Consider the following 72,089-nt stretch of genomic DNA (forward strand, 5'->3'; position numbering starts at 1 on the left):
AAAAATTATAAGAACAAGGTAGGGTGGTACATATCTGTGATTCCAGTACTCTAGAGACTGAGGCAGGAGGATTGTGAGTCTGGATTGTGCAGCCAAGGCTACACAGAGAGACCCTGTCTCAAAAAATTTTAAAAGTATAAGTAAAAACAAAGAAACATTATAGGCAATGCTGAAGACACAATGATGTTAGGTATGACTATGAAATTTTTCTCTAACAGCCATCTGTTGAAAGTGCATAAAAGAAATAGTGTAGAAGGGGAGCCCTTTCCAAGATTTACGAAAGTCTAAAAAGTCCAAACAAATTGTGAGTTATCTATCAATACATTTTTGCGTACTTTCTCATTTTTTGTAGGTTTTAAGATAAAGCATTTTAGATTAGTATTAAATATGATTACTCAGAAAAATGAATTTTTCACATGGACTATTTAGATTTTTTTCTGTTCTTATCACTAACCTATATTAAGAGCACAACAAGGTTTCATTGTGATAATTGCATAGATGCATATGGGGTACTTTGAACAATTTCACCCTTCCGTTACATTCCGTTAACCTACTTTCCTCCTCCTTATTTTTTAAACAGTGTTTGTCAGGTTTCATTGCACATTTACATGTTTATATATATGAAAGAATAAATTTATATATATGTGTATACATATGTGTATGTATAATATAATTCAATCCAAACAGCCTCCAGTACCATCTCCTTTCCCCCACCTGACCATTTAATTTCTGTTACTATTCCACTGGAAAAAACATATAATAAAAGTAACTCATTAAAATAAAATCTAACAAGCATAATACCATGTGTTTGTCAGTCACCAGCATTGCTCTTTCGTAGATAATAAAATATTATTTGTGTTCTGTAACTAAGAGTAAAACCTGAATGTGAGTGACTGTGGCATAAAGCATAAAATTAGTTTGAAATAACTTTTATGTAGTAAACATTGAAAATATTTCTATTGATCAAAATCAGGAGAAATTTGTTTGACATAATAATGGATTCAAAATAGAGCCATTCAGTTGGTAATATTTTTCTTTATATCAAAAAGTTAATAACATTGAATGATGGCTAGGTATAGGACTAGGACTTTTGTGTAACAGGTTTCTTTTTAAAAATTGGAAAAACTAACTACAAGTAAGCTGTGGGGCAGACAGATCATCAAGAGAGGTGATTTTATTATAAATATAATTTAATTATAAATTTTTTAAAAACTTTGTGGTTATCAGCAAACAGTTCTTATAGTTTAGCAAAATGAATACAGACATTCTGGTTGTAGGACACACACAACTCTCTTTGGAATCCTTCCCATGCCTTATTTTAACTATAAAATAACCAGGTACAAGATTCCCAATTTGCCATTTTTACTTAATTTGAATGGCAAAAATGTGTATCAAGTGTGAAAGAGAACTATCATGTAGGTTTCCATCCCTTTATTTTTTTAGCACCTTTTATATGCTGACCATTATAATGCTGGTTTCCAGGGTATGCAAGGATATAAGTGCCTAATCCCTGTTCTCAAGGTATCCATAATTAGGTAGGGCATATTTTGGTTATGAAATATAAAAAGAAAAATGTGAATTATCTTTTTAATGTAACCTCTGACAACTACTCAGGCCATATGGTCACCTTTGATAAATTAAGACCTCTTAGGGCCTCCTCATTTCTACTGAATATGAGTAATACTTTAGCTGCTGCTTCTGCTGCTGGAAACCCATCAAGTGGGAAATATTGCAGAGGAGTAAAAATAATGTATTACCTTTCTATTCAAAATGAGGAGATCAAGACTAGGGCAAAATGTGCCACAGAAGGAAAAATGCATGCTGTTAGGTTATATCAAAGGCTGATGCAAAATGTCCACTGCAAAGGACATTTTGGAAAGCAGAGATCAGAGTAGGGACTAGACAATTAAGTTTCTATGAACGTCTTGGAAAATCACTACCAACAATGCAAGCAGTGATGATGCTTGGGAGAACAAACAGGAAAATCCTATTTATTTCCTCTGGCATCACAAAATTGAGAGAATTCTATTGAAGTCACATTTCAATTGAATTCAGTGTCCAGTATCTAGCTGACATTTTCTGACCTATAGTAAGCTTTTGCCCAATATTTGCTGCAGAGTTATGTGTCTTAATCAGCTCGGTACCAGTGCCTGGTGTATGCTAGCATTATTCATAATACTAAACATAAAATATCAATAAAATAAAATTTACTTTGACAAGTACACAATTGCCTAAACCTCAAAAATGACATACAGTTTCACAGATTCATAGATGATATGGAGTTCTTATAATCATGGAACTATTAGACCATATTGTTGGCAATAATGGCGCCGATAGGTTTCAGTTCTTACTGCACCCTTAAGCTTCTGTCTCCCAGGGTCACAGTCCAGACTCAAGTCTAGCTTGAATCCTCCCTCTGCCCCAACCTCCAATCAGCATGAACCATAAGATCCTAACCAATCAGATTGGTTAGGATCTGAGGGGTATTTAAGCCCCTGCCCCTCTCTCCCTCTCTCTCGGCTCTCTCTGCTCTCTCCCTCTCCCACCCAGCAATAAAGAATCTCTTGGCCAGATCACTCCTCTCCACATGGTCATTTTGGGGCCTATATTTCCTTACATTTGGTGCCATGACTTGGACGGGTTTCCCCACTAATCCTGGTGGGACCCCGATTCCAACTCACCCCACGACCACCCTGAGGATGTGACTGGCCAGGACTCATCCTCCTGATCGCCCTCGCTTGCATCCAACACCGACATTCTTTGGTGAGTCCACCTACCCTTCTTGGGCTCCCTTTACGGTCTCTCCCTTTGGTGTCTCTGAGTTTTAGAACACTTCCCATGCTTTGGGCTATTTCTGGGCGGCTCAGACGGTAGATGGATCCCCTTCTCCGCAGGGTTTGGATTTTACAGGGTCCAGGACCCTAAAAAACCTAGGCCTAGGTAATCCAAGCCGCCGGCCTCTGGCCTGCAAACAACCTGAAGCGATGGCTGAGTCACGTGCGCTTTGCGTTTTTTTTTTCGGATATTTGTGCTGTGCAAGGACGCTTCTCAGTACATAATATCCTCCTCTCCCATTCTGGGACTGGATCCCTCATAATGGGTGCCTCTATGTCTTCTCTGCCGTCTGACTCCCCATTGAGATGCCTCCTCAATAATTTGGACACCTTGGGTTTGACCCCAAACATAAAACCAAAAAACTTGATCCGCTTTTGCACCCAAATTTGATCCGCTTTTGCACCCAAATTTGGCCCACTTATCCTTTAGACAACCAAAGTCACTGGCCCCTTTTTGGGTCTTTAAATCCCAACCTTTTATGGGACATATAACTACTGTGAGCAATCGGGACGATGGGGAGAGATTTCATTATGTCCAAGCCTTTTCATACCTCTGTCTAAATCTGTCTCTCTGACTTCAAATCCTCCCTCTGTACTTTCTGTTCCCCTGCACAGATTCTATCAGCCTGTAAACCAGTTTCTAAATCAGCCAATTCCTCTCCAAACCTCCTCCTTCCCCATGTAAACAGACCATAGCTATCTCCTCCTATCTTCCTGAAAAACTTTCCCCATCATGGAGTTAAGCAAGCCACTCCTTGACAATTCTGACCTGAAGGCAGTTCCAGCTCTGAGAGAGCTCATGCTTTATTTGATGACCAGAGAATGGAGGTTTTGTTTCCTGAAAGCCTGCCAGTACCAATCAATGGGAAGCAACCTAGAGACACAGGTGATGGCTAATCCCTTAAGCGTGTATCATGCCTCCAGGCTCTGCCTTCCCCTCCCTTACCTAAGATGTCAGTGCACCTTTCTGCCTCCTCCATGGTCTCACCACGTGTCCTTTCTCTCTGTCTGCCTTCCCCTCCCTGGGCTTACTGGGACCCTGCCTCCCATGAAAAACCTGTAGCATGGAACCTTATGACTTAAGTTATTCCAACTAGTTCGCCAGGCCTCTCAGTCTAAAGTAACTTTAAATCAGCTGCTTTACAAAAGCACTTGCAAAAACCTGCAGCTGCCATGCTTACGCTCTAACTCCGCCCCCACAAGGGGAGGAGGGAAAGCAAACAGGCGCACCTGTGAACAGGACGCCGGCTCCTGGCCACAGCAAAAATGCCTGCCATAGCTAAGAAAATCCATAGAGAGGACCCAGCAAATCCTGGCCTCCAGCCTCACGTGGCGATGCCTGCAGCCCACCAGCACTTCCCCTAGAATAAACGCACACAGACTACACAGGAAGGGGGGAGGGGCGACAGGCCGCAGGATCAAGCCTAGGCAGTCAGGGTCATTTGTCCCAGGTGTGTGTGGAGGAGTGGTGCCTTACACAAGTCCTGCTCCTAGCCCCACCTCACACCTCAAGGCATCAGACCCAGCCCTTGTAAGCCAATTGTTAGCTCAAGGTTATAGTTCCAGAAATAACTAAATAGACATTACTGTGGTCTTTAAATTTCTCATTTAGAATCTTCTATACCTTTGGCCTCAGCATAAATTTTCCCCTCCAGATATTAACACTAGTTGTCCCGTATGGCACTGTTATTGGCCTAAAATGCCCTCTGAATGCCCTTCTCTAACTTTACAAATGATTTCTTTGTTAAAAAGGTAGCCTTTATTAAAGAGGTAGCCTGCTGTTAGCTAAAAGACAGGATCCTAACATTTTGTTCTTTCTAGATGGGACCTGCATCTTCCAGTCTTCTGGCTGGTAGATGTTGGAAGCTTTGTACTGAGGCCTGGCCTCAGTATGCCTTGGGTGACCAAGAGAAGTGGCCTTCACAGGGTTCCTTAAATTACAATACCACTCCAATTAGACCTTTTGTATAAAAGTAAAAAAGTAAACTGAGGTCCCCTATACAAATTTCTACCTTCTAAGCCACCCCAGTACTCAGAACCTCTTAATGAGTGCTTCCCTCTTCAACAGGCAATGGTAGGAAGAGGACAAATCATATGTCCCCTTCCAGTTATCAGATCTAAGGGAAATTTAAAAACATCTAAACAGCTGTACTGATGCCCAGACAAATACATTCAAGCCTTTATCTCTGTGATCCAAACCTTTCAACTGACATGAAAGGATATTTTGCTTCTACTAGACCAGACTCTTATCTCATTAGAAAAGCAACAGGTTCAGACCCAGGCCAGTAGGTTGGAAATGATTATGTGGCTCAAGCAGTAGAGTGCCGCTTTACAAGCAGAAAGTCTTGAGTTCAAGCCCAGTACAGCCAAAGTAAGAAATAATAATATTTGGGGCTATGGAAGTAGCTCAATGGGAGAATGTCTGCCCAGCATGTGCAAAGCCCTGGGTTCAATTCCCCAGCATTACTAAAAAAAAAAAAAAAAAAAAAAAGTAAAGAAGACAAGTGGCATTAATGTCACTTCAGCCATCTCATAGTGGAAAAACGTAGTTTAACTTAGACCAGATCCCTCATTCTTCAAGCAAGGAAACTGAGGCCCAGAACATTTCAGAGATTTCCTCTCCAGAGTGTCAGGTGTCAATGTAAAATAACAACTTTACTTTGCAGCAACACCCTATCAGAAAGCATACCACGGTGGACTCAGAGTCACAGGTGAGAGAGGTTCTCCTCAAAAATAAATTTCTAACAGTCAGTCCCAGATATTCGTAAAAAACTCAGACTGTGGCTGAAGGGAAAAGTCATTGAACCAAGTAATACAGCTAGCCATGTCTGTATTTATGGCTATGTCTGTATGTCTGGGACCTTACTAACAGGAGAGAAAAAGGTAAGAGACACCATGGCCTCATTGCTGCTCTCAGAGAGGGCCCCACCCGACTGGGGCCTGTATCCTGAACTTGATACCATGATGGACAGGAGGGGCACTTCTGCAGAGAATGCTTAAAGGGGGACAGCCCAGGAGACAGCCCTGACCCCAACCAGGATCCTGCCCTCTGTAAGGATAACCATTGGAGGTCTAAGTGCCCCCTCACCAGATGGAAGACGAGGTGCCACCTTCTATAGATTGATGGGTCCTAGCCCCCTGTCCACTTCTTGGCATCAGTGTTGAGGAGCCATAATGGCAGGAAAAAAAAGGCCATTTTCCTCCTAGACAGTGGAGCCTGTTTCTCTGTTTTACCTTTTTCTCCTGGTCCCCGGTCCAATGACAAAATTTATCATTCGTGGCAAATCTGGCCAGCCCCTAGAGCACTAGTTTACCTGGCCTCTGGCCACCTCTGTCACTCTTTCCCCATAGTACCTGAAACTCCAGTGTCCCTGTTGGGACTCTGTCACTCTTTCCCCATAGTACCTGAAACTCCCAACGTCCTGTTGGGACGGGATTTACCATCTCAATTAAAAGCTCAAATTCTCCTCCCCCCAGACAGCTATCTCTGCTGCCCCCTCCTTCAGGAACAAGAAGATTCCACAGTGTGGACTGATGAGATGAGTGTAGGGTGAGCCAGGATGGCCCTCCCTAGTCAAATAAAACTCAAAAATCCCTCACCGTTTCCACACCTAAAACAATATCCCCTCAAGCCTGAAGGACAATGAGGCCTTATGCCTATCATAAATTCCTTAAAACAACAAGGGCTACTAATGAGTTGTTCCAGCCCATATAATAAATTTAAAATTCTTATAAAAGTTAATTTTAAAATACAAGTTACAAAGTGAACAACTGGAAAGGATATAGGTAGGTAATAAATGTATTTTTTGAGAAGTTAAAGAAAAAGGAATGGTTTTTGGATGAGAAAGGATTTTGTAAAGAAGGGTTTGTCCTAAAGATTGTTTCAAATTGGAAAGATGAGAACAAGCCATCAAAGGGTTTAGTATGTTGTATGAAGGTCTGAGTAAGTTTAAAAGTGTATAATAAAAAACTTTGATGTGTGATAAAGTTAAAGTTAAATGTAATCTAAGAGTTGCCTAAAAGATTTTTAGGGTCATGTCAAACTAAATCAAATCCTCTGTCTATGAAATAACAAGGTTATCTTAATATTGTTCTGCTTTGAGTAACATCTACAAAAAACCATTACAGAGAAAGATGTTAATCAAAGAAATTATTTGTGTTTTCTGCTGATCTTGTCAAGCTTTAAGTACTACTAAATCAGAGTTCATTTACATATTTGCTTATGTGTCTTAAATGACCACCTTGTAACAGTGTTATGTTATACTTTATCTAAATATGCTATAAACATTTAAAGGGTTAAAAGTGTCAATTTATATAAAATAATGAGCTAAAGCTCTCTTTTATCCAAGAGTGTTACATTTAAATCCTGACAGTCCCTGCCTCCCACAGGTCATCTACCTAGGTGTGGCCTTAAAGGGACAGACTCACTCACTGAGTCATAAATGCATCAGCCTAATCTTCCATTTCCCAACCTCCATACCATAAGACAGCTTACAGTTTTCCTGGCAGTTATAGGATTTTGCAGAATTTAGATCCCTAGGTAGGTAGTCCCTGAACAGACACCTTTTTATGCTCCTCCTAATATTCCTATTTGGGTCTTAGATAATGTGTGGCCACCCCTTTCTCTTAGAAAAACTTGCCTCCAACAGACTCTGCTCCTCTGGCTGACTACCTGCCTTCTCAGTGAACTTCTCAGAGAGCATGCAGAACAGATCCTGCCCTATCCTATAACAATTTCTGTTAAACCAAGGCATCTTGTTCTTCAAAAGGATCTTCTACCCTCTCCATTGGGACTTCGATGGACCAGCTGTCATCTGGTCATTCTCATGACACCCACTTCTGTCAAGCTCAATTGGTTCCCCCAATGGCGGCACCTCTCAAGAAACAATTAGAAAATGGAGAATGGAGTTGGAGAACTCTTAAAATTGTCTAGGGAACAACATTTCACAGTGGTTCTCCTGGCCAATGCCCACCCTAATGCCTATGTTCTTGCTCTCCTATTCTTAAGCTTCCTCCCTTGTACCATACTACATGTCTGCTGTTGCTGATCAAAAATTTAACCAGTTGTACCTCCAGGGGATACCAACCTCTCCAAAACGCCTGGATAGTTGGCTGATACCCACCATGCAGAGGTCGGAGGATTGGCTTGAGACTCTTTATGACCTGTGGCTACAAGAGACCTTCATCAACTTCAGGGAAGAGGAAATCTTCATTTTTGGAGCCTGGGTGTACGCCATCATGAGGCTCAGCACCCCAACATTGTTTGCCAACTGACCCTCCCTTCCCCTATGCTGTCCCTTGCCAGCTCGAAGAAGCCAGAGTGAACACAGCGCCCCTCTTCCTTAACAAACAAAAAAGGGAGGAATGTTGGCAATAATGGCACCGATAGGTTTCAGTTCTTACTGCACCCTTAAGCTCCTGTCTCCCAGGGTCACAGTCCAGCCTCAAGTCTAGCTTGAATCCTCCCTCTGCCCCAACCTCCAATCAGCATGAACCATAAGATCCTAACCAACCAGATCATGCTGAGTCCCACTGAGGGGTATTTAAGCCCCTGCCCCTCTCTCCCTCTCTCTCTTGGCTTTCTCTGCTCTCTCCCTCTCCCACCCAGCAATAAAGAATCTCTTGGCCAGATCACTCCTCTCCACGTGGTCACTTTGGGGCCTATATTTCCTTACAATATGACCTATTTCTGTAATTAAAAATTCTAAGTAATTTCAGCTAAGAACATTTAATTACTCCCAGTAGTCTGTTCTAATTTTGACTCTAAAAATGGATTAGAACTCCCATGATCTACTCATCTCTGGAAGTACAAATATACCCAGAGCTGTGCTTTACTAATCTTCTAAGAGTTTCTCACTATAATGAAGTTGAAAATCAAGATTAACTATCATGATGGTGACTCCAAAATTCTATATCTTGTTCCTTCTTTTGACTGCCTTATGTAGAGATCCAACATCCAGAGGCCTCTCAGTTAGCATGGCAAAAACAGTTCCTGACTTGTTTCTCCACATATTCTTCTCTCTCCTTTACCTCATTTCCCTAAGGAGAAATTGACCTTTTTAGTTCCACAAGTCATAAGCCCTAAAATTACAATTGAATCTTTCTCTCTTTGAAACTTTTATCTAATTCTTTAGCAAATTTGTTATCTTTTCTTTCAAAATATATCCAAAATGAAACAATTCCTCTCCACAACTGCAGCATGTACCATGGTCCAAGGTTTTTCACTTCATGCCTAGTCATTATAATCACTCCGAAATTTTCTCATTGTCCATTCTTTTTTTACTTTTAGTCTGTTCTCAGAATACCAGCCATTTTGAAATGCAAGTTTGATCAGGTTATTCTTCATTCAAAATCCTCCAATAGCTCCCATCCACTCAGGTTAATTTCTGTTCTCTGCCTATCTTTATGACTTCTCACATCCCCTCACTCTCTGTTCACTACTTACAGTGACTTCCTGGTTCATCCTCAAAATTCTAATCACTTTTCCTTTAAAGGGATTTGCAACTGCTCTTCTCTCTACATTTAAAATTCTGACTGGCTTCATTTACATCTTGATCCAGTTGTCACCTCATTATAATGCCTTTCCTGATCACCTTACTTAAAATATCAGTACCTGTATTATTCTCACACTTCTTACTTGACTGAGATTTTCTCTGTATCCAGTATTGTCATTCAACCTATTATCAAAGCTTCTTTTCTATTGTCTTCCCAATAAAAATATAAGCTGTAAGCAAACAAGCGAATAAGCTTTGGTTTTAATTATCTATTATCAGCTAGCATAGACCTTATTATATTGCAGAAACTCAATGAATATTTGTTGACTGAATTCATCTTGAATAATTATTTTTTAAAAAATACATTTCCTGGACTGGAGGTATGGCTCAAGCAGTAGAGCTCCTGCTTTGCAAGTTTAAAGCCCTGAGTTCAAATCCAAGTAACAATAAAACAAAAAATTTCCTGCTCAGCCTGGTGGTGCACACCTATAATGCCAGCAGTTGGGACACAGAGGCAGGAATATAGAGAGTTCAAGGCCAACCTAGGCTATATAGTGAGACCCTGTTTTAGGAACAAAGAAAAACTCTAGAATTAGAAAGAAAAGTGGCTGTTGGTTTATTTTTTTATAAAATGCCTTAACTTACACTTCATATTCTACTTATTTTATAAAAATGTATTTTTTCTTCTAGTAGTCACTCTGTTGGTTTCAATGGAATTAATAATAAAACCATTGTCTTTGTTATACAAGTTAAATATATTTTAATTACTCTTGACCCAAAATTCTTGAATCAGTTGGGTTTTCAGTATTAAAATCTTGGCATATAATTACTTTGATTTAAACTGATATGTTAAGATACCATCACAACTTCAAGAATAATATGTTTGTTTATATACATTCTACCTCCTATAAAGTTGCAATGAATGATAATGGAGTTTTATTTAGCCATAAAGAAAGACAAAATTATGTTTTTCACATGTAAAGCGAAGTAAGTCAGGCTCAAAAAGTCATAGGTTTCATGTTTTCTCTCACATGTGGAAACTAAACACAGAAGTTAAGTGTATATGTCAATATATATATATGATCATATGTTTCCATCCATTTATATAATGTAAGAGAGAACAATATTGCATTAGAGGATCTGTCTGAGGGGACTACAGGTGGAGAGGGAAAGAAAAGTTTAGAAAATAGAAAAGATTGTAACAATCCATATGATAGTACATTACAGCATACTGTACCACAAGGTGTTGAGTATTAGAGAAGTATGGTAACAGAATGAGTGAGTAATGGAGGGGACTAATTTGATTGCATCAAGATATACAGGCCTGAAGTGCCAAGGTGAAACCCCCTTGAACTATCAACAAACTCTTTAAAAAAAAATGAATGGTAGGAGGGAAAAAAACATGTCTTTTCCAGTGACGAGTACCAGTGGAAAATGGTGGGCATAAGGAAAGTGTGACTATGATGGCTGTATTTTGTATTCCTATATAAATATAGAAGAACAAAGTCTATTAAAATTGTTCTAAGAAGGAGAAAGGAGGAAGGAGGAAAATGATTTTGGTGGTGAATTTAACTAAGATATACTGTAAACACATATATAAATATCACAATTTATCTCCTTGTATAACTATTATAGGTTAATAAAAAAAGTTTAAAAATGCTCTAAAACAAAAATTAACAATAAAAACAAAAAAATTACAGTGAATGAAGCATGAGTCTATACATCAATAATAATGAAGGTAAACATGAACTAAACTTTCTTAAACATAGTAGCTTTTCCATGGAAATGAAAGACTGCTTTATGCTCACAGAGCTGTATTAACATATTTCTGAGTGAACTCTTAAGAGTGAAAACATCAAAATATTGGTAGTTTTGTCCATTAATTACTTTATCAGTGAGCAACATGGAATCCACGAATGAACAATATGGTCGAGAGTAAAATCTTCTTCATTCCATTTAGAAAAGTATGCTGATTGTTATAATTACTTATATGTATGTATACCCAATTTATTTTAATTAAAATTTAATTTGGGAAGGTTCTGAGTAGTTGACATATTTTCTAAAACCCTTTAGTAGTTTTGAATGGAGGAGCAAAAATTATTTTGAGTTTGTCACCTTAAAAAAATAGATACACCAAGATAAAGTTTTAATTGAGAATACTGCATTGATTATTTTGTATGCATAGCTCATGGCATTTAAAAATTTTTTGAGTATGAATTGAATGGCTGTTTTCTATTTTTTTCCCTTCTTCCTCTTTCCCTTTTTCCCTTTCTTCCTTCTTTTCTCCTTTCCATCATTCTGATATATATTTTAATTTTTACTTAAACATTTGAAGAAAATATAATTTTTCATGTAAATTAAGTATTTGGGAGACTAAACTAAAACAACACCTTAGTAAATAATTATATTAAGAAATTATCTTTTTTGACAGTAACAGCACAGTTTCTATTAGAGAAGAAATTTATTAAATTTAAGATTTTATTTTTTCTATAAACTAAAAGATACAAGATTTTTTATTCCCTGTAGTGAACCACATAATAATGTGATGTGTAGCTATTACAGTAGGGAAGAAAAAAGAACAGTTGCTATTTGACCACTACGTGTAATAATACTGCCTCACAAGTTGTTTATATCCCCATAAGTCTTCTTTACAGTATTCAAACTATTAGCTGGCTTTACAATGCTGACTGTAACTTTCAAAAAATAATACAATATGTAAATAAAATAAACTTTTAGCAAATAAAAACAATAAATTTTTAGCAAATAAAAATTTAATAAATTTAGCAAATAAAAATATGGATGGAAAACTAAAATGCCTTGTAATGAATTAAAAATTACCACATAGCAATGACAATTTCAAGTACTCTGGGACACAAATTGATGAAAATCAAGTGCCAAGCTGAGTTGATATCAAAAGTTTCCCAAGGGAAATAATGACTTGAAACTTCACATCATCATGTTAGGAAACACAGAAATAGTTTATTTCTCCATTTAGAATTAAGAAGTAATGTGGGATCCAAGATGGCAATGGAGACAGAGCCGCAGACCTTGTGGGCTGACCCAGAGATCCTGCGGAGAAGCTGGAGACACGCCTGACGGAGGTAAAGCTCCAGGGACAGCCTAAAGCACTCTAAAGAACTAGATCATGGAAGGTTTCTCCACACCACGATCTAATAAAAGAACAGCCGGCCTGCTAAATCTCTGCCCCATAGGTCTGCAGAGCCACTGCTCAGTTCTGCCGGGCTCTCCATCCCTTGGGCTGTGCCAGGCCACAGCTCTGTTCCAGTCCCACACATGGCAGGATACCCATCCCTCAGCCATGCCGAACACACCACGCCAGAATATCCGCCCCTTGGCCATGCCGCTGGACCCACGACCACCAGGATCCCTGCAACCAGTCTGCGCCAGACCCCAGCCTGGAGTTGGTCCCACAGCTCGCCGGGATACCTGTCCCTCCCTCGGACCCCACTGCCCTTCAGGCCCTGCTGAGCCCCAGCCATGCATGGGATGACCAGAACCCACCCTGCCCATCAGGCCCTGCCTAGCTCCAGGTCCATATGAAACAGCTGGAGCCCCACCCTTCTGTGACAGGCACCATCCTGGTGTGAGACAACTGCAGCCACCAGCCTGCCGGGAACTCACTCCCTGTGTGGAGCCAGCCCCAGCTGGCTGTACAGGCTTCCCAGATATCTGCTCCACCAAGCTCCTGATCAGCTGCCACTAGAGGGCTCCAAGCGTGCCTAAGAGATACTCACAGACTGGACTGGACACTAAAGAACTAAAAACAACTAAGCCTGCAATCCTACTGTTCCAGAACAGGTAATTTTCTTTTTCTCGCTTCTTTAAGGGCTTGCCAGCCTGGTTTGCTGTTTGATCACTCATCATCTCCCCCATTTCTTTTTCCTTTATTTCTGTCCTTTTTTTCCTCTCTTCTCTCTTCCTTTTATCTTCCCTTCTCTTTCTCTTTTTTAACTTTCTCTAACCATTTTGTTATTATTAATATTATAACCCAGCTAATACCAAATTACACATAGTCCAGGGACAGAAATGGTACCTAGTGGAAATATGGGAAGAAGAAAAAGAGATGGAAACAATTCTTCCCCCAAAAATAAAGTAGTACAGGATTTATAGCAAAATGAAGAAAATGGATGCCCAGACCCAGACTCCAACAAAACAAAGATAAACTATATCAAGGAACCCAACGAAGAACACAAGACCATCCTGAAAGAAGAAAGTCTAAAAGTAATTAAGGAGAATTTCACAGAGATGCTACTACACATGGTCAACCAAAATGTACAGGAGGCACTCAAGAAATTCCAAGATGACTAAACTCAAGAATACCAGAAAACACAGAAACAAATAAATGAAATCATAGAAGCCCTAAACAAACACAAAACTGAAACAAAGATCACCATAAGCAGAGAGATAAATGAATTAAGGAGAAAAATTGACAATATTAAAGAAGTATCCCATGATATGGAAAACCTCAAAAAAAAGAATGAAACAGAAATACAAAGAAAATGGAATGCCCATTCCAGCAGAATAGAACAAACAGAAGACAGAATCTCAGAACTTGAAGATGAAATGGCAATTAAAGGAAAAACTAAAGAGCTATGCATTAAACAATTCAAGACCTGTGAAAATAAAATGCAAGAACTCAATGACTCCTTCAAAAGACCAAATCTGAGAATCATGGGCATTGAGGAAGGAGAAAAGGTGCAAGCAAAAGGAATGCATAATATATTCAACAAAATAATAACAGAAAATTTCCCAAATCTGGAAAAAACTATGCCCATTCAGGTACAAGGGGCCTCCAGAATACTGAACAGAACAGACCAAAATAGAACTACCACATGACATATCATCATTAAAACAACAAATACAGAGACTAGAGAAAGAATATTGAAGGTTGTAAGAGAGAAAAAACAAATAACATACAAAGGTAAACCCATCAAAATCACAGGAGACTTCTCAACAGAAACATTAAAAGCAAGAAGAGCATGGGGTGAGATCTTCCAAGTGCTAAATGAAAATAAGTTCAATCCTAGGCTACTTTGCCAAGCAAAACTATCATTCAAAATAGATGGAACAATAAAAGTCTTCCATGATAAGCAGAAATTAAAACAATATATGACCACCGAGCCACCATTACAAAAGATTCTCCAAGGAATTCTGCCCACAGGTAATGAAAGCAAATAAAACCATGAAAGTGCAGGCAATACCAAACCACAGGAGAAAAAAAGGCAAGAAAGTATAGAGTAACATTGTTTCAGCTGCACATAATCAAACTTTTAATCAACAAAGACAGCTACATGACAGGGATCACCACGTACTTATCAATAATAACACTGAATGCTAATGGACTAAATTCCCCCATTAAAAGACACCAATTGGCAAACTGGATTAAAAAGGCAGATCCAACAATCTGGTGCCCACAGGAGACCCACCTCATTGACAGAAATAACCAGTGACAGAGAGTGAAAGGCTAGAGGAAGATTTACCAAGACAATGGTCCCGGCAAACAGGCAGGAGTAGGCATACTTATCTCTGACAAAGTAGACTTCAAACCTACATTGATCAAATGAGATAAAGAAGGATACTCCATACTAATAAAAGGGGAAATACACCAAAAGGAAATAATAATTATCAACTTATATGCACCCAACGTCAATGCACCCAATTTCATCAAACATACTCTAAAGGACCTAAAAATATGTATGAACTCCAACACAGTGATAGTGGGAGACCTTAATATGCCCCTATTGCAAATAGATAGGTTATCCAAACAAAAAATCAATAAAGAAATTCTGGAACTAAACCACACCATGGATCAAATCAACCTAGCTGATGGCTACAGAATATTTCATCCAACTTCTCCACAATATGTATGCTTCTCAGCAGCCTATGCAACCTTCTCAAAAGTTGATCATATCTTAGGGCACAAAGCAAGCCTCAAAAACATAAGAAAATAGAAATAATTCCATGCATTCTATCTGACCACAACATATTAAAGCTAGAAATCAACAACAAAAATAGCAGTAAAAAACATGTAAAGAATTGGAAGCTGAACAACACATTGCTCAATGATGAATGGGTCATCAATGAAATAAAAGAGGAAATTAAAAGTTTCCTGGAAGTTAATGAAAATGAAAACACAACCTACTAGCACCTATGGGACATAGCAAAGGCATTCCTAAGAGGAAAGTTTATAGTCATGAGTGCATATATTAAAAGGACAGAAAGATCTCAAATTAATGAACTAATACTACAGCTCAAGCACCTAGAAAAACAAGAACAAGCAAATCCCAAAACAAGCAGAAGGAAAGAAATAATTAAAATAAAGGCTGTAATCAATGAAATAGAGACTAAAAATCCACACAAAGAAACAATGAAACAAAAAGCTGGTTATTTGAAAAAATCAATAAGATTGACAGACCCCTGGCAAAGAAAAAATGAGGAGAGAAAAAACACAAAATAGTAAAATCAGAAGCACAAGAGGGGAGATAACAACAAATACCATGGAAATCCAGGAAACCATCAGAGATTACTTTGAGAACCTATACTCTAATAAATTTGAAAATCTTGAAGAAATTCTAGATTGCTAGAAATTTACAACCACCCAAAAATGAACCAAAAAGATATTAATCACCTGAATAGATCTATAACACAAAAAGAAACAGTGAACAAGAGTGTCCCAAAAAAGAAAAGTCCAGGACCCAATGTATTCATTGCTGAATTCTATCAGATGTTTAAAGAAGAATTAATACCAACTCTCCTTAAACTGTTCCATGAAATAGAAAGGGAAGTAACACTGCCTAACTCATCCTATGAAGCCAATATTACTCTCATCCCAAAACCAGAAAAAGACACCTCCAAAAAGGAGAATTACAGGCCAATTTCCTTAATGCATATTGATGCAAAAATCCTTAATAAGATAATGGCAAACTGAATCCAACAACACATCAGAAAGATCATACACCATGACCAAGTCGGCTTCATCCCAGGGATGCAGGGATGCTTCAACACACACAAATCTATAAATGTAATACAGCACATCAATAGAAACAAAGACAAAAACCACTTGATCATCTCAATAGACTCAGAAAAAGCCTTTGACAAGATCCAACACAACTTCATGATAAAAGCTCTAAGACAACTAGGAATAGAAGGAATGTACCTCAACATTGTAATGGCCATATATGACAAACCTACAGCCAACACCATACTTAATGGTGAAAAACTGAAACCATTTCCCCTAAAATCAGGAATGAGTGAAGGGTGCCCACTCTCTCCACTCCTATTCAACACAGTACTGGAATTTCTAGCCAGAGTAATTAGGCAACAAGAAGAAATAAAAGGAATACAAATAGGTAAAGAAACTGTCTAAATATCCTTATTTGTAAATGATATGATCCTATACCTTAGAGACCCAAAAACCTCCACCCAAAACCTCTTAGACACCATAAACAGCTACAGTAAGGTGGCCTCTACAAAATCAACCTACAAAAATCATTAGCTTTTCTATACACCAACAACAAACAAATTGAGAAGGAATACATGGAAACAATTCCATTCACAATAGCCCCCCCCAAAAATCAACTACCTAGGAGTAAATTTAACAAAAGATGTGAATGAACACTGCAAGGAGAATTACAAACTCCTGAAGAGAGAGATCAAGAAAGATTACAGAAGATGGAAAGATCTCCCATGCTCATGGATTGGTAGAATCAACATAGTAAAAATGGCTATACTACCAAAAGCAATCTACATGTTTAATGCAATTCCCATCAAAATCCCAATGACATTCACCACAGAGATAGAAAAATCTACTCTAAAGTTCATCTAGAAACACAAGAGACAGCGAATAGCCAAGGCAATACTCAGCAAAATAAGCAATGCTGGAGGTATCACAATACCCGACTTCAAACTATATTACAAAGCAATAGCAATAAAAACAGCATGATACTGGCATAAAAACAGATATGAAGACCAGTGGAACAGAACAGAGGATCCAGATATGAATCCACACAACTTTACCCACTTCATTTTTGACAAAGGTGCCAAAAATATACAATGGAGAAAAGAAATATTTGTTGCCTCTTCAACAAATATTCCTGGGAAAAGTGGTTATCCATCTGCAAGAAACTGAAACTAGATCCATGTCTATCACCTTGTAGTAGTATCAACTCAAAATGAATCAAGGACCTAAATATCAGACTGAAACTCTAAAGTTTCTAAAGGAACGAGCAGGAAACCCTCTGGAACTAATACGTGTAGGCAGGGACATCCTCAATACAACCCCAGCAGCCCAGCAACTAAGAGAAAGGATGGACAAATGGACTTCATAAAATTAAAAAGCTTCTGACAACAAAAGAAATGGTCTCTAAACTGAAGAGACCACCCACAGAGTGGGAGAAAATATTTGCAAGCTATATATCAGACAAGGAACTGATAACCAGAATATACAGGAAAAGTAAGAAACTAAACTCTCCTAAAATCAGTGAACCAATTAAAAAATGGGCAATGCACTCAATAGAACTTTCTCAAAAGAAGAAATTCAAATGGGCAAAAAGCACATGAAAAAATGCTCACCATCTCTGGCCATAAAAGAAATGCAAATCAAAACCACACTAAGATTCCATCTCACCCCTGTTAAAATAGCCATCACCAAAAACACTACCAACAACATGTGTTGCTGAGGATGTGAGGAAAAAGGAACCCTAATCCACTGCTGATGGAAATGCAAGCTGGTACAAACACACTGGAAAAATTTTGGAGACTCCTTAAAAATGTAAACATAGATCTGCAGCATAATCCAGCAATCCCATTCTTGGGGATATACCCAAAGGAATACAACACAGGTTACTCCAGAGGCATCTGCACATCCATGTTTATTGCAGCACTATTCACAATAGCCAAGTTATGGAAACAATCCTGATGCCCCACCATTGATGAATGGATCAAGAAAATTTGATACTTGTACACAATGGTATTTTACTCAGCCATGAAGAAGAATGAAGTCTTATCATTTGCAGATAAATGGATGGAACTAGAGAACATCATTCTAAGTGAGGTCAGCCAAACTCAGAAGACCAAAAATCACATGTTCTCCCTCACATGTGGACTTTAGATCTAGGGCAAATGAAGCAATGTGGTTGGACTTGAATCACATGATAAGGGGAGAGCACATTTGGGTGATATGGAAATAGGCCGAAAACCCAAAACCTGAAAGCGTTTGATGTCCTCACTCCAGAGGAGCTAATAAAGAAACCTTAAAGCAGCAGAGGCTATCATGAGAAGGGGATCAGTAACCAGGGTAAAGATCAGTTAGAGATGAATCAACATGGGTCATAACATGTGTACATGAAACTAATGCTAGGAATATTTCTGTATAGCTATTCTCAACTCAACTAGCAAAAATCCTTTGTCTTACTTATTAGGCTTGTCTCTTTTCTTCAACAAAACTAGTGATAAAAGCAGAACAGGACCTGCCTGGAACTGAGGGGGGAAGTGTGATGAGGGGAGGGGTCAGGAGGCAGAAATAACCCAAACAATGTATGCACATGTGAATAAGAGAATTTAAAAAAAAGCAGTAATATGAGGTGTTAAAATATTTTGCTTTTGAAGTCATTCTGTTTTTTAAAATAATTGTGTTTTCTGATATATTCTTATGTAGTTGGCTTCATTTCATACTGTCTGTAACACATAAAACAAAAATTGAAAAATTCAAATGGTAACATTTGAGTTATTTAGGGAACTATCTGTCCATTGTAGTTACTTATTAATCCACATTGCATTCTTTTTCTACTTTCATTTGGTTTTTTGCCCATTGCAAGTATGAGATGTGAATCAATTAGAACAGTTGTAATATAACCAGCTCTTCAGCTGTGCTTCCACCTGGTATGTAACTTTGTATCATTTCTTGCATGGGTCTTTATCTCTACATATGAGCAGAAGTGAGGTATCACACTTTTGGACCAAAGGTTTGAAGAAAGACTATTACTTCAGATAGGACCACATTTGCTTTCTGCAGAGTAGATGGAAGTCAACTTGTTCAAAGGAATGGTGAAGCTGAATATGGAAAAATATGCTGCATGTTGAATCACTACATGGAAGAGAACTCAGCCCCATCTACTACTATTTATATGGATCATTTTAAAGACTTTTTATTAGCATAGATCTATCAATTATAAAAGTATAATTAGTTTAATTTTCATATAGGTGTACAATACAAAAATGCTATTTTATATTTGTGGATCTCTTTAATTCTATACATATAATATTAACTGAGTTGATTTTGAACAATTTAGCAATTGTCAAAAAGTTTATAGGTGAGATAATTCAATTAAAACTTTGAACAATTTCTTGATTCAATCTCCTGTGTTCTCCCTGTATGGACACCATTAAAAATAGAGCAATTTTAAATTTTATTGTACTCAAAGTGTGAGTTTTTATGGTATATATTTTCTAAAATAGTTTTAGACATTTGAGAAACTGAAAAGAAAACATAGAAATACACTTTATTACTTTCCCCCATTTGAGAAATTGTTTTTACCACTCTACATATAAGTTTATGATTTGTAAATAATGAAGCTAAGAGCCCTAATGAAACACAGGAAAATAAACTCATTCATTTAAATGAATAATTTTGTTTAGAAGAAATACATTATCAATGATGCATTATCACTGTTCACATTGGTTAGCTAAGGTTCAGTTAACTGAAATAAATTTTGTTATCAGAAGAAAAGTGAATGATATTAGTTGTAGACAGGGAGATATTGATTTAGCAGGGCCTGGAGCTTTTTTGAAGATTTGTGCAGTTATGAATAGCACTTCAAAGCAGAGTAAGAACTGAACTGTTTCCACTGTGTTCAGAACCCTAGAGGAATAGAGAAGCAAAATAACAGAGGAGAAAGGAAAATGTTTTAAAAAATCCATAGAAAAATATATATTTTAAATCACAGTCTTCATAAAAACAGTCTATATTTAATATTCAATTAATTTGATAAAGAAAGCAATATAAAAATTTATCTGGAATAAAACATTTTATTGGCAGGAAGTCATTTAAGTTTAACATTTTAATTACAAAGAAACTATAAACTACAATTATGATTAACACAAAACTTCTGCTATACATTTTCACACATTACTGTGTTTCCACTAAGTATGATAGTTAATATTTTTAAATGCCCCAATAATAATATTTCCTGTTAACTATTCATTTTTCTCTACAAAATTTGATATTCAGTTGAATTTACTTTAATGGCTGTAATAAATGCATTGAATTTTGCTTGTGGGGGCAGTAGACTTAACCACAGAATCAATGCAAAATCAAACTGATTCCAACTTTAAAATATATTTACTTTTAAACATCTTCATTGACAGATTCTGATACATGAAATATGACCAGGAAAGCATGTCTTCTATATGATTTTATTTGATGAAGTGAAATACAGAGATTTTCAGTGAAAATCTGCAGTTCTTATGAACCAGAAACTCTGTCAGTTATTATCTAGAGGAATTTTTTTACCTCATTCTGTGCTTAGCACAAAATCCAAGCAAATTATTTCAAGACTCTAGGCATATGTATAAGCAAGGAGAATAACACAAAATATACTCTTTCATTTTTATATAATTTTAAGGATCAGATAAGACATCATCTTGTGTCTGTTTCTTGATATGGAATCCAGTGGAATAGAACAAATAAGAAAAAGAAAGGAAAAAGTGAGTAAACAAATATGCCATAATTAAAATTGAGGAAATTAATTTTCAATTTGACCAAAGTACATGAGTATGGTTTGGTAGTAAGCATGGAAGTGCAATTCAGAGTAGATTACAGTACTATGCTATAAATAATCTGAAATTTCAAACCACACTCCCATGCTAGTTGACATCCCCTGTATTTCTAGAGTTAGGAAAGTATTGTGTGCTTTGCAATTGGAGCTGAGAGGCACAATATAGTTTAACATGGTTTGAATAATTAAATATATAATAAGGACAAAATCCCACATTTCTACCATTCTTATATTTGAAGTTTTAATCTTAGTATTAAAACTATCAAAATGTTAGATTACAGAATTATCTAAATTAATATATATTTATATATACATAGTTTTATTTAATTAGTATATGCATGTACATATATGTACATGGGTATGTATATATGTGCATAAATAAATACTATATAAAAATATATTTATATGTAATATATATAATATACATAGTAACATATATGATATTTTTTTCAGACCATAACAAAGTATATAGAACATATTAGCTTTATACAGGTTTAGTTCTCTCACAGTGGTGGAGGATGAAAGTTCAAGGAACATAATGCCAGATCTGGACAAAGTCCCCCAACAAATGGGAAGAGTACATTATGGGAAGAAGAGGTTAAACCAACAAAAAGGAAAGCCAGACAGCAATTCAGCGGTTGAACTCACTCATAAGAATTTACTGTCAGGAAGACTTATGAGCTCCATGACAGCCACATTAATCTCTAAGGGCAACTTCCCTGGAAATCTAAGGACCTCCCATTAGACCCCATCTCTTAAATGTCCTTACCACCTGTCAACATTGTCAATATCATGACCGAGTCTATAAATACATGAACACTTGAGGTACAATCTCAAACCATATCCAAACTGTCCCTCTCCCTCTGCCTTTCCATCTCCTTCATCCTTTCTCCTTCTCTATCTTTCTCTGTCTCTTTCTCTGTCTGTCTCTCCTTCTCTCTCCTTTTCTCCCTATCTCTCTATCACTCTTCAAGGACTTTGAGTCTTATCTTAATTAGAATCAGGAAAATGCTCAGAAGAAGGCTATAGAAATCAATTACCTTGTTTTAAATCATCAGTCAGTGGACTAGAAATAAAAAGCATTTATTATTTTTTTCTTCACTTTGCCAGTCAAATGTGTGCACATGGGTATGTGTATATACAAATATGCACACATACACACACACACAATACCAACCTGTAGAATATTTTTGAGCAAAGTTGAAAAACTTGACCCTCTCAGTGGATAAAACTCTGCAGAAGCATACTTTTGTGCATAGATGAGGGCTTTTTTTAAGGGAAAAAAAAGTGTCTACATTCACTTAGCCCTAGAACCACAGTGCATTTCAGCTCTCAATCTTTCTCTCAGCTGGATACCTTTATAAAGTGTGTAAATTGCACAGTCATTGACAGACACACAGATACAATAGTATGAAGTTCAGACAGTTTCTTATAAAGGTCAGTGATACAATGCAAACCGTAAAGTCAGAAGGTAGCAAGGTGGAAAACTGTAAGAAGTCAGAAGATCGACCTAGTCCAGCTAACTTGAACTTGCACAAGAGCAAATTACTTCTCTATGCAGTCATTAGCAGTATTCCTGTACATATGATCCTGCAGGTGGTAGGTCTTAGTAGTTCCACTTCCATGTGTACAATGGAACAGTTGGGCTCTTGTCTTGACAATTGTACTCTTTGATAATTCTCTTTGTGTTGCTTTCTATTCATTATGCCTCCCACAAGTTGCTCATCCATTTAATCTGATCTTTGACAAAGGAGCTAAGAATACAGGATGGAAAATGGACAATCTCTTCAATAGATGATGTTTAGAAAAGTGTATACACAAATGGAAGAAATAAATTGGATCATTAACTCTTATAACATATAGACAAATTGACTCAAAGTAAAACTTTAAAATATGACCTAAATCTATAAAAGCTAGAAAAAGAACATGGAGGAAAATCTTGATATTCGTCTTGGTAATGATTTTTCTTTGATTTGCAAGCTAAATCACAAGATTCAAAGTAAAATTCACAATCAAATAAAAAAATAAGTAGGCTATATATTAAAAGGCTTTTGCACAACAGAGGAAATAATTTTAAAAAGACAGCATAAAGGAAGGAAGAACATGTTTCATGTTTGCAAGATATATATATATTTATATCTGATAAGGGGCTTATGTCCAAAATATGAAAGAACTCATAAAATTCAACACCAAAATAAATAGTTAAATTAAAAATAGTTAAAAATGAGCAATGGACAAAATATACATTTTTTTCTTAAAAAATATACAAATAGCAGGTATGTAAAACAAGTGCTCAACATTATGAAACACAGAAAAATGCAAATCTATAAATATTATAAATATCATCTCACATCTTTTAGTATTGTTACAAAAAAGACAAGAGATAAGTGTGGGTGAGAAGGTGGGGAAAAGTAAACACTTGCACACTACAGGAATGTAAATTTGTACATCCATTATGAGAAACAGTGCATGGAATCCTTAAAATAAAATAAAAGTGCACTTGTGGGCATATAACCAACAAGGAAATTTCACATAGAAAGCCTTCCTTTTGTAACAATATTGATGAACAAAAAGACATTAGGCTAAGTGGAATAAGCTACAAACAGTGAGATAAATATTTCATGATGTCACTTATGTGTGGAATCTAAAAATCTGTGACTTACAGAAACTGAAAATTCAAGAATGGTTGCAAGGAGCTGGAACAAGGAAAATGTGGCAATGTTGGTTCAAAGCATACAGACTTTAACTTAAAAGATAAATAAGCTCTAAAGGGCTCATATGCAGCATAATGACTACAATTAGAAATAATGCTAGGACTGGAGAGTAGAAGTTAATGGTTCATACCATACATACACACAAACAAAACATGGAACACTATATGAAATTGGACATGTCATGTATTTTGTTTGTGAAATCATTACAGAAGGTACACATGTCTGAACACCACATTTTATGCCTTAAATATAGATGTACATTTTTATCTTTGGGTTATGCATCAGTAAAATTGAAAAATCATAAAGAAATAAGATAAAATTATAGGAAAACACAAATTGCAGAAGAAGTAAAAGTGCACTATTAAATGATGCAAAAGACTGGAATTATGACCTTTTATAGATGACAGTTATAGATCTCTAGATAATTGACATTAATTTAATACTGTTATAGAAAAATCTTTAGCCTTGACCAGAGTAGGAACAGGACATATTAAATAAATGTCTTCAATGAAGATCTGACATTGGGAGACACAAGAGAATGCCATTAGTCATTCGTATAGCCTGAAATGCAGGGGAGGGGATAAGGTAGTGAGGAGCAGCATAATACAAGTAGAATGACAGAATATGTTGCATATGATGACATCTTGGCCTCTGACAACCTCTAAAACATTTCTCTGTTCATTGATTGAGGGTTATGATATTTCATAGGCTAAAATATTGCTTCAAAGTATAATTTAGATAACAATAGAAAATTTTCAGAAAATTCTGCCCACTCTGTATCATCAAATTTCCATCCTAGTGCATGTAATCATTAATTCATGAACAACATAAACTTGCTATCCAAATGAAAAATAAAAATATTTTGAGGTTTAAAGGTTATAGCAAAAATAATGAAAGAAAAAGACAAAGATAATATTCAGATTTGAGGACATCTCCAAAACACTGAAAAAATATATGTATTGCCCACTATTTCAAAAGGAAGCTACTGTTATATTATTTAAATTTATCACCTATGGATTAAATAATATTTATCTTATCAATCAACTCTTATGAAGTATAATGTGGTTAATAACTATTACTCTCCTAAAACGCATGAATTAACAAAAAGGATCTGTGACTCTGAAGCATATTTGGTGACATCTTAAGAATCTATTGTTTGATACTACAGTCAAAACTCCTGGAATAACAAGAACAAGCAAATCCCAAAACAAACAGGAGAGAAATAATAAAGTAAGGGCTGAAAACAATGAAATAGAAACAAACAAACAAAAAAATACAAAGAATCAATGAAACAAAAGCTGGTTCTTTGAAAAAATAAATAAGATTGACAGACTCATGGCAAACCTGACTAAAATGAGGACAGAAAAAACCCAAATCAGTAAAATCAGAAATGCAAAAAGAGAGATAACAAAAAATACCACGGAAATCCAGGAAATCATCAGAGACTACCTTGAGATCCTATATAATAAAAATTTTGAAAAATTTGAAGAAATGGGCAGATTTCTAAAAACTTATGACCATCTAAAACTGAACCAAGAGGATATTAATCATCTGAATATATCTATAACACAAAAAGAAATTGAAGCAGCAATCAAGAGTCTCCTAAAAAAGAAAAGTCCATGATCTGATGGATTCACTGCTGAATCCATCCTCAGTTTAAAGAAGAATTAATACCAACCCTTCTTAAACTGTTCCAAGAAAAAGAAAGGGAAGGAACACTAACTACTTTATTTTATGAAGCCAATATTACACTTATCCCAAAACTAGACAAAAACACCTCCAAAAAGGAGAACTATAGGCCAATTTCCTTAGTAAATATCAATGCAAAAATCTTCCCTAAAATAATGACAACCGGAATCCAAAAACATATCAGAAAGATCATACACCATAACCAAGTCAGCTTCATCCCAGGATGCAGGGGTGGTTCAACATATGCAAAATTATAAATGTAATACAGCACATGAATAGAAGCAAAGACCAAAACCACTTGATCATTTCAATAGATACAGAAAAAGCCTTCAACAAGATCCAACACCATTTCATGATAAAAGCTGTAAGAAAACTAGGAATAGAATGAATGTACCTCAACATTCTAAAGGTTATTTATGACAAACCTACACCCAACATCATACTTAATGGTGAAAAACTAAAACCACTTAATCTAAAATCAGGAATGAGACAAGGGTGCCCACTATCCCCACTTCTATTCACCATAGTACTGGAATTTCTAGCCAGAGCAATTAGGCAAGATGAAGAAATAAAATGAACACAAATAGGTAAAGAAACTGTTAAAAAATCCCTGTTAGCAGAAGGTATGCTCCTATACCTTAAAAACCCCAAAACTCTTAGACATCATAAACAGCTACAGCAAGGTAGCAGGATACAAAATCAACTTACAAAAATCATTAGCTTTTCTACACAACAAAAACTAACAAAATGAGAAGGAATATATGGAACCAATTTCATTTACAATAACCTCAAAAAAAAATCAAATACCCAGTAGTAAATTTAACAAAGGATGTGAATGACCTCTACAAGGAGAATTACAAACCACTGAAGAAAGAGATCGAGGAAGACTATAGAAGATGGAAAGATCTCCTGTGCTTGTGGATTGATAAAATCAACATAGTAAAAATGGCTATACTACTGAAAGCAGTCTATATGTTTAATGCAATTCCCATCAAAATCCTAATGACTTTCATCACAGAGATGGAAAAATCTACCTTAAAGTTCATTTGGAAACACAAGAGACCACGAATAGCCAAGACAATATTCAGCAAAAAGAGCAAGGCTGGAGGTATAACAATACATGACTTCATATTATATTACAAAGCAATAGCAATAAAATCAGCATGGCACTGGCACAAAAACAGACATAAAGACCAGTGGGACAGGATAAAGGATTCGGATATGAATCCCCACAACTATACCCACCTCATTTTTGACAATGGTGCCAAAAATACATAATGGGGAAAAGTCGGCCTCTTCAACAAATGTTGCTGGGGAAAGTGGTTATCTCTTTGCAAGGAATTGAAACTAGTTCCATGTCTATCACCCTGTTCTCACAATGGATCAAGGAATTTACTATCAGACCCAAAACTCTGAAATTAGTATAGGAAGGAGCAGGAAGCACTTTAGAACTAATAGGTATTGGCAAGGACTTCCTCAATAGAACACTAGCAGCTCAGCAACTAAGAGAAATGTTGGACAAAATGGGAATTCATAAAATTAAAAAGCTTCTGCACAACAAAAGAAATGATCTCTAAACTGAAGAGACCACCCACAGAATGGGAGAAAATATTTGCCAGCTATACATCAGACAAGGGACTGATAACCAGAATATACAGGGAACTTTAGAAACTAAACTCTCCTAAAATCAATGAACCAATTAAGAAATGGGCAACTGAACTAAACAGAACTTTCTCAAAAGTAGAAATTCAAATGGCCAAAACACACATGAAAAAATGCTCACCAACTCTAGCAATAAAGGAAATGCAAATCAAAACCACATTAAGATTCCACTTCATCCCTTTTAGAATAGCCATCATCAAAACACCACGAACAACATGAGATTGTGAGGATGTGGGAAAAAATGAACCCTAATCCACTGCTGGTGGGAATGCAAGCTGGTGCAACCACTCTGGAAAAAAGTTTGGAGGCTTTTTAAAAATCTAAACATAGACCTGCCATATGATCCAGCAATCCCACTCCTGAGGATATACCCAAAGGAATGCAATACAGGTTACTCCACAGGCACCTGCACACCCATGTTTATTGCAGTGCTATTCACAATAGCCAAGTTATGGAAACAACCAAGATGCCCCACTACTGATGAATGGATCAAGAAAATGTAGTATTTATACACAATGGAATTTTTCTCAGCCATGAAGAAGAATGAACTCTTACAATTTGTAAGTAAATGGATGGAACTGGAGAACATCATTCTGAGCAAAGTTAGCCAGGCTAAAATTGCATGTTCTCCCTCATATGTGGATCCTGTATCTAGGGCAAATGCAGCAATGTCATTGGACTTAGATCAAATGACAAGGGGAGAGCACATACAGGAGATATGGGAATAAGCAGAAAACCCAAACATGAACGCCTTTGATGTCCCTACTCCAGAGGAACTAATAAAGAACCTTAAAGTGACAGAGGTTAACATGAGAAGGGGATCAGGAACCAGGGTAAAGATCAGTTAGAGATGAGTCAACTTGGGTTGTAACACATTTGTACATGAAAACAATGCTAGGAATCTTTCTGTATAGCTGTCTTAAACTCAACTAGCAAAAGTGTTTTGTCTTCCTTATTATGCTTATGTCTTTTCTTCAACAAAATTAGAGATAAGGGCAGAACAGGTACTTCCTGGAAGCATGGTGAGAGGGAGGAAGAAGGGGTTCCGGGGGGGGGAGAAATGACCCAAACAATGTAGGCACATGTGAATAAATGAATAATAAAAATTTTTTTTAAATGAATCTGTTCTATGTAAAGATATTCTGAAATGCCACAATGAATTTCCACTACAAAATTAATATATGCTAATAAAGACGAACAAACAAAATTTAAGTACTAAAACAAAAAACAACTTTATGACACAAAATTATTACAATTTGTAATTAAATTGTTTAAAGTTAATGCTCATTTTTATACCTTCTTTAAATTGTCTTTATACACTTTTGGCCAACTCATAAATGTTCACACTGTCTTTTCACTTACTTATGAGTACTGAGACCTAAATACATTTCTGGAGAATTATGAATCAGAGAGGACTCTGTCCTTTGATATTTGTTGAAATGTTTTTTATGCAAATAAAAAGCATAAATGACATATGCTTTCAAGAATAGAATCTAAATATCTAAAAGTATTGCAGAGCATCCAACAAAAGGAATATTTGCTATCATTTCAAAAGTATATTTCCCAGACTCTTAATTAACATTGCTGTACTTCAATATAAGATTTAATTTTAAAACTGAGCAAATATTCTATGCATTGTACTTATTTAATTATGACAATTGCATTTAAAATATTGTAGAGCCAGATTTCACTTTGGCTCAACTATTTATGAGCTCTGAGCCGATTACTGAAGCTTTCTGTTTCTGTGTTCTCATCTGTAAAATTCAGATAATAAAAGCATTGATTTGAAGAATGTGCTGTGGGGCCAAATGAGCTATTATAACTAAATTATTATCTTGGAGATGCTGGCATAGGAATTGATCAATGACACATATGTGATGCTTTATAATATTTTCATAGGTTTGGTCATTATTTCTGAATAGCATATTTATCTTCATGCAATTATTCATTTACACATTCCAAAGATTTCTGAAGTGAGCTTAGATTTTTTACCATGTGCTATAATTACCGAGTGTCTAATCATGTTTTAGATATAATTGAATAAACATATCATGTTTTAGATATAATTAAAGTATTTATCATGATGCCATTATTTTGTTGATTCATTTTACAGTGAAGAAACAATGAGTACATTTTTTTCAAATTATTTCTCCAAGGTTTTATGTTTAAGGAAGCACTGAATGAAGAGGTGACACTTAAAATATTCCCATCTAGATCCAGTTTTTCTTACTATACAATTCTGGTTTATTCAACTTGAGCAGAATAAGAAAAAAATAAAATAAATATGTGACTAAAAGTAGATATGAAAACAGTACCACCTTAGAAATATAAAATTGGTATACTTTATAGTCAGTCATAAGACATATTTTTCAGTCAACTTGTTACAATTTTTCTGTTTTTAAAGTCTTATAAGTTTGTGATGCCTCTACATTTTCAAGCTCTCCCACAACAGTGCTACTCTTCTTTCCCTATTTTTTCAACTTAGATTACTTGGAAAATTATTATAGTTGCTTCATATAAAATGCCAATAACCAGTGGCCCATGCCTGTAATCCTAGCCACTCAGGAGGCAGGGATCAGGAGGATCACAGTTTGAAGCCAGCCTGGACAAATACTTCACAAGACCCTATCTCAAAAAAATCCCACTGGTGGAGTGGTCCAAGATGTAGGTCCTGAGTTCAAACCCTAATACCTCAAAAAAAAAATGCCATAAGATAAAATTAGAAAAAGCTATGACCTTCCTCAACCCTCTTGTGGTTCATGGCCAAACTATAGTCCAGAATAAAAATCTCTTTTCTTCTCTGGGCCTGAGAAGTTTCAGAGGTTATTATCGTTGCTAATAATTATGCACTCAGCCTAAGTAGCTTTGTTTCCCAATTTGTGGTAAATTTAAATGGGCATATCACTTTGTGAGCAGCTTCTCTTCATATTCTCTTTTGTATCTTCCTTCTGCAAACATTCTCTCCACATTGTCCCTTCCTCTGTCATGGCTCTGCTTCTGGTCATCACAGCTCTTGATATTTTATTTCTCACTACACTGACATCTGTCCTCTGGACCTGAGTGTCAAGAGGCTAGAGACAGTGGTGAGGGTGAATCTGAAGGTCTGAGAAGCAGGAGATTTTCAAGGGCAAGATACAATGGGTGCCGTGACTCAAGAAGAGAGAGTTGTCCTTCATGTGCCTTTTTGTCTTTCTGTTATTTTGAGGCCCTGGACAACCTAGATGGTGTCTATCCTCCAGCAGTGAAGGCAGATCTTTCCTCAATGCAATGATTTAAGGTTGATTTTCCACAAACACCTTCACAGACACACTCAGAAACAACTTTTTGCCAGCTTCTGGGCATCCCTCCATCCAGTTAAGTTGACTCCTAAAATAAACCAACCTGGGGGTAATTATGTTTAGAACTTACAGAATAAAGTTTGTTTCATGGACTATAGGAAAAACTCATCCAGGAGGCAGTAATATTTCATTGTACATTTTTCATTCACTGAATTAAGCTATAAAATCAATTAAATTTCACACAAACTCAATTTAGAATTTTTAAAATATTTTACCTGACTTTTGGGTTTATTTGTTTATTATTTGTTGATTTTTCATTTCTCCTGAAATCAAACAGTTAGGCTTCAAGTTTTTTTTTCTAGATTTGCTTCCTTATGTCAATATATTATGAATAAATATTGGTCAGTAAAAAGAAAAGAAAGAAAAAAAAAGTTAGGTAGAGAATTATGTAAGGTTGTTTCTATTGCATTATTTTCTTAATTCACCCATTTAACATAATTAGAAAACAGTAAGCATTTCAATCTGAAGCAATGAATAACTTTTAAGTAAATGTCCTACCCAAACAATCACAATCATTTCATTTCTATCTTCTTTGGTCAATCTGGTTATTGATTTCTCTTGCTTAGTAACCCTTTCCCAGTGGAAAGCCAGGGTTGCAGAGCTAAGGTATTAGGTGACAGCATATGTCATAATTCTCCTTCCCATGTTAAGTTTCAAGAACAAATTACAACAAACCCTACAGAATATGTAACAAACTACAGAAATAGATAAGATGGATTTTAAAGATATAATAATTTCTCTCTACCATTGTGTTTATGTATTATAATGTATTTTATAACAGCTGAAAAGATAAATCATTGACATTTTTGTTTTCTTCATTGGTCTGGGTTTTTTTTTTTTGTTTCAAATTCTTTCATTCATTTACAGACTTGCATGGAAAAAATATTTTAGCACTGAAAGTCACTGTAAGTGCTCTCATTGTTTACAGCTAAATTTCCTACATTTTGATAATGAATCAACCAAAATTTAGTCTACTGGGAGTTAGAAACATGAAATGGTGGAGGCTGTCATAGAAGCAAAGAAAACAGAAAGAAACACCATCAAGAATGATGCTTTAGAATTGGGTGAAAGAAAGGATCCGAGAAAATGCCTATTTTCAGAAGATGGGATAACTACATCATACTTTACTAAGATAGAATGGAGACTTGAGAAATAAGAGGAAAACATTGAAATGTTTTGATATATTCTCAATTTTTCTAGCAAGTCATTGATATAATTTGACAAATGCCAAAGCTGTTAGCATTCTGTCACATTTCTTTTACTTCAATCCCACAAATATATGCTGGGCCACTTTACCATCTGCTATGTAAACTTCTAAAAAGAGAAGGCCAAGGGAGACTTCTGCACATCCGTGTCAGAATGCATTTCCAGGGGCTATACTGTGTCAAAGAGAGGGAGACCAGAATAAATAGAATGGCAAGAAGGTTATGGGTCAGAGCAAGATAGAACAAAAAAGAAAGTTGAAACTTATTATGACATCTACTCTGCAATGTGTTTGGATATGCAGAAAAATGTTTGTTACAGATACCTTGTATATTAAATCTCCATCAAACTATTTGAGGAAGTGATTAATACATTAAGAAACATGGTTGAGCCACATTCATTAAGTATAATTTAATTAATATAATGTGTGAATATAATTCACATTGTGACAAAAAACTGATAAAAAGTATTTTGTGTTAATTTAAATATTTGTAGAAAACAAACCACTTGTACGTATCAAACTGATATTTTATAAAACATATGCTCCATTCTCTAAACACAGACATTTCATTGTTGAAATGTCTCCAAAAATGACTTACATAACTGTGCAGTGATAATATTCATGATTATCTCCCTGAGGAACAAGTCATTTTCTTGGACAGCAAATCTCCTTTCTCTCCCTCTCTCTCTCTCTCTCTCTCTCTCTCTAACACACACACACACACACTCTCTCTCTCTCTCTCTCTCTCTCTCTCTCTCTCTCTCTCTTCTGGTTTTCTCACTTCCAGGAAGAAGCTCCTCAATTCAACCACAGAACTCGATAGTAAAACTCTTTTTCTGTATGGGTTTAGAGCTATAAAATATCTAGCAGAGCCCATCAACTTTTATCCTGGAATTATGAATTCCTCTGTTCCTTCTTGAAAACTGGAAATCAATTTCATCAATAGCTTACTGACATTATTATTAATATAATAAAACAAAATAAGCAAAAATTTATTTGTTATATGAACATAAAAGGCATGGCAGTATTATCATAGTTTGGTTAAAGTAATCTTGCTTTTACCAAGTATCATTGAAATATTTTTTCTAATTATCTTTAAAGTACTTCAGACTTTTATTTGTTTTAAGTCTAAATATTTGTACACAGAAATCTATATTATTAATGTGTGTAATAGCTACTCGTAAAAGATATTTCTCTATCATAATCCTGAGAATCTGTGAATATAACATTATATAAATAACATCTGAAAAAGGGTTTTGAGAGGAGAAGGTGGTTTTGTAGATTTACACGGAAGATGAAATAATGTGACCACATCAGTAGAAATTGAAGGATGTGGCCATAAGCCACATAATGCTAGCAATCACCAGACATAAAGAATGGATTCTTCCTTATGTACCCACCCTGATGGAGTGTGACTCTGTCTGATTTTATAATTTTAGTCTCCAAAACTATGAAACAATACATTTCTATTGTTTTGGACCACCAAGTTCATGGTAATTTGTTTTGGCTGCTTCAACAATATCACATGGTTCATACTCCTGGTATTCATACCCTAACATTGAATATGATCTGTCTGCTGTCTTGATTTCCCTGGAAAATGGAGTCAAAGCAAAAGTCTGACTTCAAACCCCAGTATCACCAAAATAAAAAAACAAACAAGAAGAAGAAGAAAGAAAATTGTGTAGTCAAGAGTAAATTTAAGGGTACATAATAACTTGGAAAATTCTAGCCAATCCAGTTGAAACAAAAAGTTAATAGATGTTTCCATTGAGCCTCACAATATTGCCAAATTGAACCAGTACAGTGCAAGCAGCTAAGAAGCTCAAATGGTGTCAATATAATGTTCAGTGAGTTTAGTAATCTCACGGAAGTTATGAGCTAGCACAATGTGTGCTATGTACAAACATTAATTTGCATAATTAGCTTTTATAGAGTGGTAGACAAAAAAATTCACCAAAGGTTACTTTTCACAATGTCACCAATCAGTACTTGAAACAGCCCTCCTGCAGCACTGGCTCTAATATTTCCTATTTTGTATTACCATTCATACTGATTAAGTATTTGCCATAGTTGATGTTTGAAAGGCAAGGAAGTTCAGTGGAGGGAGCTTAGATTGACTTAAGCAGGATACATCTACAGGTAAAATACTAAGACAAAAACAATCCCACTGAACAATGAACAGACACCTAAACAATGAAGAACAAGAATGTAAAACAGGCCATGCTAAGAGGAAGGCACTAAAGGGAGGGGACAGTAAATGAAAAAGGTAAATATGGGTGAGATAGTTTGTACACAAGTATGAATATGGAAAACTTACCCTGTTGAAATCACCATAAGAAGAGGACTGAGGTAGAAAGAAGATTAATCAAGGGGATAAACCAATTTGGGGGATAATATCTATATATATAAAATATACATATATTATATATGTATATAATATACATATATATATGGAAATGTCACAGTGAAACTCCTTATATAACCATCATAAACAAACAAAAGTGTTTTTTTTTTAAAAATGAAGGACAGGAAGGTAAAACATGCCCTGTTCAGAGATTGGTACCAGTGGAAGGGACACAGGAATAAGGAAAGAATGAGGGAGGGCCAATATGGTAGAAGTACTATGTATTCATTTATGAAAATAAACAATGAGACCTGTTGAAACTGTTTTAAGAAAGGGGGAAGGGAAAAGAAAGGAGAAAGTTGGAAGGGATAAATCTAACTAAGAGATATTATAAGCACTTTTGGATATGCTACAATGTACCCCCCCCAGTACAATTATAATATGCCAATGGATAAATTTTTTTAAAGACAAAAATTTTGTATTATGTATTAATGTTTTTTCAAAACGTGTTATTGGGCTGGTAGAGTGGCTTAAGTGGTAAAGTACCTGCTAAAAATACAAAAACATATTAGTTAAAACATGATGAAAATAGTCTAGCTTGTTGTTGAGGGGCCTGAAGAGACCTGAGTTATGAGCAGATATAGGGGAAGGTTTTTTGCCCCTGTTGAAATATCTGATTCAGAACTTTGGGACTATTCAAGAGCCAAAGAAGTTGTTATCTTATCTATCTTCCTTTCTGGTAGGAAGACAGTTACCAGGTCCAATAGGAAGCAGATACCACACCATTTTTCTATCCTTATCATTTTTTCCCTTCCAGATCTTCCATCCATCAAAAGTTCTCTATTCTTCAAAGGTAACAAAAGGAAACCTCTTAAGCATTACAGAAAAATGAAATGACATGAGTACATAATTATGACTACACAATGTTCCCCAAGTATGTGAGTGTCCTAATTTCTGACATCTATTAATGTTACCTCATACAGTGAATGAATTTGCACCTGTGATTAAACCAAGGATCTAGCAGTAGGAGATAATCACAGTGGGCCTGACTTAATCACACAGTCTTTATAAAGAGATGTGGGAGGAATCAGTGTCAGAGGAGGTGGTTTGATAGTGGATTAGAGAGGCATGCTCTGAATGTGGAGAAAGGGACCACAAGTCAAAGAATGTAGTCACCCTTTAGAAGCTGAAAAAGCCTTTATATTCTCTGAGTCTTCAGGGAGATCCAGCTCTGTGGACATTTAGAATTCTGCTCAGTAAAACGGATTTGGGACCTGCCCATCTCATGCAAAGGAGAGACTTCAGTTCATTTTTCTTAATATATTAATTGAACTTTATCTTAAAATTGTATTTAAAATGATACTTAAATACAGTTCAGTTAGTATTATTACACCCTTTATGTCACTGGATTTTACTTGGAAACATACTATGCAAAGGTTTGTAGAATATCACAGTACAGAAGCTAGACTACAAATATATTTATATCCTTGAAAGTCAAGGCAACAATAGTGTGCTCTGCATAGGATTATTATAAGAATTAGAGTAACTCATGCTTTTAACATGCTTAACATACTGCTTTAAAACACACTAAGAAGTGCTAACATGTATATTAAAAATAAAACTAAAAAAAGATCAAGAATGATAAGGTGAAAATTAAGAAAAATGATCAGAATTACCGAAGTTGTTATTGAAACAAAAAACATAATTTTGGCAGTTAATCAGGGGTCATTTGGTTGCAAACAATGCAATTATAGGACCAGTTCAGGCAAGAAGGCTGAACTAATCAGACTGTCGCAAAACGAAATGGAAAGAAATATAGTCATCAGGGCTGAAACAAGAACAGAGGATCAGAACATGGTTTCATGGGCTGTTTTCACTTGAATTGTATTTTTCCTTTAACAAACTAGCTATACTGTGGTGTGTCCCTTACAGAAAATTACAACTCAATTTCCAGCTCTGCATGACTCTCAAACACCCAAAACAGAATAACTAAAGTGACTCTTGCAGAAAAAAACTTGTACAGCCACAGCTTTGGTCAAAGTTTCACTTCATTTTCATTAGTGTCTATGTGCAATGGGAGACAAGGAGGAAAGTGTGTAGAATAAGTGACTGTTCAGTTTCACAGGTGTTGGTTTTAGGATGAAATTCTCACTATTGTGAGGAAAATTTTCCACTTCACTCTGTCAACTAAAGGGGAATTAAGAAACATGAAGTTTCCCACGGAGTTATTAAGGTGAACAGTATTTGACATGTATACAGCAATGCAGATATTTTAAGTGACAGAATAGGGGGATTGGGGTTTAGTCAGTGGTATACATTAATAAAAATATGACATTATTTCAAAAAAGTGATATTTATGAAATCACAATGTTATTTACATAGACTAATAAAACATAATTAGGTAAATTGGAAAAATGGATTTTACAAAAGTACTAAATATGGCTTTGAAGTCCATATCATGTATGAGAGCATTTGATGCTCCTGGAACACTCACTATTTTCTAACAAAAAAGGCTTTATGAACTCACTGCACCTCTATTCCTGTGATTTTGCTAATTTTTTCTTTCCCCAGTTGCAGTTGCTTGAAAGAAAATATCTTACATTCTGCTTTTAGTCTTAACAGAGATCTTGTCCTATGGTTCCTGATACACCTGAGTTGAGGGAAGGGAGTAGGTTTTTAGTATTATATTCAAGATATGCTTTTATGAATAATCTGGCAAACATATTCACCTACCAGCAAATAGTTATTTAATACTATTGCTTGCCAAACAATAGACCATAAAATTTAGTATGTCTTTAATTTTGTCTTCAAACAATTCAACACGCCAATAAGTAGGCAGATGAATGAACAGACTTCTAGGATACTAAGAGCACTTGCTGGTGGAGGTAACTAAGGGCTGCAGGTGATGAAACATATAGAAGATAACTGAACTCCAAATGGCTTTTCCAAGAGATAGTCCAGTTGGGAGGAGCAGGGCTGGATAGGGACTGTTGACAAAACATATTACAAGCCAGAAAACATTCAATTGATAGTTTCACGTGGCTGAAATATTGAATGCAAGAAATAAGAAGTGACATGAATGTGATTAGGAAATAAGTGATCAAGGTAGGTCTAGTCAACTTATTAAGGGTTCAGGCTACAGACTGCAGAAAATACAGCTTGGGATATACTTTAAAAACTTGCAAAATGAGATTCATTTTACAAATGACTTTCTGGGACATTCTAACTCAGTAACATCAACAGGATTGCTTTAATCTGGCCACTGACTAGAATTCCATGGTAGGATACAGAGGAGTATAGTATTAGGAAACATTTTTCTGGGTCAATGGATCGACTAAGGGGTGGGCTTTATGGACTCACTCATCAAGGTGAGTGGTACAGAATGGGAAGCAGTTTTGAGAGAAGAGATGGGTTTTTTTTTTCCCTAATTTGGACCTGTTCAGTTTGATGGAAGACATGGAATTGGAGAACATCATTCTGAGTGAGGTTAGCCTGGCTCAAAAGACCAAAAACCGTATGTTCTCCCTCATATGTGGACATTAGATCAAGGGCAAACACAACAATGGGATTGGTCTATGAGCACATGATAAAAGCGAGAGCACACAAGGGAGGGGTGAGGATAGGTAAGACACCTAAAAAACTAGCTAGCATTCGTTGCCCTTAATGCAGAGAAACTAAAGCAGATACCTTAAAGCAACTGAGGCCAATAGGAAAAGGGGACCAGGAACTAGAGAAAAGGTTAGATCAAAAAGAATTAACCTAGAAGGTAACACCCACGTACAGGAAATCAATGTGAGTCAATGCCCTGTATAGCTATCCTTATCTCAACCAGCAAAACCCCTTGTTCCTTCCTATTATTGCTTATACTCTCTCTACAACAAAATTAGAGATAAGGGCAAAATAGTTTCTGCTGGGTATTGAGGGGGGGAGCGGGAGGGGGTGGAGTGGGTGGTAAGGGAGGGGGTGGGGGCAGGGGGTAGAAATGAACCAAGCTTTGTATGCACATATGAATAATAAAAGAAAAATGAAAAAAAAAAAAAAAAAAAGAAGATAGGTAAACACAGTGGAACTCCAGCTGGAGCCATATTTTCTCAGAGAACAAAATATGGTCTCTCTGTACACCTCCTATGAAAAGGCACTGAACTTCTTCATCAGAATGAATGGCAAGTTCAAATGTGAACAAACTTGCATGCACAGGTGTAGCATTTTCTTTTTGCAAATATTATTTTTTAAAAATATATTATTTTCCTATGCAGAAAATGCATTAAAGTTGAACTTGTCTATTTCCTATGAAGTTTTTAAAAATATTTATATGTGGCCCAGACTGTTCTTTGTACATAAATTACACAAGATAAAAGTGTATTTTGTAGATTTCATTAATTAATATGGCTGATGGGAAAAGAGTTCATGAGACCCAATCTCCAAAATAACCAGAATAAAATAGACTGGATGCATATTTCTAGCAATAGATGGCCTTCTTTGCTATTGCAAAGTCCTGAATTCAAATCCCAGCCACATGAACCAGTTATACCAATCTTGGGTACACACCTGAAGGAATCAATATTATAATAAGAATACTTGCACACCAATATTTATCGCAGAACTATTCACAATAGCCAAGTTAAAGTTAGATGAATGGGCAAAGAAAATATGATAAGAGTAGATGTGATGGAGTATTATTGAGACAGAAAGAAGAATAAAATTATTTCCTTTGCAGGAAAATGGGTAAAACTGATTGTCATCATGTTAATCAAAATAAGCCAGATTCAGGTAGATAAATACCACATTTTTTTTCTAATTTGTGAAATATAGACTTAAAAGAAAAAGACTAGAAGGAGGAATATTTGGGGCATCTGGAGGAAGAGAGTGGACAAGAGGGTGATGAGGTGAATCAAATTGTGGTACATTTATGAAAATATCATAACAAACCCATTCTTTTATGAAATTATTTCAAAATATATGCAACTCAACTTCTTGGGAGTCCTATTAATTTCAACAAACTCCTTGCCAAGAGGTTATCAATTAAGGCAAAATAGTTGGGGGAAGATAAAGAAGAGGCATAGGCATATGTAAATGTTTGCAAAAATTAAATAATCTAAATTTAGATTCAGTGGATGTTACGGGTGACATAAATTTTTTCATTACTTGAATTATTCAATTATTTCATTTTCAATATGTTGAAACTTTAAGTTGTATTTCTCTGAATTATCTAATGATTTAAAAATTACAGTAAAGTAATTGTCATCAGCATCAGTAGTGCTGAAGACTTTTCACTAACTGCTCATGAATTAAAAACTATTGGTTGCTTGCTGTAATCCTACCTACTCAGGAGGCAGAGATAAGGAGGATTGTGGTTGGAGGCCAGCCTGGGAAAATAGTTCAAAAGATCATACCTCAAAAACATCCATCAAAAAAAGCTAATGATTTTTGTAAGTTGATTTTGTATCCTGTCACCTTGTTATGGCTGTTCATGGTGTCTATGAGTTTTGGAGTAGAATTTTTTTGGGGTCTTTAAGGTATAGGATAATATGTTCTCCAAATAGGGATATTTTGACAGTTTCTTTACCTATTTGTATTCCTTTTATTTCTTCTTCTTGCCTAATTTCTCTGGCTAGAAATGTCAGTTATATGTTGAATAGGAGTGGGGATAGTGGGCACCCTTGTCTCATTCCTAATTTTAGGTGAAATGGTTTCAGTTTTTCACCATTAAGTATGATGTTGGCTATAACATTGTCATATATAGCCATTACAATGTTGAGGTACATTCCTTCTATTTCTAGTTTTCTTAGAGCTTTTGTGCTTTTGTCTTGAAGTCATGTTGGATCTTGTCAAAGGCTTTTTCTGCATCTATCGAGATGATCAAGTGGTTTTTGTCTTTCTTTCTTTTAATGTACTTTATTATATTTATGGATTTACGTATGTTGAACCACCCCTGCATCCCTGGGATGAAGCTGACTTGGTCATGGTATATGATCTCTCTGATCTGTTGTTGGATTCAGTTTGCCATTATTTTATGGAGGATTTTTGCATCGATATTCATTAAGTAAATTGGCCTGTAGTTCTCCTTTTTTGGAGGTGTCTTTGTCTGGTTTTGGGATAAGAGTAATATTGGTTTCATGAAATGAGTTTGTCCATGTTCCTACCCTTTGTATTTTGTGGAACAGTATAGTGAGGGTTGGTATTAGATCTTCTTTAAACATCTGATAGAATTCACCAGTGAATCCATAGGTCCTGGACTTTTCTTTTTTGGGAGACTCTTGACTGATGCTTCATTTTCTTTTTGTGTTATAGATTTATTCAGGTGATTAATATCCTCCTGGTTGTTTTGGATGGTGATAAGTTTCAAGAAATATGCTCATTTCTTCAAAACTTTCAAATTTACAATGAACATACTGAGAAGGACTATATGGAGACATTTCCATTTATAAATGCCTCAAAAAAATCAAATATCTAGGAGTAAACCTAACAAAGGATGTGAATGATCTCTACAAGGAGAATTACAAACTCCTGAAGAAAGAGATTGAGGAAGACTACAGAAGATGGAAAGATCTCCTGTGCTCATGGATTGGTAGAATCAACATAGTAAAAATGGATATACTACCAAAAGAAATCTACATGTTTAATGCAACTTCCATCAAAATCCCAATGACATTCATTACAGAGATTGAAAAATGTACCCTAAAGTTCATCTGGAAACACAAGAGACCATAAATAGCCAACATAATACTCAGCAAAAAGGACAATGTTGGAGGTATCACAATACCTGAATTCAAAATATAATAGAAAGCAATAGCAATAAAAACAGCATGGTACTGGCACAAAACCAACATGAGGACCAGTGTAACAGAATAGAGGACCCGGGTATGAATCCACACAACTATATCCACCTTATTTTTGACAAGGTGCCAAAAATATACAATGGAGAAAAGACGGCCTGTACAACAAATGTTGCTGGGAAAAGTGGTTATCCATGTGCAAGAAATTGAAACTAGATCCATGTCTATCACCCTGTACTAGTATCAACTCAAAATGGATCAAGGACCTTAACATCAGATCCAAAACTCTGAAATTAGTACAGGAAGGAGCAGGAAGCACTATAGAACTAATAGGTATAGGCAAGGGCTTCCTCAATAGAACCCCAGCAGCTCAGAAACTAAGAGAAAGGATGGACAAATTGGACCTCATAAAATTTAAAAGCTTCTGCACAACAAATAAATGGTCTCTAAACTGAAGAAACCATTCACAGAATGGGAGAAAATATTTGCCAGCTGTACATCAGACAAAGGACTGATAACCAGAATATACAGGGAACTTTAGAAACTGAACTCTCTTAAAATCAATGAACCAATTAAGAAATGGGCAACTGAACTAAACAGAACTTTCTCAAAAGAATAAATTCAAATGGCCAAAAAAAACACTTGAAAAAATGCTCAACATCTTTAGCCTTAAAGGAAATATAAATCAAAACCCCACTAAGATTCAACCTCACCCCTGTTAGAATAGCCATCATCAAACACACCACCATCAACATGTGTTGGCAAGGTAGTGGGAAAAAAGGAACCCTTGTACACTGCTGGTGGGAATGCAACCTGGTGTAATCACTCTGGAAAAAAATTTGGAGGCTTCTTAAAAATGGAAACATAGATCTGCCATATGATCCAGCAATCCCATTCCTGGGGATATACCCAAACAAATGCAACACAGGTTACTCCAGAGGCACCTGCACATCCATGTTTATTGCAGTGTTCTTCACAATAGCCAAGTTATGGAAACAACTAAGATGCCCACTACTGATGAATGGATCAAGAAAATGTGGTGTTTATACACAGTGGAATTCTACTCAGCCATGAAGAGGAATGAAATCTTATCATTTGCAGGTAAATGGATGGAACTGGAGAACATCATTCTGAGCGAGGTTAGCCAAGCTAAAAATTGTATGTTCTCCCCCATATGTGGACTTTAGATCTAGGGCAAATGCAGCAATGTCCTTGGACTTTGATCTCATGACAAGGGGAGAGCACATACAGGAGACATGGGAATAGGTAGAAAACCCAAAACATGAAAGCGTTTGATGTCTCCACTCCAGAGGAACTAATACAGAAACCTTAAAGTGATAGAGGTCAACATGAGAAGGGGATCAGGAACTAGTTAAAAGGTCAACCCAAGATGAATCAACTTGGGTTGTAACACATTTGTACGTGAAAGCAATGCTAGGACTCTTTCTGTATTATTATCCTTAACTCAACTAGCAAAAATGCTTTGTCTTCCTTATCATGCTTATGTCTTCTCTTCAACAAAATTAGAGATAATGGCAGAACATGACCTGCCTGGAACTGAGCGGGGAAGGTGGAAGAGAGTGGGGAAGGGGGCAGAGGGGAGAAATGACCCAAACAATGTATGCACATGTGAATAAATGAATAATATGAAATTTTTAAAAAAATTCATCAGAGAAAAGGGCTGATGGAGTGGTTCAAGGTGTGGGCCCTTAGTTCAAGCCCCAGTACTGAAAAAGAATGTCTTGTTTGATTTTTAAAAATTGTTGCTATGATTGGTTGAGTCATCACAATTTTGTTATAAGTGACTAAATGATAAAGCAGTCTAACAGTTTAACATGGGAAATATCTCAAATTTCCCAATGGCTTCCCATGGAATTGATCCAATCCAGGGATAATTGCACTTAAAGTCAATACTGTTCTTCTTGGTGAACTATCTTTACATTTATGATAACTTAATTTTAATTTATCTCTTTTCTTATTTCATTATAATAACCCCTTTCACTAATAAATTATGAAATTCATGTATTAGATGGTCATTTTTAATTAGCTGGTTTTGACTGTAATATTTTTGTTCATCTTCATTGTTAAATGTTTGTGAATAAATTAAGAAATTTAAATATATCTTAATATTAACTGTTGTTATTGAACAAATGCATATCATTTTTTATTATTTTGTCACAAATTGCATAATAAATTTTACAATATTATGTTGCTTCTTTTCTATGTCTTTGTGAGGTAGGCAGAATAACACTTTCCCTTTCAGAAGATATCTACTTTCAAATCTCCCAAACCTGTGACTGCTATCCTCATGTCAAAAGGGACTTTGCTGATATAATAAAATAAAGGACATGTAGATAAGATTATCCTGGATTATCTGCGTGTACTCATTGGAATCACAGGGTAATATACACTTAGCAATAATGTATGCACATGTGGCATCAAGGAGATACAATAAAGATTATTCTTGTTAGCATTATTTGTACCAGGCAATTTGGAAAAATATTTTAAGATTATTTATTAACAATTAAGTTAATAAAAATATTATGCAATAATTAAACATTTGTATTATCTTTAATAACAAATGCCAACTACAAATATCAACAACAGTGACTCCCTGGTTTAAAAAAAATCAGTGGGGTTAAAATTAGAAAGGTAGATAGACAAAACATTGGTGGTGCTAAAAAATATTTTTTACTTAACCCTTATGATGTGGTATCTGTTCAGTTTCTCACTATTTCTAACGTGTTACTTTATGATGACATATGCATAATGCTCATGCATCATGTGTGTTGTTTTTAATCATGTTCTGAATCCAGCAATAAGAAAAGACCAAGTTCTGATTTCCTCAGACAAAAATTGTTCATATGATCACAGGGTAAATACCAGTTTTGCTAGGAAATAGAATTTCTTTTTTTGTTTTTTTGGTGGGACTGCAATTTGAACTCAAACTTCAAAGCAGGTGCTCTATTGCTGGATGCACACTTCCAATCTATTTTGCTCTGATAATTTTTGAGATGGGAGTGTCACAAACTATTTGCCTAGGCTGACCTCAGTCCACGGTCCTCCCAATCTCAGCCATCCAAGTGTCTAGGATTATAGACATGAGTCATCCATGCCTAAGTGAAATAGAGTTTCTGTCTAGTAAATGGACTCTTTGACTTGGAGATCACTTTCCAAAACAATATTAAATTCAGGAAGAAGAAATTCAAATTTTGTTTTAGCAGTAGTTTTTTATTTCAAACTATTCTATGTTTAACTCCTTCTTCCAACATACTGGTATTCACACTTGAGATTTTTTTTTTTTCAGATAGCTAGTTCATTAGTTCTAGGTTTCACATAACTTCTCCATTCCAGCAAACACCACATAATCTTTCATTGGCTCAAATATTTATTGACTATTGACCTATTGAGCATGTAATAAGCTAAGTATATCAAAGTGAATTATTCATGAATCATCATATACAATAAATTACAATCTACTCTAGGCAGTGGCAAACTTTCCATGTATGGCCACATAGTAAAGATTTTTGTCATCTACTTGTGCCTTTTGTTGAATGTTCTTATTTATTTTTTGTTTGTTTTCTTTGTTTGTTGTTTTATAGCCTTTAAAGAGGGCTGAAGATAAAGCTCAGTTGGTATAGCAGTTACCTTATGTGTACAAGGCCCTGGTTTCCCCTCTCTGGGTTTGAGGACCATGAAAAAATATATGTGAGGAATCTGGACAAAATACACAGATATTACTTCTTCAAAACAAACCACAAATAAATTTAGAGTCCATTGTTTACATTTGGTAACTTTTTAGACTAGTTTACTTTATATCAATTCATGTCATTAATAAAATATAATGTAAATGAATATGCTAACAGTATACTTTTATTTGATTTCTCTATCATCCAAATATGATGGTATCAAGTGGAACTACCTAGAATTTTAATACTTTAAAGAAGAAAATACACAAATTCAACTCTATTCTAAATCACTGTTAATGAAACCCAAAGTCTAAATATGTCATTATCATTTCATTAGTTTTAAATGCATCAAAGAATTTTAGTGTTGAATCAATTTAACTTTATCTTTTATGATCACTAATTGGCATTAAATGAATGTAAAGAATGTAAGATAGAGCTTGGGTTTCATTTCTTGTAGTAGAGTTTCACAAAGTGCCCTCACATACCATGTTAGGTATATCACTTTGATCATAGTTGGATTATTATTTTCTTTTATAAAACTAAGTCACTTTTCTCTGGAAAAATGCATTTCATGTTTGTAAGAACATGTAAGATTATCCCTACAAACAAATTTTTAGTAATGTCATGATTTACACATGAACTACATAAGAATTATCTTGGAAAGATATGAAAAGCTTATCAGGAAGAATACATCAAAATAGATATAAAGGTCTCAAATCCTAATTGCTTAGAAATGCACTGCTGAATTGCAATTATTGATATAATAATAATAATGAAAATTTGGAGAATATTATACTTGATATTGGTACACTATTAGAATTATTCCTCACAAATGGACACTTCATGGTTTATTTCACAGTATATAGAGGCTCTTACAATAATTTATTTTTGAAATCCCATAGACATTTGTGTGTTCTTTTTGTCATTACTGGGCATGTGTACAGAGTTGATGACATAAATTGACCCTGAGGATCTAATTCCATATTTCTGGATTATCACAGATTATAGGAAACACATTGTGTCTTTCTTCCTCACAGACTGTGATGCTGTTCAAGCAGAGCATCCACCACAGAAGAAACAGCTGTTCAACGGTACACTTATATAATCAAAATTGTGTAAGTTCAAACCTTTTGTGTAAATTCCACAATCTATCATTCCTAGTGGTTCTCTTTCTATAATTTAAACTACATATTATATTCACTATTTTGAAAATTAATTTCTGTTGTATCAGTTCTTATTTAGCAATATTAAATTTGCCTTAAAATTTTGCAAAACATAATTTTGCTTAAATTTGTTTATTTAGCTTTATATTTAAAACTGAATAACAAATTAACAAATTACTCCATAGTCAATGGGTGAGCTTTTCACAGTATGATCATGTTTTAAAAAAATTCAATGGGTTCATCTTTCAAAATGCAGAACAGGAAATGGAAACCCAAGAGCTCTTTTCAATATTCTATGTTTCCCTGAGAAATTAAAAATATGACTACCAGATGATCCAACATTCCCACTGTTGAGCATTTATTCAAATGTAATGAAATCAGCATATTGAAGACATCTGGACTCCCATGTTTATTGCACCACTAGTCATAATACCAACAAATAGAAACAATGTTAGTATTCATCAGCTGTGAACAGAGAAAGGAACTGTACTACATATGTATTAGGTTTAAGTCATGTGGCAGGTACATAGGATGTGAAAGATTTCAGAAAGTTCAGAATTAAAATAGAGACAAAGTTTTCTTCCCTAAGAGTGGAAAGGGTTCAGATACCATAGTCAGTATTGGCCCTGTGGAGTAATTGGTGTGAGTTTTTAAGGGTTTTTGTTGGGAGGGTTGTAGGAACTTCAGTGAGTGAATGGAAAGGGCAGTTGTTGGTACCTTTGACGGATGGCTGGTGGGTATACTGAGGAGACCCATACACTGACCACAGTGAAGTTTGACATGAAGACATATATTCAAAGTTTTCAAGTGCTGTGATTTCACAGAACAGAACAGAGAAATTACTGTCTGGATCTTGTTTGAAAAAGATAAGCAAAGTTAGGCATGAGCTTATACAAAATGGAATCCAGATACAAAATGGTCCTACCCATTTTTTAGTTTTACAATATGTACAATAGAATATTATTCATCCATAAAAGATCAAAATACTGTTATATGTGACAACATGGATGGAACATTGATCATTATGTTTAATAAAATAACGGGCACAGAAAGATACAAGTACTACTTGATCTCAATCATGTGTGAAATCTAAAAAGTTGATATCATAAGCTCAGAGTAGAATGGTGGTTATCACAGGCTGAGGATAATGGGGTGGGGATGGGTGTAGGTTCTCATTGAGAGCCAAGGTATAGTTAGATAGGAGCAAGAAGCCATGGGGTGCCATTGCGCAATAATGACTATAGGTAACAGTTACATACTGTACTTTTCAAATGGCTAGAAGAAAAGACTTGGAATGTTCTCACCATGAAATTAAAAATATTTGAAGAGCTATATATGTTTAACCTTATTTAAGTATTATGCTGTGCTTATATGTATTATGCATTGCCTAGTATCCCATTAATGTGTACAACTTTTATGTTTTCATCTATCATTAAAAATTTTTTAAACAAATTTTTTCCATGAAATATATTACAAAAAAGTCAAGCATGTAACTGTCAAAAAGCAATGTGAAAATAGTAGCTTCTAGAGTGATGCAACCTAAGTATGGATCACTTATTCTTTCCCATTCCATGTCCTGTCCTTGAAAAAACAGTGCAAAACATATAGTCATGATCAACTAGCCTAAATAGTGTACCTAAAGCCTCTTTATTCTGGCAAATTCTATGAGATGGGCTGCTTTAACCACAGCACAATGAAAAAACTGAGAGGCCATCAGTCAAAAAGGTTTATTTCATCTAAATCATGCTGAGAGAGTTGATATTTCATAACAAATTAAGGGGGTTGACCTGTTCTTTTTGCTTTAGTGGTTTTGTGAATTAAATCATGAATTTCACTGTAATTAGTTGCCAAATGAACTTAGCGTAATAGGCTGTATTATTCAGTCCATGAGGGCTGTACAAAAGCCTCATGTTTTCTCTCATATAATAGACCAAATACAAATGTAGCAATATTATTAAAAAAACATGTCACGGTGAGGAGAGGTCATATACTGGAGGGAAAGGGTTAAAGAAAGAAACGAGGAAGTTGAATATGGTTGGTACACTCTCCATACAAGAATGAATATAGAAATCTTAAACTGGCTAAAACCACCATAAGAAAAGGACGAAGGTAGAATGAAGAAAATTAGAGGAGATGAACCAATTGGGGTAACAATACATATATACATGGAAATATCACAAGGAAACTCCCTGTGTAGTGTACTTTATCTCAAATAAGCAAAAAATGTCTTTTTTCTTTTTCTTTTATCTTCTATAGAGTCAGAGAACAGGAAGGCAGAACAGGTCTTGCCCAGGGTGGCAGTGGATACCATTAGGAGTGGGGAGGAGGTTTTGGGGAAAGGGAGTAGGATGGTGAATGTAGTACAAAAAATGTGTACACATGTATATAAATGCAAAAATTATACATGCTGAAACTATTCCAGGAATAGGGAAGGAGTACATAAAGGAGAGAGATTCAGGGGGTGAATTCAAGTATTATGTATTTGAAACATTGTAAGAATTTTGTAAATGGCACAATGTAACCTCACCCAGCATAACAATAAAGGGGAAGAAAAAACTCATGAGAAAAAGGAAATTAAAAAAAAACAAAAAACAAAGAGAGCTGTTAACTATCCAAGATTTCTAAGAATCATAGCTCAGAGTCAACCACTCCCCTTCCTTGTCAATGTGACACTCCCAAAATAGACCTCTTCTGTTTGCTTGCTTATATTTGTCTTATTCACTCAATGTAGAACTAGGAGAACTAAAACAATTAAGTTATAACTCCTTCAAAATAAGTGAATAAAAGAGCAAGAGCATGCTGAACAGCATTAAAGTTTTCCTACAGAAAGATGAGAATTTGAATTCAAAATAATGAGAAACTTCAAAGAGCTGCTACTGGAAAATAGGAAAAACAATTTTAGAGCTAATATCCAATTTCCAAATTTTAAAAATTAAAACATTTAATGGGTCACGATTGCTATGAAATAACAAGTTGAAATTTTACAAAGCAAACCAGAGATGAGAACAGTAAAAATCAGGAGATAAACACCATGGAGAAAAGTAACCTGGAAAAAACATACCTCAGATGAAGAAAAATGAGTTATTAAGGAGCAAAACACAAACAATCTAGCCTTAGAGAGGAAATAAACAGAGACATTGTGAATAAAGACTGGGAGTTTCCTCTATACTTGTTATGTAAACTTTGATACATATCTCAGTTGCTTTAACTCTAAAATCAGGAGAATTCTCTCAATAGAACCTATGTTATGGTTTAGTCTCTTTAATCCTGAGTCTTAAGTATACCATTGTTTGTGAAAGAGATAAAATGGTACCTGTCACTGAATTTGTATAATAGAAAAGTAGGTAATTACTATTGCTGTAGAGCCAGCTTTAAAAGGCAATGAAATTTTTATTAATGCATTTTATTAAACTTAAAATCATTTTTTAAAATTTTATCATTTTTACATTGACTCACAGGTGTATACATTATTGGAGCCACCTCCCCCCCTTCCAGGTGGAACCTATTCTCCTCTCTTGTTCTCCAATTTTGTTGAAGAGAAAAAAAATAGGAGATAATAAGAAAGATGTAGAAGTTTTCCTAGTTTGAGATAAAGATAGCTAAACAGAGATTTCTAGCTTTGCTTTCATGCACATGTGTATTGCAACCCACATTGGTTCATCTCTACCAGACCCCTTTGCTACTTACTGTTCCCCTTCCCATTGTGACCTCTGCAAGTTTAAGATTACTATATTCACTCCTGTGAGGTGAGCACACCATCCACATTCAAGTTTTAGGTTTCTTTCCCTTTCCCTATTCCTCCAATGTTCATTCTCCCTATACTGTGTGACCCATGTCCAATAATATTACTGCATTTGTTTTATGTCTATAATCTCTAACAGGAGTGAGGTGAAATCTAGTGTGTGGTTTTGATTTGTATTTCCTTTAAGGCCAGGGATGGTGAGCATTTTTTCATGTGATTTTTGGCCATTTGGACTTCTTCCTTTGAAAATTTATATAAAACTTACAAATTTTCTTAGAGGATCTCCCACATTCCAGCCACCCAGCAGCCTCTGAGTCATGTTAGCAAGTGTTCAGTGCAATAGGGCTTTGCAGAAGACAAAGCCCTATGGTTCTGTAGCATAATTTATAAACAAATTTTAAAATCATGTGTATAAAGTTAGGCATGCTTTTGATATGTCAAAGAAATGAATTTGAAGACAAGACATAATCTGAATAAGAGGAATTTGTAAATGATAAACATACACAAAAAGGGAATATAGCAAAACCTCTTGAAATATAACAAAGAACCATCAATGGATTCCAAGGAGAGGTGAAAGATTCCAATGATAGTTAAAAAAGGATGTCTGGAAACTTCCCAAATTCAAGAAAAAAACCTAAATCTACCAATTCAGGGGAGCTTTGGATATTAGAAAATAACCTTAGAAGCAACCAGAGAAAATTAAAGCGTTACTGTAGGGTAAAAATGCTTCAAATGACTTTATAGATTTCATCTGAGTTCACATAGGCTGCAAGAAATGGAAAATAATCATTGAAGGAATAGAAGGAAAAATCATCAAAGTGGAATTATTTATCTAGTAGAAATCTTCTACAGAGAAGAATATGAATTACAGAAATTCTCAGGTGAAAGGATGCTGAAAGGAGTTGTTGCCAATAGAGTTTTTCAAGAATTATTTCTAAAGAAAAATTTTCAGACAGAATGTAAAGGATACCAGAACCATCATGACATCAGAATGAAGGCAATAGTAATGGCAACTATCTAAGTGGGTAAATATGAAAGACTATTTTACAGAGTTTGTAAAATATATATTTGAAGATTACAAGAAAAATTAATATTGTCATATGTTTTTATATATGTAATATAATAAATAAGATAACTATAGTACAAAGAGAGATTAATGAGATTGACATTGTGTTAAGGTTTCTAAATTCCACTTTAAGTGTTCAAATATTTATTCTGAAGAAAGTCTATAAAATTCTGTATAATATAATATCTAAAGAAATCAATAATCTAGGAATGGTGGTTCCCCCAGCACTCAGGAAGCAGAAATAGGCAAATTGTGAGTTCAAAGCCAGCCTAGCCTACATAGTGAGCTCTGTCTCAAAAAGATTTAAAAAATAAATTCAGTAACCTATACAAATCCTAAAAGAAATATGATAAAAATATTTAATACAGAATGCTAAATATGTAAAATCCCTGGGAAAATGCAAGAAGGAATAAATAGAAGAAAAAAATAAGAACAAAATGAAGACAAATAGTCAGAGTAAACCTAATTTCTACCACATCACTAAATACAGTGAATTTATTAAATGTATGTAGCATGAAGATATTAATTAAAAAAATCAAAGATTTTAAGAAAATATTTTAAAAAGCCTGGCTAGGATGTAGCTCAGTGGTAGATCTCTTGCCTAGTATGGGGGTGGTCCTGGGTTCAATCCCCAGCACTGTAAAGTGAAATAATGATAATAATAATAACCTAAAACATCACAAAACCCCAGAAAGCATTTCCCCTCAATCTTGTCTTCTAGAAACTAACTGTAAGAATGGTACAGATAAGTATAATACAAGTGAAAATAAAAGATATCTTCCATAAGCATTAATCAAAGATAACCACAATGGTAATATTAAGATCAGACAAAATGGTAAACAGAGAAATAAAAGTGGCAGTGATTAAAAGGCACATTACATACTAACCCAGAAGGCACAACAATCTTATGTGGGTGTGTCCTAAGAATTGAGCTTCAAAACATGTGAGGCAAAAATTGACAGAATTGAAAGGAAAAAAAGGTATCTTCTTTACCCAGTAATAGACATAACCATTAGACAAAAAAATGAGTAGAATGTAAAACAGCTCCACTTACAATTCAAATTTGCAGTCTGACAACTGTGGAACGTGCTTTCTTTTCAAGGCCATATAGAATATTTGCCAAGAGAGAGACCATATTATGTCTCATAATAGAAAACATAAGAAAGAAAAAGTATCAAACAATGTAAGTTCCAAAACCATGGTAGAATAAAGCTAAAAATCACTAACATGCTCATAAATAAAGAACAGAAACAGGAAATTGGAGAAGAAAAGCAAAAACAAGTGTGAATTTACTAATTGTTTTGGCTGTAATAAGGATGTATTAAAGTGTATCACTACATTGATATGTTAAATATAGACACTCAGCTAAAGAAAAAAGGGGACTAAATTCATTCACACAAAAATCAGAAATATTCCCATATAAATAGCACAAGCAAGATGTTTTCACAGGAGTTTATCAAAGTTTCAGTAACAGATAATTCTTTTTAAAAACATGCAATTTATTCACCAAACCTCACACAATCTAAAATTAATCATTTTGAAATAAACAACTTTGTGGCATTATTATATTCACGATTTTATACTATCTCTATTTCTACCAATTACCAAAACATTTCCATCACTTCAAAGTAAAGCCTATTGATCTCGGTATGTCCATATCATAGAACACATTAAATCTGCATTTTTTGGCTCAATAACTCCATCCTATATGGAACTGATCCAAAATATATGCAAATATTTTTCATTCATTCATCTGTTCATGGGTTTGGCTTTAGTGAGTAGAACTGCTACAGACATGTGATACCTTTCTTCAGTTCTTTCCACTGAATACTTAGGACAGTAATATAACAATTCTATATTTAACTTTTTGAACAACTGAAAACCTGTTTTCCACAGCAGCTAAATGATTGTATTTCCTATAAGTAATGTTTAAGAGTTTTAATTTTTCCAAATCTTCACCAATATTCATTATATTTGAAGTTTTTACTTTTGTTATCCTAATGAACATAAATACTACTCCATTTTATTTGTAATTTGTATTTCTCTAATGTCTAAATATTTTAACAACTTTAAAATTGCTTTTTACTTACTCATATATATTGAGAAAAGATCAGTCCAAGCCCTTTGCCCCTGATTATTGGCTTTGTATTATCAAATTTAAAGGAAAACATTTAAAGATAATAGGAGAAACAGAAAAATGGCCTTAATTTAATGTAAAAGGTGAATTTACAAAACTCCATAATACACAGAAAGACAGTAAATGAGAGGCAAACAAAAACTGAAAGAAAGGAAAGAAAGAAAGAAAACAGAGGGAAAGAAAAAAAAAGAAATCTCACTAGCCCCATTAGGAATCGATTGTTATACCAATACCTTGCTATGAAAGAAAATACCATTAATAGGAAGAGATATAACATTAATCATTTTTAAAAGCGTGAACTATATTCATCTCCAATTTTAAAAATGTAATTTTCTTCAAGAAAATGTTAGCTAGGTAAGAAATGAATTGTGTATGAATGATATAATTAAAAAATAACTTCCGACACATATATAAATCTGTTTTGAAAAATTGTAAAATATCACATTACCAAAAAGTAATAGAAGTTAGAGCTTCCTTCCTTACAAGTCACTTCATACTTACCACCCAGAACACAGAATACTATAGTCTAGCAGCAAGGTCAAAGTTTGTGTGTGTGTTGAGAGAGATCAAGTACTTACAAAGCATTTATAATTTTTTTTACATAAAACTTTGAAAATAAGCACAGACAAAAATAACCACATAATTCTGCTATTTTATTCATTTATCCAAATCTTGTGCAGTTAATGTATAGTATGTCCATTTAGTTATTGATGTCTACTCTAATTTTTAATTAGCAAAGTTGTCTTAGAAACTCCTAATAATTTAGTATGTACAAATATACATGCAGGGCACTAAAGTCTCCAATCCTGTACTGCTCTTTATACAATGGACAGAAGGAATTTTCTTGTACAAATGTTTTTACTGCAGATTTGCCAGACAATTGGAGTTTTAGAGGACATAATTGTTAAAACACACACACAAGTGATTGTATTCACTTATGTTTATAGCAACTCTTCAAATATGCTGTACTTCCATTTTCTCATATTTTACATTTGTATTGTACACATTGCTTTTTGAAAAATCAAAGAATTTGAGTAATAAGTGCATGAGTAGTTTTAAAATGCATTACCTCGTTTCCTTTCATCAACAAAGCTATGATTTTTGCTTTTGTGTTCTATCATTTGAATCCTCTCTTATCCATCTTGATATCTTCTCTTATTCTCAGTGTTAAAATGGCCATGTGAATGCTGCCTAAACAGTAAACTCAGAGCCAGTGTGTTTGGAAGTACCAACTTTGAATATTGGCACAAGCTCCTGTGAAAAGAGATATTTTCAAGGTGACTTCCACTGTAATTAATAGGTGAATTTTTTCCTTCAGTCTTTTATTCAATATACTAAAGCTCTGAGTTTCACTTCCTCGTATAAACAGTACCTCTTTCAGGTATCGTTATACTTGGTGCACACCTGTAATACCAGGTTGAGCCAGAAGAGATGCAGGTCAAGGCCAGCCTGGGCTACATAACAAGGCCCCTTCAAGAAAAGAAAAAAAAAATTAATTTTTCTGATAGTACGTCTTAGCATCGGTCTTTAGGTATTTGGCTAATGAAATTTTATTTCTTTAGTTTAAATTTCCCAAATATAAATTATAAATATAATAACACAACTTTATTGTTTTAAGAAAAAATTACCTACTAAGAGTTGTTCAGGGCACTGTGAAATATTTCAGTTCACAGAACACAAGGCACATATATAAAGGACATATATTTTTTCTTTTAAAATGTCTTTTTTTGGCAGCACTGGGGTTTGAACTCAGGGCTTTAAACTTGCTAGACAAGCATTGTACTGCTTTATGTACTCCTCTAGCCATTTTTGCTCTGCTTATATTTGAGACAGACTCTCACTCTTTGTCTGGCCCAGTCTGGACCACAGTTTTCCTACTTATGTAGTAGCAGGAATGACAGATGTGTACGACCACATCCAGGTATTGGTTAAAATGGGTCTCGAGACTTTCCTGTGAGGTTGGCCTCAAACTGCAATCCTCCTGATTAGGCCTCCCAAGAAGCTAGGATTACAAGCTTGAGCCACCAGCATCCAGCTATACATCTGATGAGCAATACATCAGATCTATTTGTTAACTTAAAATTAATTTAGGAATTTAAGTGTGCAAAATTACTTACAAGCAATGCGATGCACTAAAACAGAATTGGAAAAAGAAAAACTAAAGTGAGTATTTAAAGCATCTAGTTAATTGTGTTTTGTAATTTTATAATTTTTTAATTAATTTAAAATTATCTTTATTAAATTACATTTAATAAATCTTAAATTTGTGTTTTTGTAATTTTGAATTTAATTAGAATTAATCACATGTTTTAACACCACACATATGAGGCCTATGTACATGGGCAAACATGTTTGTCATCTAGGTCTATGCTGGCAATCTGTGTTGTGACAGTAGCTTCATGATCCATTTTATTCTATGCCATCATGTCTGTTCTCCTCTAAGAGCTACTTCTAATCTATCTGAGCCTCAGTTCTTTTCACTTTAAGGAAGATATTTCAACAGCTACTCTAAAAGATTTGTTTTGTTTGTGTGATTCTCTAGAAATATTAGCCATTATTAAAAGTCATAAGCAAATAATTGTCAACCCTTTGTAAAGGAATGTTTCAGTATCTAAAACTAATTCTGGACCCCCTCACTTTGTTGACAGGGAGACCCCTTACAGAAGTGTTTAAGCAGCCTGAGTGATGGCTATTAGCAATAACTTCACTTGTCAACTGACACATTAGCCATCAGCATGCTTTCTCATACCCTAAATGATAGTTCCTAAACCCCAGCAGACTAAAGTCCCTTGTCTGATGAGTAGTGAAATCACCTTTCTCTCAGACTCAGAAGTAAATTCTTTTTTATTACTTTGACACAGGAATCAGTGTCAACAATTGTACTAAACCTCAAAGTTGTGTTTTCAAATATCTACACACCTGCCCCACAACTGATGAATGGATTAAGAAAATTTGGTATTTATATTCAATGGAATTTTACTGAGTCACAAAGAAGAATGAAATTTTATCATTTGCAGGTAAACTGTAAGGGGTGAATTTAAGTATTATATATTTGATATATTATAAGAACGTTTGTAGATGCCACAATGTACCCCCACCCAGCACAATAAAAAAAAAAGAAATCATTATCCTATGCCTGAATGTGTTTTATTACTAGAGATACAAAACCTCTCTTTTTAAAGAAAAATAATATAAATTTTAAAGACTTTATTAGAAATTAAAAAATTGATTCAATCATTAATGTAACATATTCTATTGAACACACATGAATTTTTATTTTTGAAAAGGTCAATAAGAACTGAAAATTGTAAAAAATGCTATAGTTTAGGAGAAAAAAAGGTGAGCAAAGTATAAGGCAAAATTTGAATAGGGTAAGAGTTTTATTTTGTAGGGAACCAATGAAGTATAGTCATTTTTAAGGGAGAGAAGATGAGGTATTTTTCAATGGACACAGATGGTGACTTTCATTTTATAAAGGCATTCTAGGTATGTGCCTTTTTACTACTGATCTAGAATTTGATCTTCTGGGTGTCATAGTATTTATCTCTATTTTGATTCTCATGAATTACTTTCAAATTATATCACCAACTAGAATTGAAAGAAAATTTGGAATAATTAATAATAAACAATAATAATAAAAAGAAGATATTACTGGTGACTTTAGAGAAAGCTCATATGCATTGTTGAGAACTTAACATTGCCAGGTTATCTGACTTTCACCTTTGTTACTTTTCAGCTAATATTTAATTGTGTAAGTTGTAGATAATTAAGCGCTGTGCCTAAGTCTTTTTGTAGATTTATACATAAAACTAGTTTAGTGAAGTTTCCCTTGAATTCATCCCATAAAAAAAATTCAGTTTCATACTAATTTCAGCTTTCATATTCATTAAATTATTTCAACAGTATTTTATTGCATGTTAATTTTTTGTGGTACTGGGACTTGAACTCAGGGCCTACCCCTTGAGCCATTGCACCAGTCCTTTTTGTGGGAAGTGTTTTTTCAAGATAGGGTCTTGCAGAACTATTTACCTGGGCTGGCTTCAAACCGCAATCTTCCTGCTCTCTGCCTCCTGAGTAGTAAGGATTACAGGCATTTGTCACTTCCAACCTACTATTAAATATTAATTTAAAAAGTAAAAAAAAAAAATGCTAATAAATGCTCTGCCATTAGACTAATCCCCAGCCCTTAATTTTTATTTGACTTTTCTTTGAAAATTTTGAAATACTGTGACAGTTTCCTCATTAACAATGTGTTAACCTGTCTATTATGTGTTTGAGTGAATGACAATTTTTATCTTATCTAAAAAATTATCTCCTAAAATATAAAGAGAATCTACTTAAAGAATGGAAGGTTTTAGAATATCTAGTGAAATGTTACCTAAATCTTGAGATTCCTACTCATAAGTAAAAATAGATGGGGTGATGATTCACTTTAGCTTCAACAGCAGAACTGGGCTGTTCAAATTTTTGTTTGTTTTACTGTACAGGAGAGCAAGTGCTCTACCACTTGAGCTGCACTCCTAGTCTTCAATGGCAGAGCTTGAGCACATAAAACAATTCATGAATTACCAAGTTATCCACATACTAGATGAAACACACAAGTAACATACAAATAATTCCATGATTACTCTGCTAGGCAGTGAATTGAAAATTTCTTAATGTTGAGCCATGAAAGTATAGACCAAGGTCCTGTCTTATTATTTTATAATACCTTAATAATTTTACGATGATATATTTTAGTAAATTCTTTTCCACAAAATTCAATGAATTTGGGACTATAAATATTTACTCCATTATAGAGCATAGTTTTATGGACTTTAGAAATGGCATAAATTCTCTGAATTTTTTCTGTACCACATACATTGTCTTTCAAATCAAGACATTCCTTCCCAGTATCTTTTGATAATTTCACTTCATCAATGTGACACATAAATGTTGGAAGGTTTTAGGTTTCAACCTTTCACATTTGCTGTCTCTTTTCTAGATATATAGATCATTTATGATCTTATTTTCTACAGATAGTTATAAATTTTTAGAGTGTAGAACAGTTAATGTAATTCAGTTAGGTAATATCAATGGAGAATGCCCTGACTCTCAAGAGGAAAAAAACTGAGAACCAGAAGTAGACCTAGTGGGTTAGTGAGCTAGTTGTAGTGATGAAAGAAGTGTGCAAGATCCATAGTGACAGTCCCCATCCCAGAAACTTGGATGTCACTTCTTACAGTTCTTCAGGACAAAAAATCTTGGTGGAATCCTCAACTGTTTTTTCTCACCCTCCATATCCAATCCATCAATAAAACCATACAATGTAACTTCATCCTATAAACTTTCACCTGATGAGATTTTACCACCACTTCTACTAGTACTCTGGTTCAAGTCATCATTATCTTTTGACAACATACAGCAGGGTCTAACATGTGCTAGGCAAGTGCTTTACCACTGCTCAGTTTTTTACTCACTTGTTTTATCCTCTGGTTTGTGCTCATCCCTACCACTACTCTGAAGCATCTACGGGAAAAACTTCTCATCTACTTCCTCTCATTGTTTCTGTATTACATTATTTCTGAGGACCTGTCAACAATCTGTTTAGTTCCTAAGTCTCCTCCCTCAAGCATTCTAAATTCTTACTCCTTGGTTTACTTACAGGTCTACAATTTTTATTTTTTTGGTGGGATAGAAACTCATTTATTTTCATCAATTTTTCAATTGATCCTTTAATTATAACATTGGCTAAGACATTATGATACAAGAGATTTATTTTTGTTCTGTTATCTCTTATTGTCAATTATCCCTAACATCCAGGGAATATTTTTTTTCTTTGAGTGCTTATTTTTTTTGTTGTTGTATTCTACTTACCTCCTATCAACTGTTCGGTAGACAGTCTTAACAATGGCAAATCAAGATGCCTATATTGAGGTGATCTGACAAATATTGCAGATCTATTCAGAGAATCTTGGATGGTCTTCTTTACTTCCTGTATTTTATTCCATGCCATCCCTTTGAAATGTAATTATTAAGGAAATTAGAGCTTCTGTTTTCCATTGTGGGTGGAAGTCTGGTAAGAGACAAACACTGATGAAGTCTTTGTTCCAGCTATAAAACTACTTCCATCATCAAAATGAGAAATGTGTGCTTTTTCTGTGGATAAGGCCAATTAGCCAGTACAGACAGCTAAGGATTCTCATGTTCCTCCAGCTCTGGACAGATGTGAAAACTTGCTGACCCTTTGTTTTAATTCAGTTCAGTTCATACATCATTCTGGTCTCTTTCCCTCCTGTCCTGAACAAATTCTTTCTTATCTGCTTAACCTTGGTATGATTATTGCTTTCCAAGACAGAAGGGACATTTGATTCTTTTCTTTTTTTTTAACCCAGGTATATATACCATGCATATGAGATTATACAATTATTGTTTCTGTCCTTTATATGTTTTAGGAGCAAGTTCACAGATGAATATACTTCATTGACTTGACCAGAAGTTCCTAATTTTTCCTGAGGAGGAGAGAAAATTCCTTGTAACATATGCTAAAAATCCAGATAAGTAACATAAATTTTCTTTATTTATAAGGAATACATAACAAATTCAAATTCCTTTACAAATTTTTCTTTAGGCGTGCAACATAAATCATCAACTAAAATATAGCTCTGAATAAAATAAGTTATTACTAGATCTCTTAATGGAAATGAGCTTTGATACCTGGATAAGAGTTTATCAGTTTACTTTCAGAGAATAAAAGGTGGTACTAAAATGAAGTTCATTACTCATCCTTTCTCACAGAAAGATAAGTCCTTGGGTACATTCTCACTGGGATAGGAAAAGAGACTAATCAATTAATCAGAGATGCTTACTCCACAGTATAAAATTAGTGAGCTATCTTTGCCAAGAGTATGCATTTTGCCAACAGAATCCTGAAATTTTTACTAATGAGAGGATTGAAAGAGATCTCCTCAGATTGTGTTGATACAGCCTATAAAGCAGTGATGGAGACCATGCTTTCTTTTTGTAACATTATCTTTGTTGGAGCCTCTTGCCTCAAATATTGTAATCTGAAGATGTTGAAGACACAACCTTTACTTTGAAATGTGTTTAAACATGTTTTTGGATCACTTCAACTTATCATGATTTTAAAAATGCATAGATTCCAACAGAGTTTTCTCTTTAAATAGTATAAAATATTTTGCATTAAAATTATCATGGATAAGATTTTTAAAATCACAGGAAGTTTAGAGTTGAGCTACTATTATTGATGTAGTAAGCTTTGATGTTGAAATATGTGTGCTTAGTGTTGGGACTTGGTGACTTAGGATCTCAAACAACAGAACTTGGTACAGGCCCCAGTAGGGAGGGCAGCACTGTTGGTCCACTTCCTATAACCAGTTAAGCTGTTTTATTAGTTGAACTGCTTCACAAGTGGGCCCCAGAAAGGAGCACCAGGATAAAAAACACCAGGGTGGAAAAAAGGATATTGCTAACATAGGTTGCTGATGGGTGCTGACCTGTTGCCACCAATAGGCTGCTGATAGGTGCTGACCATGTAGCTGGGAGGAGAAGAAAACCTCCACCCCTTTCTTCAAACAGAAGATGAAAGAGCCCCTCTGCTGTTACTGCAGGGAGCTAACATTTTCTGGACCCTGCTGCTTTACTTTAGCTGTGGCCTTTTCTATCCCTAAAAAATCTACCTGTGTGTGCACTCTTTGTTTCATGAGTTTATTCCTAAACCCAGAGGAGACAAGAACCCCTGGAGTGTTCCTACCAGCATTTGTGGCAACCATGCAGGGACACTTCCTCAATTGAGGTCAGTACAAATTGTGCCAAACTGGAGAGGACTGACTAGAAAGTGGCCATGACCATCCAGCATTCTGATGGAGTCTGTCCTCCAGGAGAGCCCGCTCACCATGGCTTAGCTATGGTGGATCTCTCTCTCCCTCTTGCTAAGGAAGGTTTCTCTCTTGGGAGCCTAAGGAAGAAGCTCTGACCACTCTGCAGTTATTAAGGCAGGCAACCCAAGAAATTGGGGGCCAGGCAGGAGCTTATACTGGACTGCCAAAGCTACATGCGTGGAGCTAAAACCACAGTGCACCAAGGCTTTCTTTCCTCTCAACCATTGTCTCCCTCCCTCCTTAAACTCTCTCCCTTTCAAATTCCCTCATACATTGAGCCTGGAAACTCTTTTCCCCAGTCCTCAGCTTCTTCTTCTTTCCCAAGTAGATCAGGATGAGTGGCCTCACCCTTTGTCCTAAGCAACAGTAGGCTTCCTTCTTTAGCCAAGTCTGGGAGAAATCCCTACGCTCCCTGTTCAAAACCTAATCCTTAGACTATGTACTCAAGAGCTCCCATGTCTCTTCTAAAGCCCCCATTTCAATTGAGTACACCAAAAGGTGCTACTGCTTAAATTGATCTTAACTATTTCTGTTAGGCATCTGACTGATCTGGTTAAGCAGTTTTCTTACTGCAACAAAACATAAAACAAAAACAAAACAACAATAACAAACAACAATGTGTTCAGATGCTCCCAATCTTCTTATAAAATTTATGTCTCACAGGATATGTAGGGGGACAAAATTCTACCTTATCAAGAGTTCCCGTTCACACCTCCACAGAGGTCCTGCCTCTGGCCATACAAGCCCTCATGGTTACTTTTCAGCCCCTCACTGATAGAGTTGCTTTTCAGTTACAAGCCTTCAGTTGGTAGAGGAGAACCAGGCACTTCTCCAAAAGGTAGCCTTGCATTTGTCTGCCTGCTTCTGGAGACACCTTAAATACCTGAGATATAGGACCAACAGGCAGGATCCCAAAGGTCCTCACTACTTGGTAGAGTGGATGCAATCTGACCTGTTAGTCCATTTCCTTCTGTCCTGGCCACAGACAGCAGAAGGAAACCATAAGACAGGGATGCCTACTCCATCAGGTCAATTCGCTGTCAGCACACTGACAAGAATGAAACTGATCCAATCTTTTCTGTTGTTCTTCCAGATAATACCTGCCCCTTACAGTCTTCTGGCCTCAATACCCAAGCAGTCTCCACTGGCTTACACTGAAACATTGGAAAGATCTTAACCCTGATAATCTTAAGAAAAAACCCCTTCTGTGTACTAAGGCCTGCCTCAAATATCCCTTGGGTAATCAGGAAAAGTAGCCTTCAGAAGGTTGGGGATGATTTCTACCTACAATGAGTCCCAATGCCTGCAGCACCCAGGAATGAATGAATAGATATGCCTATGCCCATAGGGACACAGGCAACTCCCTTGGCAGATCCACATTGGGATCAAAATAATGACAAGGATGAATGACATCAACACCACTTCATCCATCTAATAGTGGAAGGACTAAAAAGGAGCAACATTAAGCCTCTAAATTACTCCTGGGTAACTACAGTACTACAAGGCCTTAATAAAACCCCCCTTACCTTTCTACAGCATCTTAAGGACGCTATCCAAAAGCATATCACAGAAGATCCAGAATCACAGGTGGGAGAGGTTCTTTTCAAGAATAAATCTCTAATTCAGTCAGCCCCAGATATCCATAAAAAAACTCTTTTCTCTTAGTCTCTGAGACCCCAATGCCTCTGCTGGATCAGGATTTACTATCTCAATGTCTCAAATTTTACTCTCCCAGGGGGCCTATTTCTATTGCCCCCTTCTTCAGGAACAAGTAGATCCCAGTGTGGACTGATGTAGTGAATGTAAGGTGACTGAAAATGGCCCTTCCATTTCAAATAAGACTCAAAGATCCCTCATAGTTTCCACATCAAAACCAGTATCTCCTGAAGACTGAGGGATGACAAGGCCTCTTACCTATCATTGGTTCCCTAAAAAAACAAGAGCTACTAATCAGTTGCTCTAGTCCCTTTAACACTCCTTTCTGTCTGTAAAGGACCAGATAAACAAAGATTTGTTGAAGATCTCCACCTCATTAATGAAATAGTCATTCCCCTCCACCCAATTGTTCCCAACCCCTATACTCTATTGGCTCAAACACCCTCAAAAGCCCAATATTGCTCTGTATTAGATTTACAGGATGCTTTCTTCAGCATTCTGCTGCATTGTGACAGTCGGTCTCTGTTTGCCTTTAAAGACCACACTAACCCTTCACAACAACTAACCTGGGCAGTTTCACTGCAGGGGTTTAGAGACAGCCCTCATATTTTTGGACAGGCCTTAAGCAGAGATTTGTTAGATTGGTACTACCTGGAGGCCACCCTTCTTCAATACCTGTGATCATCTTCCGGTCTTTCTACATCCTACTGACACTCCTACTGGACCTCAGAGTGATTTCCACGCCCCCAATCATGGAGTGCTCTCCAAAAAGGTTGCTATGAGTTGTTATTTGTGTCTCTGTTCTGCTGTGTTGACTCTTCTGCACTGCCTGTGGTAAGTCATGACCTGAAATACTAAACACCACAGCTCTAACCTAGGGGACTTCTACAACTGTGTTGGAGCAGGTTAAGGACTGGCTACCCTCTATGTCATGGTTCATGCCCTTTTTTGGACTTACTCCAGTTCCTCATTAGGGATTACTTCCCAACACCAACACAGGATTCCTCAGCCTGTTTTTACTGTGGCCCACTGGATACCATGCAAGGCTGTCCATGAGATGGACACCCCTGCTTCCATTCCCCTCTCCTTGCATCACCCCCTTTAGCAGGAATTAGCTAGATGAGTTGTCACCCTTACCGCAACAGCAGTTGGGTGTCCCTCTCAGAGTGGGGACTTGTTGGGCATTCATGACTTAATGGGTCTCAAACAATAGAACTTGGTATAGGTCCCAGGGGGGAGCATGGCCCTGTTGGTCCACTTCCTGTAACCAGTTCAGATGTTTTATTAGTTGAGCTGTTTCATAAGTGGGCACCAGAAAGGAGCACCAGAATGAAAACACCAGGGTGGAAAACAGGATATTGCCAGCATAGACTGCTGATGGATGTTGACCACATACATGGAGGAAGAAGAAAACCTCCTCCACCTCCTCCTTCAGACAGAAGGTAAAAGAGCCCCTCTGCTGTTCCTGCAAGGAGCTACTAGTTTCCAGTTTCAGCTGCAGTCTTGTCTATCCCTAATAAATCTATCTGTGCCTGCTTTCTTTGTGTCCCATAAACTTATTCCTAGGCCTAGCAAAGACAAGGACTCCTGGAGTGGCCCCCCAACATTTGGGAAAACCTGGAGATTTTCCTTATTGAATAGTTGAATTTTCTCTGCCTATAGAAATGTTGCCAAATAAATAGGTAAACAGCAATGGGGCATGTAGGGTTATTCTAGTTACTTAGTTAGGACTAAAATAAGACAGATGACATTTAATTGTTTTTCTCTTTATATTTGTTTGCCTTTTATCAAGGCAAAATTTCCTTGATAATTATATTTCAAAGGACTGGTTCCCACTTCAGAAGCCATTTCAGAAATATTTACATTTCAAAGCAAAAATTACACCAAGGGTAATCAGGTAAGAAAGATTTGGAAAGATTGCAAATCTATTCAGAAAATCTTGGATGGTCTTCTTCACTTGCTGAATTTAATTCCATGCCTACACCTTTAGTCTTTCCAAGGCTCAAATTAAATGATTACCAACAACTGTCTTATTTTATTTTGTCTCAAATCACATGAAAGGTAGCTATAGTGCAATACTGGCATAAGGTAGTGTGGGAGACCAACTCCACATCCCATAAAGATCACTTGTAGCCCAGTTTCCAAATATTCAAATATTTGCATCCCAAAGCAAAAAATTTGTTTGCCTTTTTGTCAAAAACCAACATACAGATATTAAAAAAATGCACAATTGATAAACAGTAAATGTCCTCATTCTCATAAGGCATTAAAGGAGTACTTATTGTTAACTGGAAATGTATTATGGAATTTAATTATTTGATAATATAAGTTAAACAACTTTCATTTACCTAATGAAGCCAATCACTCATTTATTTTTGTAATTTCTTGGTTAACTGCTCTATATCACAAATAAAATAGCATGCATTTTTATATGTCCATAGAGATGTAGAAAGCATTATGTTGTGAGAACATGAACTTGATGTCCACAACTAGTTGAAACAAAGCCAAAGACTGTCCACTTATTAGGAAAGAAACTCTCAAGACCCCTATTCCCATTGATCCTTGATGTCCGAAGTCAGGAAAATAGGACTAATACTTCCTTGCAACATTGTATGTGAAAGATGTGATCTAATGAGTGCAATTACTGTAGTGCATTACCTGACTCATGATAGAATGTTAATGAGTTATTCTGATTTCATATTCATTCATATATGGAAGAATTACAAATGGTCTGTGAGGGAAAGACAAATACTGCAGATTTTAGATCATTCACCATACGCTTTCACATAATGACCATAGACAGTTGGAATCAGTATTACCTAAATTCACATCAGTGTCACAAAAGCTACTCATGGGTATTCTTACAGACTTACTCCATCAGACCATTTCAGGAAATTGCAATATATTTTATATTGCTCACTGTTTTAGACATCATTACTCATACTAATGGTTTATAGGCTTTATAATGTACTCTGATTAGAAATGATTTTGAATTATTCAACTTTGCATGATTATGTATAGTATTTTGGAAGGCTTATTTTACTATTATTTCTAGTTCTTTTCCCCATGTCGGGATAAAAACTGGAGACATGCTGTCTGTGAGTTAAGCTTCAATTTGAATTGCAAATGAGTATTCAATTCTGAAGCGTAAAGAAGACTCATATTATAAGAAATAAAATTGAAAAAGGCCAACAAGTTTCCAACTGGAAATTACTACTGTGAAATATTTATTGCATTAGTTTTCTTTATTGTGTAATCAATCACCACAGATTTAATAATTTAAACTATGCACATTTACTATGCTACAGGTTCTGTAAGTGAAGTGTGTGTGTGTGTGTGTGTGTGTGTGTGTGTTTATATGTTGTTTATCTAGATCCCCTTCTTAGAGAGTCACCAGGAACAATAAAGGTGTTAGCTGGTTTCTGGGACCTAATCCAAGGCTCAGCCAGAAAGCATCTTCATCTTCCATCTCCCCAGGTGCTGGCTGGATTCACTGCTTCCCAGATGTAGCATTCATGGCAGCCTGCTTCTTCAAAGCTAAAAATGGAGAAAGAGATTCCAGCAAGATGCATGCTCCAGTTTGATCTAATTATGTTTATGTACTGATGTATGTCCCATGACCTCATTGCATTCCATTGGTTAGCTAACTCAAGTAGATGGTGTCACACAAAATCACAAATAATAGGAAGTGAGGTTCATAGGGACACCTTAAAATTGCCAGCCACATTTATTTATTTACTTTGTCTTCTTGAAGAAGCAATTTTATTTTATAAATTAGAAGAATAATACATTTAATAAAAACACAACAGTTTTACAGATTTTCAGGGCCCTATTGAAAGCTTCTATAGATGATACATTGGCAAAATTATTTCTTCATAAATGCTAGTCACATTAATTTGATTTCTTTTCTTAAATTGTATTTAATTGTACAAATTTATGTGGAAGGAGTTGATGATTTATAGCCCAGTTTTTAATAATTACTGATACACAACCAAGTTTTTGCTTTGTTTTATTTTATTTTTGAAACTAACCACCTCCACTCTGTTGATTCCAGTAAAGACTTGAAGTCTCAAGACCTACATACAGTGTAGTGCTCTTTTCTGAGTACTTTTTAATCCTATTTGGAGGGTGTACTCTGGTTTTGTTTTTATTTTGCTTTACATAAGTAAATTTGTCCCAATCTATGTGTCAGTGCTTCGGCACTCCCTGTTTTTAGCTTCCTATCACCTCTGTGTCCTAATAAGCTTTTGTTTTCCTACTTCACCAATTATTTTGGTGAATTCTTTGAGCCCCCAAAATCCCTTTCAGTTATCACAATAAAACAAAACTTCTTCTTTAAGATAGTTTTTTTTTAAATAAATCTTATCAAAAACAGTATTTTAAAGACAGTCTTATTGTTATGAGCTTAGAGAATTTAGTTTTAATTTAACATCAGTACATTAAATTTTGATCTTATACAACCATTAATGCAACTCTTAGACTTTAGTCAATGTAATCACTTGCATGAGCATTTATAAACTCTGTCATTTTATGACAACTTATTCTATATGATTATGACAACTGATTCTGTACCCCCTGGGGGAACTTGTCCTTATGCTTTCTTTTCCCATTTTGAGACAATTTTGAGGATAGAACTTTTTTACAGAATCCTTTTTACTATCTAAAAGCCATTTTTCTTTAACCTTTTATTTTTAAATACCATATCCATAATAACTCCTCAAACATTTTAACTTACAGCCTTACATTTGCATGAAAAAAAAACAAAAACAGAAAGAAAGCAACCATCAAATTTTTTGTGCAAAAACAATTTATAGAAAGCCCAGTTGTTGGTAGATCCATGTATTATAAAAGAGAGAATTTAATCCTAGATTTATTTACAACAGAATGAAACAAGCTAAGTTCATTTTATTTAAACTCCCCAAATTCCAAGATTCCTGTTGCAGGCTTGTGGCCATGGTATAAAATGGCACTTTTTTTTCCTCTGAGCTGGAGTGTTAACTCCTTATTGGGTCTGGAGACCTAAGGCAGATGAGTGAGCATCCCATCCCCCTAGAGAGCCATATCACTCCTGCATCCTGAGGAGTTGGAGTCCTGCATTCCTGCATACTTGAGAGGGGGTTGTAAACTGCATTTCTGCATCCTAAAGAATGATACAGGATCTGATAGATCTGCCACAGGGCTGATGAGCAAAATGCTCTCAAGATTGTTTCCCCACCTCCAATAAAGGTGCAAACCAAACCAGTTCACCTAAGAAAGGCTGCAAATCCATGGTCAATGAGAAAAACCCACCTAACCCAGAGTTGGGATACTCATAAAAACCCCAGCCTTCACCTGAGCAGTGAGCTACCAGTTTCTGGACTCTGTTGCACTTCTCTAGCTGTAGTCTTTACTTTCTCTCTAATAAATCCAATTTCCATACCGACTTTAGCTCATCATTCAGCTGCCTCCTGAGTCAGTTCTGTGGCATGTGAAGGCAAGGACACTTGACCCCAAACCACAACACCTTGACACACGCATATAACGACCTGAATGCCTGCATCCTACTGAGACATGATTGCAATAATTTTGAAAACTGGCTCTCTTAAAAGTACCAGTAGAACAGAGTAGAAGTAACTTTTTTTTCACACCAACTTTACAGTAATAACCATCTCAAGATGTTTATAGATTTATATGTGGGGAAAAAAAAAAAAAGCTTATGCTGTTTACCATAGAGATCTCTAACATAATCACTTTGGGTTTTTTTTTTTTTTTAATTACCTTATGTTTTTGTTCTCAATTGCTAGCACAAAGTTTTTTAATGACCCCAAATATTCACAGAAGCCTTAAAACAAAGAATTTAAACCCAAAGTCCAGATGCTTATTGTTGCAAATGTAGGCCCCAAAAGTGACCACGTGGAGAGGAGTGATCTGGCCAAGAGATTCTTTATTGCCGGTGCCATTATTGCCAACATTCCTCCCTTTTTTGTTTGTTAAGGAAGGGGGGCATTGTGTTTGATCTGGCTTCTTCAAGCTGGCAAGGGGAGGTGTAGTAGAAGGGAGGGTTAGTTGGCAAGCAATGTTGGGGTGGTGAGCCTCATGATGATGTACACCCAGGCTCTGAAAATGAAAATTTCCTCTTCCCTGAAGTTGATGAAGGTCCTTATAGCCATAGGTCGTAAAGAGTCTTGAGCCAATCCTCTGACCTCTGCATGGTGGGTATCAGCCAACTATCCTGGTGTTTTGGAGAGGTTGGTATCCCTGGAGGTCCAACTGGTTAAATTTTTGATTAGCAATAGCAGACATGTAGTATGATACAAGGGAGAACCACTGTGAAATGTTCCCAAGACAATTTCAAGAGTCCTCCAACTACAGAGAGAGAAATGGGTGGCCATACATTATCTAAGACCCAAATAGGAATATTAGGAGGAGCATAAAAAGGTGTCTGTTCAGGGACTACATACCTAGGGATCTAAATTCTGCAAAATCCTGTAACTGCCAGGAAAGCTGTAAGCTATCTTATGGTATGGGGGTTGGGAAGCTGAAGATTGGGTTGATGCATTTATGATTCAGGGAGTGAGTCTGTCCCTTTAAGGCCACACCTAGGTAGGTGACATGTGGCAGACAGGGACTGTCAGGATTTAAATGTAGAACTCTTGGATAAAAGAGAGCTTTAACTCATTATTTCATATAAATTGACACTTTTAACCTTTTAAATGTTTGTACCATAGTCAGATAACACTGTTACAAGTTGGTCATTTAAGACACATAAGCAAATATGTAAATGAACTCTGATTTAATAGTACTTAAAGCTTAACAAGATCAACAGAAAACAAAAATAATTTCTTTGATAAAATCTTTCATTGTAAGGGTTTTTTGTAGATGTTACTCAGAGCAGAACAATATTAAGATAACTTTGTTATTTCATAGACATAGACAATTTGATTTTAGTTTGACATGACCCTAAAAATCTTTTAGGCAACTCTTAGATTACATTCAACTTTAACTTTATCACACACCAAGGCTTTTATTATACACTTTTCAAACTTACTCAGACCTTCATATAGCATACTAAACCCTTTGATGTTTTGTCCTTATCCTTCTTATTTGAAACAATCTTTAGGATAAATCCTTCTTTCCAAAATCCCTTCTCATCCAAAAAACATTTCCTTTTTCCTTTAATTTCCAAAAAAATACATTTATTACCTATCTATATCCTTTCCAGTTGTTTACTTTGTAACTTGTATTTTAAAATTAACTTTTATAAGAATTTTATTATAGGGGCTGGAGCAAAAATTAGTAGCCCTTATTGTTTTTAGGAATTTATGATGGGCATAAAGCCTCATCATCCCTCAGGCTTGAGGGATATTGTTTTAGGTGTGGAAACTGTGAGGGATTTTTGAGTTTTATTTGAATAGGGAGGGCCATCCTGGCTCACCCTACACTCATCTCATCAGTCCACACTGTGGAATCTTCTTTGTTCCTGAAGGAGGGGGCAGCAGAGATAGCTGCCTGGGGGGAGGAGAATTTGAGCTTTTAATTGAGATAGTAAATCCTGTCTCAGCAGGGACACTGGAGTTTTAAGTACTATGGGGAAAGAGTGACAGAAGAGGAGGTCTCTCAAGAGCAGGCCAGAGGCCAGGTAAACTAGCATTCTAGGAGCTGGCCAGATTTGCCCCAAACAATAACTTTTGTCATTGGACCAGGGACAAGGAGAAAAAGGTAAAACAGAGAAATGGGCTCCATTGTCTAGGAGGAAAATGACCTTTTGTTTTTCTGCCATTATGGATCCTCAACATTGATGCCAAGATGTGCAGTGTGGACAGGAGGCTGAGACCCATCAATCTATAGTAGGTGGCACCTCGCCTTCCATCTGGTGACGGGGACACATAGAACTCCATTGGTTACCCTTGCAGAGAGGGCAGGGTCCCGGTTGGGGGCGGAACTGTCTCCCAGGCTGTCCGCACTTAAGCATTCTCTGCAGAAGTGCCCCTCCTGTCCACCATGGTAGCAAGTTCAGGATACAGGCCCCAGTCAAGTGGGGCCCTCTCTGAGAGCAGCAATGAGGCCATGGTGTCCCTTATCTTTTTCTCTCCTGTTAGTAAGGTCCTAGACATACAGACCTAGCTATAAATACAGACATAGTTAGCTGTATTACTTGGCTCAATGACTTTTCCCTTTAGCCACAGACCAAATTTTTTTACAAATATCTGGGGCTGACTGTTAGAAATTTATCTTTCAGGAGAACCTCTCTCACCTTTGACTCTGAGGCCACTGTGGTATGCTTTCTGATAGTGTCCTTAAGATGCTGTAAGAAGATTTTTTTTTTTAAGTTGTTGCTGTAAAGTAAAGTTGTTATTTTACATTGACACCTGACACTCTGGAGAGCAAGTCTCTGAACTGTTCTGGGCCTCAGTTTCCTCACTTGAAGAATGAGGGATCTGGTCTAGGTTAAACTACATTTTTCCACTATGAGATGACTGAAGTGACATTAATGTTATTTATCTACTTTACCATTTTTTTTAAATTTTTTTTTAGTAATACTGGGGAATTGAACCCAGGACTTTGCACATGCTGGGCAGACATTCTCTCATTGAGCTACTTCCTCAGCCCCAAATATTATTTTTTTTTTTTTTTTTTTTTTTTTTTTTTTTTTTTTACTTTGGCTGTACTGGGCTTTAACTCAGGACTTTATGCTTGTAGCAGCAGTACTCTATTGCTTGAGCCATATAATCATTTCCAACCTGAGTGGCCTGGGCCAGAACCCATTGCTTTTCTAATGAGATAAGAGTCTGGTCTAGTAGAAGCATAATATTCTTTCATATCAGTTGAAAGGTTTGGATCACAGAGATAAAAACTTGGATGTATTTGGGCATCAGTACAGCTGTTTAGATGTTTTTAAATTTCTCTTACATCTGATAACTGGAAGGGGGCATAGGACTTGCCCTCTTCCTACCATTGCCTGTTGAAGAGGGAAGCACTCATTAAGAGGTTCTGAGTATTGGAGTGGCTTAGAAGGTAGAAATTGATATAGGGGACCTCAGTTTACTTTTTTACTTTTATACAAAAGGTCTAATTGGAATATGGCATTGTAATTTAAGGAACCCTGTGAAGGCCACTTCTCTTGGTCACCCAAGGCTTACTGATGCCGACATCAGTACAAAGCTTCCAACATCTACTAGCCAGAAGACTGGAAGGTTCAGGTCCCATCTAAAAGAACAAAACGTTAGTATCCTGTCTTTTAGCTAAAAGTAGGCAGCCTCTTTTATAAAGGCTATCTTTTTACAATGAAATAATTTGTAAAGTTAGAGAAGGGCATTCAGAGGGCATTTCAGGCCAATAACAGTGGCATATGGGACAGCTAGTGTTAATATTTGGAGGGAAAAATTTATGCTGAGGCCAAAGGTATAGAAAATTCTAAATGAGAAGTTTAGAGACCACAGTAATGTCTACTTTGTTATTTCTGGAACTATAACCTTGAACTAATAATTGGCTTACAAGGGCCTGGTCTGATACCCTGAGGTCTGAGGTGGGGCTAGGACTTGTGCAAGATGCCACTTCCTCCACACACACCTGGGACAAGTGACCCTGACTGCCTAGGCGTGATCCTGTGGCCTGTCACACCTTCCCCCTTCCTGTGTATTCTGCATGCATTTATTTTAGTGGAAGTGGCAGCAGGCCACAGTCATCACCACGTGTGGCTGGTGGCCCAGGATATGCTAGGTCCTCTCTATTGATTTTCTTAGCTATGGCAAGCATTCTTGATGTGTCCAGAAGCCAGCATCCTGTGCACAGGTGTGCCTGTTTGATTTCCCTCCTCCCCTTATGGGGGCAGAGTTACAGCATGAGCATGGCAGCTGCAGGTTTTTATAAGCACTTTTTGTAAAGCAGCTGACTTAAAGTTACTTTAGACTGAGAGGCCTGGCAAAC

Source organism: Castor canadensis, chromosome 1 (genome assembly GCF_047511655.1).
Source record: "Castor canadensis chromosome 1, mCasCan1.hap1v2, whole genome shotgun sequence".
Classification (NCBI taxonomy): Eukaryota; Metazoa; Chordata; class Mammalia; order Rodentia; family Castoridae; genus Castor; species Castor canadensis.